This window comes from Schistocerca nitens, chromosome 2 (assembly GCF_023898315.1).
Source record: "Schistocerca nitens isolate TAMUIC-IGC-003100 chromosome 2, iqSchNite1.1, whole genome shotgun sequence".
NCBI lineage: Eukaryota > Metazoa > Arthropoda > Insecta > Orthoptera > Acrididae > Schistocerca > Schistocerca nitens.
Genome location: NC_064615.1, coordinates 523,630,531 through 523,702,619, shown reverse-complemented (window position 1 = coordinate 523,702,619; position 72,089 = coordinate 523,630,531). Strand labels below are relative to the sequence as shown.

The 72,089-nt window shown below is 39.0% G+C and overlaps 1 protein-coding gene and 1 long non-coding RNA gene across 2 annotated transcripts; one reads left to right on the top strand and one right to left on the bottom strand.

The window, feature by feature from the left end:
- Positions 1–42,063: 42,063 nt before the first annotated feature.
- LOC126236508 (uncharacterized) lies at positions 42,064–53,392 on the bottom strand. The gene is made up of 4 exons (XR_007544931.1): positions 51,342–53,392; positions 51,000–51,181; positions 48,137–50,096; positions 42,064–42,209 (listed from the first exon to the last, which is right to left on the bottom strand). It is a non-coding gene; the product is annotated as an uncharacterized LOC126236508 (long non-coding RNA).
- Positions 53,393–54,991: 1,599 nt separating this feature from the next.
- LOC126236506 (zinc finger matrin-type protein 5) lies at positions 54,992–63,971 on the top strand. The gene is made up of 3 exons (XM_049945869.1): positions 54,992–55,245; positions 58,397–58,534; positions 63,627–63,971. Exons 1-3 carry the CDS (start codon positions 55,119–55,121, stop codon positions 63,884–63,886), a joined length of 525 nt encoding a protein of 174 aa, XP_049801826.1. The 5' UTR covers positions 54,992–55,118; the 3' UTR covers positions 63,887–63,971.
- The last annotated feature ends 8,118 nt before the right edge of the window (positions 63,972–72,089 follow it).

Sequence of the window (72,089 nt, the reverse complement as noted above, 5' to 3'; positions counted from 1 at the left end):
TGCTGTTATGGCCGATACCGTCAGATACTGCAGGGTCAATAATGAATTGGTCTATCTCGATTTCCCCAACACCGTCGCATCTCCAATAATCTTCTTCCAGTTGCTGCACTCTTCTGCAGCATGCCTGTCAGTCTTAAGCAGTTACTGCCAGAAGGGATTCACCAGCAATCTTCAACAAATTTTCGTTTGACATAACATCAGAAGAATTTCGCTCCAAAACTAATTACTTAACTTTTGCGCATGCTACTTCCGTCACACTTAAGCCGCAATTATATGGAGGCAAGAGGACAACCATGTGGCCTTTTTCTTTTGCCATTTTGTCGACCGCATACAACTTCTTCACAGGTTTGTTTTCGTGAATTAAAGAGAATAGGGTATGCTTTCTCATGTTGTTATTAGACTCAACATTTATTTTCTGCTCTCATGCCAACATCCTCATTTCTGTATTATACCACGCACGTGGTTTGTTCACTTGTCTGTTGTGGTGTGGGCCATTGTCCATCACAGTTATTGAGTTTGGCGAAGATTTGGGAGAGCCATATTCACGAACCATCTCTCAAAGTTTATGGCAAGAAAGGAACAATGAATTGACCGTTGGTGTTAATAACGATCATCCTGTATCTCTTCAGGCTTTCCCGGCGATCTAATTGCATCTTGGGTTGTCGGGTGTTCTGCCAGATATCAGCGTCGTACTTGCATGACATTTCGGTCACGTAGCTCGTAACCTTCATCAGGTGCGACCTGAGACTGCTCCTCGAGTGTTTTTTTTTTTTTTTTGCACTTTTCATTCCCTTCTCAGATGGAGAAGGGCGGGCTGTTATATAGCGTGCGGAGCTCTTTTCAGCCATGGGGTTAAAGTTATTCTGTTTTGGCACTATTTATTTTTTGCTGGGGTGCAAGGAAGGGGGGGGGATTTCTCCCAATTGGGAATTTATTTGCAGGAGTTTGTAGGGGACAGTTCCGGTATTTACCTTAGCGGCCAAGGAAAACCTGCAAAACCCGGCCAGAACTGCTTGTTATGGTTCTCCTTCTCTTCATTTACCGAGTTGCCCGCGTCGTTGGCGCTGGCGTTCACGGTGGGCAAGGGCGGCTTCACGTTGTCTTTCGCGTTCCGCCTCTCGCTCTCTTCTGTGTTTCTCTTCTCGCACATAGCTTCTTATGAGCTCCTTGCTTACCAAGTAGCTCGTTTGATGCTCACTGCGTTCTTCAATGTCCGGGATGGTGACATCCAAGATCTCTCTGTCCACAAGGTTGTGGCTGTGATTCACAAACCCTTGGTTTGGACACATGAGTCCTGACGTGCTCCCTTGCCTTCTAATGTGGCCTGTGTGGCCCGACTTATCGTCATCTTCTTCGGCCAGGCCGTTTGTGTGGCCTGGTCGTCTTTATGCAGCTCATCCATCTGCAGCGCCTGCGTCTCCTTGGTGGTGTCGCGGCGGAGGGATTCACGGAGGGTGAGGCAGGCGGCCTCCATCTCTGCGTGGAGAACCATGCGGAATCGTGTTTCCGCCTCCCGGAGGGCCGACTCGATGTCGGGACCAGCTGTCGCCGCCATCTTCCCACTCGCTGCGTCGCGCCGCAGCCCCCCTCCTACGCCCTTGCCACAGGCGGCGGGGGAAGGCGGCCGCACGTGAGCGGTGGCCGTCGTCGAATCTCCTCCGGGTTCCGCCATTGTTCCCGCGGCGTTGCCTCCTCCTCTCGCTGTTTCCTCTGTCCCTCCGTTGCTCGCCACGGCTGCAGAACGTCATCGTTTCCTTCTCCTGCAGCGTCGCCTCTTTGCCTGGGGCGCCGTCTCCTTTGCAGAGGCGGGATTTCGGTCGTTGAAGGCCTGACATCCGCGCCAGTTGGCGACGTGCTCACCGCCGCAGCGGGCGCACGTCGGCTTGACGTCTTTGGTGCTGGTACAGGTGCGGGTGTCATGGTGACGTCCGCACTTGACGCACCTGGCGGCGTTGCGGCAGTGCTTTGCCACATGCCCTTCCTCCTGGCACTTGAAGCACTGTGGCTTCATGTCCAGGTGGGGGGGGGAGAGTCTCCGGCTGCACGTGGAAGCCCAAGAGCTTCTGGATGTCCAGAATGTCCCCGCCGTTGTCCACCGCTGGTGTGGCGACAATAAACAGAGGCGGTTTCTTCCTATTGGTTTTGTTGTGCAACCTGACGGTTGCCTCAACAAAACCTTGGCGGCGCAGTCCTTCTTTCACCGCTCGCTCCGTGAGGATCCAAGGCAGTCCCCTCAGGAGCGCCTTGGTGACTTCTTTGCGACGAGTCTTTTGACCCATCGCACATCTTCTTTCCGGGGCGCCCACCGTGTGAGCGGCCACAAGGGCCTTCAGGGCCCTGTAGTCGCTCCAGTCAGCGGCCTGCAGCTTGATGGTGGCGTCGGAGTCGACGGACTCAACGACGACCTCCTTTTCGCAGCTCTGCCCCATCTCATCATAAAGTTCCACCCACTCGACCTCCCTGCACTTGATGTACAGGGCGGGAGCGGGGGAAACAGCTTCTTCTGTCGCCGAGTTGCCGCCTCTCGCGACATCACGTCCCACGCTGCTCATCTTTACCATACTGGGCGCTAGGGTTTGACAATTTGCTTTTTGCCGTTAAAACGACAGCACGACAATTTGCCACCCACGCGCAGTACGATCTCCTCGCTCACTCTCCCGCAGTAGCTGAGCGCCGCGTGCTACAGTGACCTGCGCGCTACGGCTGCCACAACTCGACGCCGCTCCTCGAGTGGACCTGGTCCAGTATTTATGCCTATGGTCTTCCCCTCCACCAACGGCTGCAGGGGCTTCCTCTGTGGTCCGCGCCGATTCCCTGCGACCTGCTGAAGCGTTGCTGCTCCGTTTTCCGTCCGCTGCGGTTCTAGGTGTTCCCTCTGCGGTCCGCGCCCACCAAACCCGCTCCTGGGGTTTCATCTACGGTCTGGGGTACTAAGCGTTCCGCCTGAGGTTCGCGCCCGCTCACCACGACCTGTTGGAGCGTTGCCGCTCCGTTTTTCGTCCGCTGCGGCTCTGGATGTTCCCTCTGCGGTCCGCGCCCACCAGTCCCACTTCTGGGTATTCAATCTTCGGTCTGGTGCGCCTGGCAGTCCGATAGGGGCTCGTTTTCCATCTCCATGTCTCTGGTTCTTCTGTTTGTGTAGTGTTGCAGCTGGCCCCGTTGCTCCTTTAACAATTCCAGAGCCGGATCCCAGGCTCTGCTTAGCTGGTACCCTGTGTCACGGTTCATAAGATCGTCAGCCATTTTTATTTCTATCGATTCTCTTATAACACTGTCTCAAAATCTGGGTGTTTGTGCTAGAATCTTGGTATCCTCATTCCAGCAGAACACCCGACAACCCAAGATGTCAACGATCATCCTCCTTTACCTCCTCTGCATTACTGCAGATCTCATGTCACTGAGCACATTTGTTCTGTGCATGCAGTACACATGAGGAGCTAGTTGTTTCCACTGCACTGTGTGGAATACGAAGTTTCTGTTATAGTTCACTAACTTGCTATCTTCAAGTTGATGTCGCCAGCGCAGAAAGCAGCACGCAGGTCGTAGGTTCTGTATCTTGAGGCTGAAACTGACTTTTAGCGAGGTTCTGTTCTGAAATAATGTATCACTTCTTTGGGATGCCACTCAGGCATTTTAATACAGCCACACAAGAAGACTACATGATCTTAATACAACACCTTCTGATACAGCAAAGTACATGATCAAACACAATGTTTACGAGATGTATCTTTACACTATTTGTGGCACGTGTCTGCGCCTCATAACTACCGGAGTGGATCTTTTAATACTGAATACTGGCAAACATATCCTGAAAACACATCCTATGACAGACAACATGTCTGTTTTTCTCAACTGCCTAATCCAGAGTGACGAACAGCCCGAAAGGCTTCGCGCACCATACCAGAAAAGGCGTGACCCAAATGCTTCCAAAATGCTTCGTCAGTCTAAGGCGCTGCAGTCATGGACTGTGTGGCTGGTCCCGACGGAGGTTCGAGTCCTCCCTCGGGCATGGGTGTGCGTGTTTGTCCTTAGGATAATTTAGGTTAAGTAGTGTGTAAGCTTAGGGACTGATGACCTTAGCAGTTAAGTCCCATAAGTTTTCACACACATTTTGAACAAGTGCTTCATCTGCAATTTCGACAGTCTTTTATTTTCGATTTAAATTGTTTTTAATAATTCTAAAATGACTGATTGATAGTCAGCTGTTGAGAGATACAGTTAAACTAATAATAATATATACTTTAACGTTTTGGCGCGCTTGCTCCAAACACAGCAGCCAATCACAGAGCAGTAGCATTATGCAGGCGGTCTTTCTCATAGGAATGGTACCTAATCTAACACTGTCACAGGTACCTCACACCACTTTTCGTCATCTATATACTTCTTGCATTTCCACTACTCTGGGAACAGCTTCTTGGAACCTAATATATGGTTGACAAAGCTAGAAATATTACACATCCCCTTTTTTCTGAGATTTCCAAAAATTCGGATGTTCTCGAAGACAACACATAATTTTGGAAATATATAAATAAATTGAACCAAATTTTGATAGAACTGTAAACTAATAGGTAATCTCTCAAGAGCCAAGCTATCACACTATCCCTACTTTGATATCAACACGTAAACATGGAGATGGCTTTTACATATTTTCCTTATCATTATTAGCAAACTCTTCCAAAATCTGAGAATAAGAAAATTATATGATGACTGCAATAAATTCAAGACAGTAACACCCTACGCCAGAAACATTATCAACATGAAGTTACATCTACCGATCACACAATACTTTGAACAAGAAGTCAACATTTTACAAACAGCATATCATTATATGATTACACAAAACATATCAGAAATAAAAGAATTTTCAAAGGAAATCACATAAAACAGAATAAAAATCAGCTCATAGCTATCTTTCAAATCACCAAAGAAAATTACGAAGTTACCTAAACACATAGCACCTCCAAAAATAATCACGTATTATCGGCTCATTGCCGTCCTTTAAGAGATACAAAGAAAATTACACTGTTAAATACATAACATAAAAATTTAAATATATATATATTACTATCACTCATTGCTGTCTTTCAAAGGACACTTTACTAATACTTCGTCAAACTGATGTCCACTTTAGAAACACAAAGAATGAAAAGAAAGAACTGCAGTTCACTATTTGACATACACTTTGAAATAGCACTTCACTCTCACCATCACAGGAACAAACACATGAGATCCACAACAGTAACTTGAGATTCCGTTGTCCATGCTGTGGTCTTACATTGCATAGTTCAGTCTCAATTGGTGCTGGGTTTGACAAGTGACTGTCCATTCTGAGTCTCCAACTCCAGCGTACAGGACCGGTACAATTCATTTAACAATACAAAATGCCTTACATTAGATTTCTAATAGAACTTAAGTAAAGCCTGAAATTAACTTTTGATTATACCATACAACGAATATGTACCTAAATAGACTCAAAAAGTAAACATTATTCTTTTTTTACATGCAGTGCCACTGTTTGTAAACAGTGACTGCTAACATATGGTTAGGGCATTGCCCGTAGCAACGTAAGGTCAGTGACCTTTCACAACATGACGTACTCGCCGATTCATTCTAACGGACGACAGCTGGTGTCGTGCACTTTAAATCTAGCAGACGGCGCTGCGCCGTGTAACTGTTTTGTTACACAGACTTATTTAACTGCTAAACCTCTCACATTCTTCAATTTTATATCTACATTTTTTTAATGCAGTCTCATTTTAGTTGTTACTTCAACAGTTTCTTAATCATTAAAAGGCACACAGTTGCGATTCACAGATATTCAGAGAACATTTCAGAATGCATCTCTTTCAAAACATTTCGGCTACCAGAAACGTTGTGTCACTCAACAGTAAGAGTTACCATACCTTTTTCTTATCATAATTCTTTTTACAACTTACACAGTCAGTGGAACTCTATTCAGATGTACACATCTGTAATCATTTCATAACATTATAGCATCGATATTCGTATGTTAAGCATTATGTGACTTCATTTCGTAGGGGCTGACTGAACTGTTCATAGCTAGCATTTAAATCTTCATACTCCATATTATAAACCAGTGAACTACTCTCCATACATAATATAATGTGGCCTTATCTTTAAATCACAAATGTATTGTCTGTGTCCCTTGAGATTTTCGTGTTAGTGTTGTGTCTTGCTCCTGTCAATAATAATATGTCTGTTCCCTTGTACTTCATCACCAGTTGGTGGAAACCACTTCGCCAATGAATACCTCCTGAATAATGAGCCGACTCACACGTCGCCTTAAACCTCAACTTCCTCACACTACATTATAATGGGCTGACTTACACGTTGCCGAATAATTCTCCTTTCCTCACTTCTCATCTACAATTGGCCGACTTACATGTCGCCTAAAAATAATACTCTTCCACGACATAAACCTCTTTGGCAGGACCATCCCTTTCCTATAATCACATACTCAATTACCTCAGTGGAAACTACAACGCTGGCAATTCATACTTAAGAATATAGTAATTACCTCCATAAAGCTTAACACAACCTTTGCACTAGTAATCTCCTGACCTCGTTTTCAGCCACCAAATCTTATTCTTTCGTAATTTTCGTCATATTCACTTATTTGGTTTGGCGTCATCCTCTTCTTCTGCAACTGCTAGCTTAACTTCAGAAAACTTATTTCATGTCTGATATAATTAAAGCCCATGTTTCACTTATCTGCTACTTCTGTCAGAAAATTTCAAACATGATGCGTAATATTATTCTTGTTGGTTCTTTAAAATTCAAAAATGAATCGTTCCACTGTGTACTTTGTGATAGATGTTTCAAATGTCATTTAAAGCTATTCTGGTGTTTCTTAATGGAACGTAATGCCATGTTCTCTTGTTTGTGCATCTGTGATCCTATGCTTTCGTGTTATAAAACTTCCTGTTATATTCCATCAATTCCTGTTTTTCGCCCATGCAATGCAGATGTTTATCCTGCTGGGTTACTATGCTGTCAATAATTGGGTTTGTTGTCACAGTTCATGTAAAACTTTTGTCATAGCCGTGGATAGAGAAGAACGTTAAAGAAGACAGAATACAGCTCAGAATGAAAGAAGAGGAAAAACGAATAGCATGAAAGGAAATGAAGTAATGCTGTTATTTAACTCAGGTACCTGGTAGTCGTCATCTACCTGGCAATGCAAAGAACGCTATTGACCCCTTAGGGTTCTTCTTGAAGGACTACGACTGTAACGAGGTGGCCTATGTTCCTCTCGATTGCGACGCTCGTTACCTCTGTCCGTACCTCTGCTCCGGCTTGACTCACGGTCATTATGGTGGTCTGCTCGCCATCTGTTCCTTCTCCAGCTCTCCTGCACTTGCTTGTTGCTGGACAATGCATCTAACTGTTCAAGAACGTGCAGTAGGTTATTGGCATCGCTTTTGATTACATTCATTAACTTCGCTTGTACAGACACTGGCAATTTAATTATGATTGTTTCTATAAGGTCTTATTCGCTTAATGGGTCAGTTAAGTGTTGGTTCTTTTCCCAATAGTGTTAAAAAACTCTTTATAGCTATTACAACCACTACTAGCAAAACTTCTTCCCTCAAAAATTTCACTCCTGATGCTGCTTTGTGTGCTGGTAGACCAATATTGATTTAAGAATGCTTGTACAAATTCCTTGTATGTAGTACATGTGTTACTGACTCCTGTTCCCCATGATATTATGTCTCCTTGAAATCTGCTTGCACAGCTTTTATTTTTTGTTGTTCTGTTAGGTTTTCAGGAAGTGTACCCTCAAACTATTAAATAAAATCAACTGGATATATGTTACCTCTACTGGAGAAAGGATGGTAAACAATAGTGGGTTTTGTTACATCACTATCATGCACACACACTTTATGCTTGCTTTTATCTGGAAGTCGATTCACTACTTCCCTAATTTCTTTCAGTTCACCATGAATCGCATCTGTGGTACCTTTACAATGAGCACATATTTGTGAAACCTGACGACTACGTACTTGCTGCTCTTCTTTGATATTTTCTAACTCACTTAACTGCTGGTCATGTTTATCACCACCTTCTTTAGCAGCCTTGAATTGCTCCTTTATTACTTGACTAACATTACTATTTATTGTTGATATCACACAATCCTGAGCCTCCATATCATCACTCAGCTTTTTAACTTTACTATCAAACTTCTGATTTATTTCAAGCTTACATAATTCTAATTTCTTATCCCATTCTTTTGTTTCCCTATCTATTTAACTGGAACAAGCTTCAGTTTTAGCTTCAAGTTTTTGATACCTTTTGTTCTAAAGCCTTGAAACTGCTATTGATTTGAGTTATTCCTGCATATGCTTTCTCTATTTTCTTTCCTCATACCTCTAATTTCTTTTTTCCCATTATCTGTTTTCCTCTCCAATACTTTTTTGGTGCCTTTTAACTCTGATTGCACACTATCTATAATTTCCTCTTCTTGTTCTTTTAAAAGTAATTTTTGCTCTACTATAAATGACTGCAACATTGACATTATAGATTGATTTTGATCTTGCTTGACTCCTTTATCCTGACTATTACTCTCAGTTGGCAAGGTGTCTGCAGAATCAGTTCTGTGACTTAATACACCTGACTCCACTGTCGGCTCATTTGTAATGTCGACATCAGATTTTGTGTCTCTGACGTAGTCATCCAAATTTACCACGTCATTGTGGTCAGGAGCGACAATATCTACGTTCTCAGTGAAATCATTTAACATGTTGTTGTTGTTGTTGTTGTTATTGTTGTGGTCTTCACTCCTGAGACTGGTTTCATGCAGCTCTCCATGCTACTCTATCCTGTGCAAGCTTCTTCATTTCCCAGTACCTACTACAACCTACATCCTTCTGAATTTGCTTTGTGTATTCATCTCTTGGTCTCCCTCTACGATTTTTACTCTCCATGCTGCTTCCAATACTGAATTGGTGATCCCTTGGTGCCTCAGAACATGTCCTACCAACTGATCCCTTCTTCTAGTGAAGTTGTGCCACAACCTACTCTTCTCCCCAATCCTATTCAATACCTCCTCATTAGTTATGTGATCTACCCATCTAATCTTCAGCATTCTTCTGTAGCGCCGCATTTCGAAAGCTTCTATTCTCTTCTTGTCTAAACTATTTATCATCCACATTTCACTTCCATACATGGCTACACTCCATACAAATACTTTCAGAAACGACTTCCTGACACTTAAATCTATACTTGATGTTAACAAATTTCTCTTCTTCAGAAATGCTTTCCTTGCCATTGCCAGTCTACATTTTATTTCCTCTCTACTTTGACCATCATCAGTAGTTTTGCTCCCAAATAGCAAAACTCCTTTACTACTTTAAGTGTCTCATTTCCTAATCTAATTCCCTCAGCATCACCAGACTTCATTTGACTACATTCCATTATCCTCATTTTGGTTTTGTTGATGTTCATCTTATATGCTCCTTTCAAGACACTGTCCATCCCGTTCAACTGCTCTTCCAAGTCCTTTGCTGTCTTTGACAGAATTACAATGTCATCAGCGAACTTCAAAGTTTTTATTTCTTCCCCGTGGATTTTAATACCTACTCCGAATTTTTCTTTTGTTTCCTTTACTGCTTGCTCAATATACAGATTGAATAACATCGGGGAGAGGCTACAACCCTGTCTCACTCCCTTCCCAACCACTACTTCCCTTTAATGCCCCTCGACTCTTATAACTGCCATCTGGTTTCTGTACAAATTGTAAATAGCCTTTCGCTCCCTGTATTTTACCCCTGCCACTTTTAGAATTTGAAGAGAGAGTGTTGTGGACTGGCAAGACAGCCAATCCACAGTGACGGGTAGCTGAAAGGCACGCGTTTGTCACGCAGACTGGCGTGAGGTCTGGAACAGGACAATGTCTTGAGAATTGCAAATAAAGTACGTAGATGATGTAATACTTCACTTTAATCCATAATTGGTGTACATCTCTCTTGACTGTACATGCTTCACAAGATAAATATCAATTGAATACGGCGCCTTGCTAGGTCGTAGCAAATGACGTAGCTGAAGGCTATGCTAACTATCGTCTCGGCAAATGAGAGCGTAATTGTCAGTGAACCTTTCCTAGCAAAGTCGGCTGTACAACTGGGGCGAGTGCAAGGACGTCTCTCTAGACCTGCCGTGTGGTGGCGCTCGGTCTGCAATCACTGACAGTGGCGTCACGCGGGTCCGACGTATACTAACGGATCGCGGCCGATTTAAAGGCTACCACCTAGCAAGTGTGGTGTCTGGCGGTGACACCACAGAGAGTATTCCAGTCAACATTGTCAAAAGCTTTCTCTACGTCTACAAATGCTAGGTACGTAGGTTTGCCTCTCCTTAATCTTTCTTCTAATGTGAGTCGTAAGGTTGCCTCACGTGTTCAAATATTTCTATTGAATCCAAACTGATCTTCCCTGAGGTCTGCTTCTACCAGTTTTTTCATTCATGTGTAAAGATTTCGTGTTAGTATTTTACAGCTGTGACTTATTAAACTGATAGTTCGGTAATTTTCACATCTGTCAATACCTGCTTTCTTTCATTTAACATAGAATCAACATTTTCAGAAACATTATTAATCTCATTATTATCTGAACTTTGCAACTGATCTGCTAAACCATCTACAATGTTATTTATTTGCAGGTCTTGTGGCTGATCTGAAGGATCATTTCCATCGATATTTACTTGATCTCTTTCCCTACTTCTAAGAAGATATCTCTTTTTCCCTTTCGTCAGACATTTTATACTTTATACAATTTATGAATTTTAGCCAAATATGTTTAAATGAATCAATTTTAGTCTACACTTTAAGATTTTACAACTACTGAACTGTTCGTTACATATATTAAATTGTTGTGCCAGAGTAAAACTTACTCTTAGATGCTATTCTGTGTGCTGCCGTCGAGAAGTTCCTTCTCTGCTCCCGCTGCTGAAGCTGGCGTGACGTACTGATTTCCGCACTGCTGAAACACCCAGTTCAGCTACGCTGCTACAGCTGTGTCTCGGCGCTGCTGCTGGCTGCCAAGGCGTGCATCTGCCGCGGTGAACTGCGCCGGATCGCACTGCTACTGCTGCCTTCCCACGCTACGTTGCGTCGCCTCGTAGTACGACGAAAACTTCTCGATGAAATAATAACGTAATCCCATGGACAGCGCACACGTATTTGGTTTTTTGACTATTGCACGTCAACACATCCAGTTCCACTCTCAACAAACATTATGTTCTCATGAATAAAAAAAATTGTCTGTGACATCAATAATCAAAGTTCAACTAAAGTTCAAAAGAGAGTTCAAATACAGTTCAAAGACATTTGACACAGTTCCTACACAATTCTGTCGTAATGTAGTAGCAAATTAATCACTTTCGATGTTACGAATTTTTACTAAATTTTTTCACAGTTCACAGTTCTCGCTAATAATCAAGCCTCAGATCTCCAAAGCACTCAAACATCGAAGATTTCCCCGCCAGGGATGCCATGTACGGCAAGAAAGGAAGAATGAATTGACTGTTTGTGTTAATAACGATCATCCTCCTTTACCTCCTCTGCATTACTGCAGATCTCATGTCACTGAGCACATTTGTTCTGTGCATGCAGTACACGTGAGGAGCCTAGTTGTTTCCACTGCACTGTGTGGAATACTTAGTTTCTGGTATAGTTCACTAAACTGCTATCTTCAAGTTGATGTCGCCAGCTCAGAAAGCAGCACGCAGGCCGTAGGTTCTGTATCTTGAGGCTGAAACTGACTTTTAGCGAGGTTCTGTTCTGAAATAATGTATCACTTCTTTGGGATGCCACTCGGGCATTTTAATACAGCCACACAAGAAGACTACATGATCTTAATACAACACCTTCTGATACAGCAAAGTACATGATCAAACACAATGTTTACGAGATGTATCTTTACACTATTTGTGGCACGTGTCTGTGCCTCATGACTACCGGAGTGAATCTTTTAATACTGAATACTGGCAAACACATCCTGAAAACACATCCTACGACAGACAACATGTCTGTTCTTCTCAACTGCCTAATCCAGAGTGACGAACAGCCCGAAAGGCTTCGCGCGCCATACCAGAAAAGGCGTGACCCGAACGCTTCTGAAGTGCTTCGTCTGCAATTTCGTGAGTCTTTTGTTTTTGATTTAAATTGTTTTTAATAATTCTAAAATGACCGATTGATAGTCAGCTGTTGAGAGATACTTATATTAAAAAGTGAAGTCATTCCAATGAGTAGTTTAACTAATAATAATAACTATACTTTAACGTTTTTGCGCGCTTGCTCCGAACACAGCAGCCAATCACAGAGCAGTAGCATTATGCAGGCGGTATTTCTCACGGGAATGGTACCGAATCTGACATCTGTCACTGGTACCTCACACCACTTTTCGTCATTTATATACTCCTTGCATCTCCACTGCTCTGGGAACAGCTTCTTGGAGCCTAATATGATGGCTGAGTAAGCTAGAAATATTACAAGTTTTCTGACTTCATCGACTGTTGAAGTCACTTATGGATAATTTCACCAAGAACATAAGTTTGGCTTCCCTGATGAATCCCTGCTTAGAACAATGAGTTTTTTTAGAGGGAGCTCTCCATTCCATATTGCTGGAAAAATCATCCTTTTGCCAACATATCCCAGCTGTCATGTTGCTGTTAATCCATGTTTCAAGCAATCCCTGCTTTTCTAATGTGTTTCATTTCTACAATGAAACGTGGCTGCCAATCTGCAATGCCTCCATGTTCCAACAATGAAGTCCTTTTATTCTGCACCTTTTTCCAAGTAAATCCCTTCGACAACAAAATGTACCTCTGAGATGTAATGCGCCAAGTCCAGCTGATCTTTTTCTCGAGTACTGGCCGAAGTCTCCGCTTACTGGGAACATTTTTTTGCACCAAGTAAATATCTTCTATTGTTTTTCTCACAACACTCCTGTCAAAATCATCCAGCTGAACTTTCCCGGTCGATTTTGGTAGAAATGACAGAGAAATGAAAAAATTACAAGAAGAGCAGCATTCAGAATTGATAGAAGTATTTAACAAGCATGTTCCCTGTGCTGGGATCAGCTTTATGACTCAACATATATGGCTGTGTGTCACGCCACACAGTATAACTAACTGAATCATAATAATGATGAAAGTCTATAAAAGAAATTGCTTGCGGCAGGATTGGTATCCACCAGGCTTAAAATATTAGCCCATTACCTTAACCTCCATTCTGTGGTAAGGTCTTCGAAGTTACATTTGTTATAGCAGCTATAGTCCACTAGTGGACCACAAGCCTTTTTATTACTCACAAACGAAGATTCATTGACGTAATGATTGTAAGGCGCGATACAATACCCAGGGACATTACCTGTACAATTGGTATATACAGAAGTTTGAAAAAGTCGATTCCTGCCCCGGTATTTGTATTTGTTATGAAACTGTATCAATACTGGTTTCCCATCAGACTTCACACAAAAAAAACTTGACTAACATTTGAAACTAATCCACTCAAAATGGAAGAAAGTTTCAGAGCACTGTTGAGATCTAATTTGAACTGAACTGATATTTACCTCTTTTTTCCCGGAGCTCCGGGTGATTTCTCAGGATTATCTTTGCAAAATTTTCTAATTCTACGAACTGTGCTGCAGCCTTCTCTGTGTATGCCACAGCTCGTTTCATCGACTGTGAGATGGAGTGCGCCAATACGTTATTTTTGTTCTCTTGCTCACAACATTCAGTGAAATAGTTAAGTAATATTTCTGCCCCCACTCCGTAATGTGGTACTACTTGTCCTCCAAGGAGTGGATGGACATGGAAGCAGACTGTCACCCATCATAAACGGCTTTTCTACGCGATGAAACTCAACATGGACAACAATCACTGAGCAATGACTACTAATTGCACGCAGTGTTCTGTATTAGATTGCTGAGGTCGGCAGCAGCCAGAAACAAAACACACGTAGCCCAAAGTCAAACAACTTCTACCGACTTCTGGCAATCCAGAACAAAAGTCCTCGTCATGTAGGAAGGCAGCCCAGTTTTTAGCTGTTCTGTGCATCCCCCTCCATTAACCACTGGCGGCAAATAACATTCATTCTCTATCCAAGCTACGAGTTACAAACAGATGCCGAGAATCTGTCTCCTGCATGCTGCACTGTTGCCGTACTTTGCGAGAACTAGATGACTCATTCAACTGTCTTACGTTGTTTTTTTTTCCTCCTCCCAATGTAACTGTGAATGCACAACTGTAAATGTTTTAGTGCGATTACAAAAAATCGGGTGATGGCTACAGTCTGGAACCGCGCGACCACTTCGGTCGCAGTTTCGAATCCTACTTCGGGCATGGATGTGTGTGATGTCCTTAGGTTAGTTAGGTTTAATTAGTTCTAAGTTCTAGGGGACTCATGACCTCAGAAGTTAAGTCGCATAGTGCTCAGAGCCATTTGAACTATTTGATGGCAGTGAACATGAAGTGCTTCACAAACTGACGAGGGGGATTGTTTACCTCATCCGTAACTTCTTCAAACGTGAATTTGAAAGTGGGGCTTGTAGTGTTGACATTTGAAGACACAAGAAAGGACTGTAGAAGAATATAGTGTCGGCAAGAGAACTGTAAATACAATTCTAAAAGAAAGTGTCAAACCTGTGGGAACCTTACGAAAAATTGGTTTCGTGTCACCTGGAAAGCATCGAAATTGCAAGAAACCTTTAACACAAATGGATGGTTTTGACAACGATGTTTTAGAGCGCTCTGTGTGAATGGTGAATATCTGACATCACAAAAAAACTTGTTCAGTTATGCATGAGAAAACTGGCTTCAAAGTAGCGCTTCGTCAATGTAAAGAATTCTAAAAGACAAATATGTAAAGTAGAGAGTTTGTAGTTTAAAGAAGTGACATATGTGCAGCATGAACTACATCCCTTATAAAGGTGCACTATATAAAAGAAGGAGGCAGTTCAACGGTGTATTACCTTGGTGAAACATGGATGAATCAGAATCATTGAAGGAAGACCTGCTGGGAAATGAGTGATGGTACTGCGGTCTGAAAGTTCCCGTAGGACTAGGTTCTTTGATAATTATTCTGCATACTGACTCTTCTCGTTTTGTTCCTGTGAGTAAACTTGTATTTAGGTGTAAGGAAAACAGCGGTGATTACCATTAGGAAATGAACGCTGTCAGTTTTGTGAAGTGCTTCACAGAACAATTCTTGTTATACCTTACTTCGAAGTCGGTCATTGTAACGTACCATGCTAATTATTATACAACTGTTACCGATAAAACACCCAGTACAAACACCAGGAAAGCGGAAATTTCTCTCCGGCTTAAAAATAAAAATATTTCGCACAGTGTAAACCAGACTCCTGCCGAACTTCTGCAGCTCGTTAATTTATGTAAGTTATGCCACAGAACGTACAGACTTGATCTTTTTGCACGTGAATGTGGTCACAGAATTTTGTGTTTATCCACATATCACTGTCAGTACAATCCCATATAATTAATTTGAGCAAAGGATAAAGGCTACGTGGGGAGAGGGAAATAAATCATTTAAGATAACAGACACAACATCCCACCTTCAGCACGGGCAGTCTGTGACGCATGTTGAAGAACTTCAGGAAGAAAACTTTGATAGCGAGGTGAAGATGGATACAAGCCCTTACCTATAATCATAATTTACAATCAGATGGTGCAGACACAAACACAGATAGCAATGACTGTGGAATTACTATGTAGACTTAGGCACAAAGTAAAGTAATAATATTTCTTAGTTTTAAAGACTCATTATTTAAAAAATGTATTTGTCAATGTATCATTTGCAATACACAAATATGGGAACCTCTAAGTCATTATTGATTAGGTTCAAACGGCTCTGAGCACTATGGGACTTAGCATCTGAGGTCATCAGTCCCCTAGAACTTAAAACTACATAAACCTAACTAACCTAAGGACATCACACATATCCATGCCCGAGGCAGGATTCGAACCTGCGACCGTAGCAGTAGCGCGGTTCCAGACTGAAGCGCCTAGAACCGCTCGGCCACATCGGCCGGCTTATTGATTAGGGATTAGTATCCTATGAAGTATGCGTACTATAATATTCAACATATTAGCTAACGAGAAGTAAAGCTTTTTCCATTGTGTTGTATGGTCTAACAACTCACGGGAATGCCCATCAAAAACTATGGTATTTCCACAGGTACGCCCCTGTCATTTTCAAGGCATGGATTGGTAAATGCCTTAAAATGACAGCGGCGGTTACTTGTCAAGATGTCGGTGGTTTTCTGCGTTGTCGATCAGCATTCCCTTGGGATATTCACAGAAAACGGTTAATTGTTTGCTTGTTCAATGCATTATAAATGCCATCTCTCACTGTAATGTCGAACACGATAGTTCACACTCATAGTGCCCGCTGTCAGCGAAAATTATGACAAAATACTGACCATTTTACAATAGTTTTTTACGTTAGTCTTTTCTACCATTAACTCTTTTTTATGCGCACTGATTACACTCAACTACGTCAAGCACACCCACACACACGCCTTATCCCCATTTTTAAAAATTCTGTGGAGTAGAAATAGCTGTCAAGCAAATATAATAATTTCTGTTTGTGCTTGAAATTTATTTTCACGTGCATTACGTTTTTACTTACAATACAGCCCAAATAGCAATAAATGACAGTTATTATGAGCCGTTACAACCACCTTGTCGACAGACAGTTGTAATTTTGAAAAAAATTGTACTTGACGTCTTCACAAAGCTATTCAGCTGTTGTCGCCTTCCAAATTCACACGGACTAAAACTGCAGCAGTGGATGCAACATCAAGACGTGAAGTAAGATTTCTCTCAAGACAATTGATCGAAATTGATTTTGAAGTTTATTATTCCCTTCACAGATTTGAATGTATAACACGGTGTACCGTAGGCAAATGAACCCGATTGTTGTACGCAGCAATACAGTTCGGCAACTTTGAATTCGTTTCCCAGCTTTGTGCTGCCACGCAAGCGAAGATCAAATCCCTTCCACGCTTCCCTACCTCTCGGCCTCTATGCACAGAAGCGCCATCCTACATGACGCGGCCTATAGAGAGGCCGCGTTCTTCTACATGCGAACAAGTAATACTACGGATGTTCACCAAGATATTTTTTGTCTTCATGAGTCATCAATTGACAGCAATCAAACCTGCAGCAAATGTTAGCAAAAATCAAACTATGCATTGGGCATGCGGACAAAATATCATATTACCAGATGGTTCGAAGATTGAATGGCCACAAAAGAACGTCGAATCTAATGACAGAAGTTGAGCTTTATGCTCTAGTGCAGGCAAACAAACTTAATTAAAAGACCCATGTAGTTAAGGAACTAGACAAGAGCAGGCGTCACCGTGTTTCGCCCGCTACTGTTCAGTTGTGGCCCACTTCTGACTTTAGTGCAGCTGAACTGGTATGGGCCATATAATGTAAATGGTACGGCAAAGGCTAAACGTTGAAGAGAGCACAGTGTCTATGGCGACATGTGTGTGCAAAACCTTCATAAACTCGCAGATGCTGCCTTTCATTCTGTTCGTGCAGGTCCAAAGGTACTTTGCATCATATTTCTGAAAACACAGAAACTGAAATATCGTATTTGTCCGCTGACATCGGACAAGTCACTTTCAAGTAAAATGTCTCCCCTGTACGGGAACACACATAATGGATGTCCGGGCACAGGATGTAAACATGACTGAAGACATAAGGAAGTTTGTGCCTGGCTATAAGTCGTGATTGGATAGCCAAATGGTAAGGCAGCCAGTCTCGCAGAAATTTTCATGGTCGTCATTCCATTATACAGCTCATGATTGTCAACATTTTCAACTGCGAATTCATTTAATGTTTATTTGACATGTCAGATAATTTACAGAAATAAAATATACATATATCAATATATACAAAGTAGGATAGTATAACATTCACTGCCAAATATCTGTCTTGTTCTGCTATCAAACATTCAGTTTGCCTAGAAATTCATATTGTTTGTGGTAACTGATATGCGCTAATCGTGATAGATATCTTTATTGAATCCACGAGAGTTTTAGTTTCCACAATACAGCACGTTTTGGCGTTGGCGATCGCGAATGCCTTTTCTCCGACCTATATACATACCATACCAAACGTATTTGCTCCATTTTGCAGTCAGCCAGTGATGACGAAGTTACAATCAGCCAATGAAAACATTCTGATACAAGTGGCGTATTGGGGTTGGTTCACGTAGTTTTAATTCTGATCAAATGAGAGTGTTCTGCAGTGTTTGCGGAAAGATTTTTGTCCACAGTCGTCACATATGGAAACACATGGGTGCTTGCCGTAGCAACACCAAGGCAAAGAAAAAAACACTTTCAGATTCGTGGCGGCTCTCAAAACACATGAAATACACAGGTGTAAAAAAGATCAATTAAAAAAAAATATTCAATATAGTATGATGTTCTGTAATGTTGTACATGTATCTACGACAGTAATGTATTAGTTTCTTTAAGAACTTTCTTACCATGTATCCCTTTCCTTTGTTAATAATGTATTAGTTGCTTTGCTTTATGAAAATGCTTACCACAGATCCTGTTCATTTTTTTAAGGGCCGTGCACAGATTGTGAAGCTTACAGATGCTTGAAATGGTAGGAATTAAGATCCAATTTGGAAAATTTACACGGAAAAGACATGGTGATAACTGTAATTTGTCTAGGCCAATGGCAGGGAATGAAACATATTTATAGCGTGTTTTGGATTCCATTCGTAAAGGTTTGTATTGTTGTGGGGGGAAACTTCGATATTGGGCTAGCCCATTAATCAGTCTTTTACTTAATCGGATTCAGACGTCAAATTGCCACACAACCTAACTTAGATTACATGGTATGCGACAGACAACTTGTCACCTCAGCCAGTATTCTGAGGAATCGTGATGGGCACTATCACACACTAGCCACACTTTGTAGAATAAATGAAAGGCAAGAACAGTATTTGTAGGTACCAGTAATTAACTGTTTGTTCCTTGCATGTAACTTATTTCATTGCTTACAGTCTTCAATGAGGTAAATTTTCTTCCACCTTTACTGAGTTAGTGTGATGTCAGTGCAGGCCTCGGCCCTCAAAAAAAAAAAAAAAAAAAAAAAAATCTATCTTAATTCAGGAATAGTTGTTAGGTTGAAAAATCAAACTTATGATCTCATTACGTTGTGAACTCTTTGCCAGTTATGAGATATGATTGTGTTGATTTTAGTTCATGATTAAATGTGTTTTCTTAAGAAAGACAATTTTACTGAATTCTTAAGGACTATTAATTTATCATAATTGATATTTATATACTCAGAGTTGCAAGCAGAACTCTAGACATTACAAAAGGCAGGACATGTCTCTTGTACTCACCGTGGATGGCAGTGCATGCTCTGCAGTGTGCTCCCATGCTGGCCGCAAGTTGGATATGTAGTTCTTGTGAGAGGATGTTCCGTTCACCAGTAAAGTTGATGATTGCAGGATGATTGTTTGTGCATGTGGATGTGTTGTGGTATGTTATAACAGTACAGCCTCCCCCCCCCCCTCCCAGAACTCATATGAAATGTCCGATACCACCTTTTTCTTTATATGCATCCGGATAGTTATTAGACAATTCAGTGGTTCCTAAGGCGTTGTATGTGTGTCTTTATATGTATTATTCTGTCCTTTTTGATAAAAAACTTTATATTCATTGCGAAGGCATGTGGAATGTTCTAGAAGGATGTGCATTGTCATAATTATCGGTGGATTGTTGTCATTGATAAAATTATGTACATATACTAAATTAAGTAACTAATCAAGAAATTGAAGCAATAAGTCCTTAGCAAAAAGTAACTAGAGACTGCAGAGATTTTAGCACGAAAAATCAATGCTTCTAATTAACAAAATGGTAATCTAAAAATCCAGTAATGGAAGACCTCAATATCTAGAGAAACTGCTTAAAAGTTACTAACAAGCGATGTATTTTCGTTTGTTATTTATTTTTATGTCTTCCTCTGCAATTAATATTCTTTGTAATTACATTTCTAATTAATTCTCCAATTTTTACATCTTACTGTTTTCCAGTTTCCATAATTTGAGGCCTTATTTAAGTATTTTATGTATATAATTGGATAAAGTATGAGCTCTGTACTACCCTTAAATGTTAGTAACCAAATCCAAACTGTAATTAATTACATAACTAAAATAATGCACGATACATTATTGTAATTAGAGTTCACAATGATTTTCTTACGGAAAACTAAAGATATTACTATAAAAGATTGTCATTCAATATTGTATTTTATGCCTTATTCGGCTGTAACTTCAGATTGTTTATGTTTTGCAAATTTTAATTTTAACATCAAAATTGTAATAATGCTTTATTTTGGAAGTTATTGTTAAAATTCTATATAAAGCGATGCTGCAACAAGTCAGTTTTGAAGTTACTTTTGGAAGTCGAAGAGAACAGTGAAGTCTGTCCGTGTTTTGTTTACATGACGAGTGTGCAGTTCGGATGTCAATTAACGTGAATAAATTTTGTGAAGTATAAAAATTTCGCATTCATTCATCAATGGACCAGACAGAAGAAACTTAAGTAACATTCAACATGAATCGTTACAATGTCTTCTCAACACACCCACCAATGCTAGACGTGAATTAAGGCAGGGGAATGGACAGAGCAATTCATTCGCCAAATATCTTCTCATTCCTAGAGTTCTTACATTTGCACTGTTTCGATGCAGCCATGCATTTTCGTCCATAAAAATGAAATGGCTCTGAGCACTATGGGACTCAACTGCTGAGGTCATTAGTCCCCTAGAACTTAGAACTGGTTAAACCTAACTAACCTAAGGATATCACAAACATCCATGCCCGAGGCAGGATTCGAACCTGCGACCGTAGCGGTCTTGCGGTTCCAGACTGCAGCGCCTTTAACCGCACGGCCACTTCGGCCGGCCATAAAAATGAAGTCAGGGACGAGTGCACTCTTGGAAAGACAAGCATCTGGAAGGAGTAGTGTCACAATGATATTGACCTGTAAGAGTATTGTTAAAAGATTTGGAGGCAGTATGCCCATGCAACATTATGGCTCTCCACACCATAATACATACACCCAAAAATGATCATGTTTAACAATGTTCCTGAGTGTATTACATGTGGCCCCATGGTGGGAGCACCAGTGCACCCCAACAACATTGCCTGACATTCTCATTCTGGTCGTCTAGCTGTTACAATACAGAGAGGCACAATGTTGCAGGGACATACTGACTTCAAATCTTAAAACACAGTACACTGACCAGTCAACATCATTGTGACACTGTACTCCTTCCTGATGTTTGTTTTTTCAGTAGCGCATTTAACTGTGACTTTATTTTTATGGATGACAATGCATGACCTCATCGAATAGCGCAGGTGTAGAAGCTCTTGGTACGCAAGTATAGTCAGCAAGTGGACTGGCATGCCCTTTCCCCTGACTTATATCCGATCAAGCATGTTGAGGAGATGCACTGCAGCATAGCCACATGCACTAACGATCACTAGCTGTTGTCAGCCACACTGGTGGTGGAATGGAACACCCTATCACAAAAACTCCTTACCAACGTTGTGACCAATGTGGGAGCACATTGGAGAGCATGCATTATCATCTACAGTGATCACACACCCTATTAAGAACCACGTCCTGCCAATTGTAATGTCCAGGGTACCATCATAAATCATGGTCACTTCAGTGCATTATTGTCTTTGAACTAAAGCATCATTTCTTTTTATGTCATAATGTATTTCTTTGTTACCTTCTGCACTATAGTCAATTAGTTATTTCTGTTTATAGTTTCAACAAGATAAGTTACTTGACAGTGGCACATCATCCAAAGTAACTTTTGTCCTTACATACTTCAAGCCAGTGCAGTATGAATGTGTGGGTCTGTGAATGCTTCTGGAGACATGTTGTTGTTCACTGTGGCATGAAACTAACATGTTATCCAATCTGTTGCATGTACAACATGCTCACCATCGTGAGATCCTGAAAAGTAAGGAGAGCTGTTTTCCTACTGTCATTTTGCTGTTAGCGACCTGTTGCTCTACTGACCCACTGCTTTTGTCAACCTGCTGTAGTTTACAACCTGGAGATGTCTTTCAGACATTGTATTGCATTATAAATCAAGTGCAAAAGAGGTGCCAAATGTTGTCCTTTTGCCGGTTTTTAAAGGCAACATTTTCCTAACAATTTGTGGGCGATTGCCAGGGAGAAGCAATGTCAAAGTTTCTCTCACACTCCAACAGAAACCAACTCAAAAGAAATTACTGGCATTCCCCAAGAAAAAACAGCTTGTAGCAAAATTTGTATTAATTCAAAGTATGTGGTACATGTATTATGTATTGTATAACCCAGTGCTGAAATGCCATTATCGAAACATAGTTACGAAATCACTCCATTATGAACATTTAATTAATGCTATGAAATATTAATGTTTTATAAAAAAAATAAAGAAAATAAAATGAGATTATTTTATGTTGCAATTGCTCCCTGCATCAAATTACGGATGATTAGGCTTGTTAGATACATCATTAATGTCCACAGTATTGTGTTTCATGTTATAATACTGCAATTGGTATAAGCAAGGCACTGTCTCATGTAGAAATAAAGTAATAATTTCAGTTATGAAAAATGTAAATGTTGAACTTTTGGACAATCTAAGTTTCATCAGTCTTCTTGTTAAATGATGTCTTGTGAAGAGTATGAAAATAAATTTTTGTTTTTTGATTAAGAAGCTTTCAAGCTGTTGGTCACCTGTTCTGTTTGGGCTAACTAAACATTATGCACATCCTTACCTCATTCAGACACAGGCGAATAATCATCGTACAGGTAAAAATGAAAAGTGATGTCTTGGCGATGCTTTACATGAGTGTTGTAGCAAACATGGGAATAATGTTCCACTGATAACATGTGTCCAGTGAAAACATTTTGCAGCAAATAATGATCAGTTTGTAATAGTGAATGGTGAGTATCAGTCTTCAAATGCTTTGAGTGTATTGAAATATAAATGTCATAAAGCCATTGAGTCCTAATAAAGCATTATTGAGGCCATATGATTGCTGCTGAAAGTATTCTGATTCAGTATAGAACACATTTATGAAAGGTGCAGAGACCCACTTGAAAAGCAACTACTGCTCCCATTGGTATTGAGTACACAATATGCTTTACATGTCCGTCCCCCCCCCCCAAAAAAAGGTACATTCAGGAAAAATACATGAGGAAGTTGGCATCCACTACTGTATACTCACTAATTTAAAAGCAATACAGTATTTTCATTGGAGAATGGCTGAACAAAAGCCTTGCATGAAGTATCTAATGAAGAATGTTTCAGAACTGCAATAAGTGTTTGGTGCACAAAGTACTCGTATATTGCATTGCTATTGTATTGAAAATATTGCATCTAAGAAGAACAGTGATTGTATTTGCCACCGTTGTATAGAGGAGAGAGGCTGTCTACTTGCATAGAAACATTTTGATGTGCAATCAAATTTGCTCATCATACTATTTCCTAATAGTAATAAACGTGGAAATTGTGTAGTATACATAAATTGCACAATTGTATGAGACTTTGTCAAGAATCAGGAGGCTTAACAGATAATGCAGGTGAAGGCCTTTTTGTACATCTTTGCATAAACTGATCTTTGAAATGTGGTGAGAACATTTATACAATTACTATGGGTAGTTCACGTACCTTGTGATTGCCAACCCAAACGATTTCGGATTTATTTTGTGAGCAATAGCATATAATGGTCTGTATTATTTTAGAACAGACTAACAAGCATTTTTTATGATAAGATAACTTTCTGAAACTGGGCATTATTCTGACATATCTGTCCATTCAGACTATTCACTGCTGGCATTTTCATGTACAGTACTTGCATTACTCATTAGCTTGTTACTTGCAACAGAAGGAATTTTACTTAGTGTATACTGCTACAGATTTTGAAAAAAAAAACATTTAACTGTTGTTGTTTTCCAGCATAAGGAAAAAACTTAAAAAGCCTTCTCAGATGTTTGTGAGGAGGAGGGTACAGTAATTTCTAGCCAAAAATTTATAACCAATGTGCTTCTTCTTAAGAAAGATAGTGCCTGAGAATCTCAACCTCGAGTTCTCTGCCAACCATGTTTAGAGCAAATCATGACACCAGGTTTAGGCGAGAGAGGATTACAATATTTCTTTTTTAATTATAGCTACATAATGAGGACAGATTTTGTCTGCATAAATTGCCACCATCTACTATTCCCATGACACACACATATTACAAAACTGTACGCTGCAATCTATAGAAACTTCCACTCAAGTAGGAGCGTCCTTCCAAATATGACTCAAGTTCATTCTTTATTGTCTAAAACAACACACACAAGGCTTTTGGCATTTGGTAGTGGTTCATTGTTGCCTCTAAAGCAATGTTTAAATGGCAGGATCCTCAGCTGCTGAAAAGCTGTGTGTCATTAATTTCTGGCTTTTGGTATAATGTGTGACATGTAAGTAGCAAGCTTTCTGTTTCAACTGACAAAACAACTGTACATTGCACGGTCTTTCCAGTGGAGCCAGGTGGGATCAACCAAACGTAACGGCAAAGGGCTGATAACCTATGATTGCACGAAATCTTGCACCTGCATACATCTTCCGACACATGGATCTTAATTGATTTTGATTCCATGGGGATTTTTCTCCTATATATGAATCTGCTATCAAGTAGTGCCTCAATTTCAACAGAAAATGCTATGACCTCAAATATTTGAAAGCAGTCATCATCTCTGTCTCTCCTCTACTGGCACTTGCCGCCAACACATCCTTATTCTCCCACCTGCATAGGATGGTTGTTACATCTTAGCCTGTTATATCAATGTGCAACCAATTACCTATTACAAGAACGAGAAAAAAAACTGAAGACAGACAATTACTCATCTGTGGGTAACAGATTTGTGGTGCACATGTAGAAGTAGAAGTAGAGGTAGAAGTTTATTGTGTCATAACATAATTTCAAGCCATTGACTTAAAAGTACAGGAGACTCACCAAAACACAAAAACTGGTTTACAATTTTCCTTATAATAATAGTAATATAAATACAGTAATTGCTTAATTAAGCACTTAATAATTTTTCTTCAAAAGTAAGAAACTTTTAAGATTAACAGTTATAAGTACTTGCTTTCTCCTGCTCAAATTTTCAGATTGTCATTTATGAATTCTTCTACTGAATAGTAACATTTCTGCACTAGTTTCGCATATAAGGATTTGTTTTTCAGTGTTTCTAAATTTATGTTGAGCAATTCTCTTCCTTTCACTTTGTTATAAATTTTCATACCCATATAATGTGGAGTTTGAGCATAAAGTTTTAAATGGCGGGTGGGCAGCATAAAATTATTTTGATTTCTGGTGTTGCAATCATGTTGAAAATGACTTGCTACAAATAAATCAGGGTTACTGTGTACAAAGAGAATCAGCTCATATATGTATAGTGAGGGAACACTTAGTATACTCAGATTTTTTTAGGAGTGGGTGACATGATTTTCTTTGCCCTACATTGTGCGCATTCTAATTGTAGTTTTCTGAAATTTTAGTATTAGACACCTATGGTTGGACGTACCCCAAAACACAATTCCATACCTTATTACTGACTCAAAGTAGCTGTGATATACTACTTTTCTTATGCCCATACTGGTAGCATTGTACAATATTCTTGTTGCATATGCTAGGATATTTAATTTACTTGCAAGGTACTGTATGTGTGACCCCCATGATAGATTTTTATCTAGTTGCATTCCTAGGAATTTCACACAGCTAGCTTCTTGCAAATTCTGGTTTCTGTGACTGGCCTGAATATCATTTAATTTTGATTGTTTTGTTTTAAATTGCATTAACAGAGTCTTTTCCGTGTTTAATTTTAACCCATTTAAATCAAACCAGGTATCTAAGTTTCCTAAAGTATTTAATACAGTTTGTGGATTTTTATTTGTAATGTTACTTTCAATGATTAAAGATGTGTCATCTGCAAATAAAACTGAGTGACACTCAATATTAAGTGGCAGATCGTTTATGTAAAACAAAAAACAGAATGGGACCCGAGACAGAACCTCGGGGTACTCCTTGTAAAATGGTTTCCCATTTTGAAGTATAAGTTCCTCTCCCTCATGCTGTAACCACTCTTTGTCTTTGGTTGGTTAGATAGGATTTAAACCATTGTAATACCATGCTCCTAATTCCATACTTTTCCAGGTTATAGAATAGCAAGAAGTGATTCACACTATCAAGGCCTTTGATAGGCCACAATAAATTCCTGTGGCATGCAGTGAGTTTTCTAGAGATGATCTAATTTTATCAACAAAATTATTTATAGCAGATATTGTGGTTTTGCCTTTTTGAAATCCATAATGATTTTTTGAGATTATTTTAAAATTTGCTATAAAATTTTGAATTTGTATGGTGACTACCTTCTCAAATATTTTTTACAGTGATGGAAGAAGAGAGACTGGATGATAGTTTCCCATGTTTTCTTTTGTGCCTTTTTTGAATAGTGGCTTAATTAGTGCGTACTTCAGTGTTTCTGGAAAATAACCTTCTTGAAGTGACTGGTTAACTATTGTAGGTAGTGGCTGTGCAATTATTTTAGACTGTTCTTAACACTTTCTTGGTATCCCATCCCATCCTGCTGACGTTTTACTTTTTGGTGACAGTATCACATTTTCTATATCTTTTACTGTAGTTTTTGAAAATGTACTGAAAACTTCAGTCAAGTTGCTCAATGTTGAAGAAATTTACCGTGTCTGGATACTCTACTACACTGACAGTAGATTTGTTTACATTTATAAAGAATTCATTAAACAATACAGAAATTTGAGCAGGATTTACAATTGTTTTATGCTCTATCTTGATTTCAGAAATATTGTGGCCTCTACCTGTGGCACCTGTTTCAGCTTTGATCACTGACCATAATGCCTTTGATTTGTTTTCACTATCCAATATAAATCTATTATTTGCCTGTTCTTTGGCTGCCTTTACAACTTTTTTTAAATTATTTTTGTAATCTATTACATAGTAACAAAAGCAGGACTTTTATTATGTTTTAGTTCCCTATGTAGCCGTCTTTTTCATGTACTCGGGATTTTTATTCCTTCAGTAATCCACTTTACTTTATTTCCTACTTTTTTATGATGTACAGTAAGGGGGAAAGTTTCATTAAAAACGAGAAGGAATTTTTCCAAGAAAGTAGCAAAATTTACAGAGCATGAAATACTATGATATATAGACCACTCCACCTTATTTAATCTATGATAGAATAAGTTTATATTTTCTTTGCTGAACTGGTGTTTGGTGTAGGTATTTTTCGAGCAAGGTTTTATTGTTTTAGGTAACTCCATAAACAGAGCACAATGTTCAGAAATTCCTAAATCTAAACAAAACTTATTTGCCCCATTGTAAGTGTAATTGGTTAAAATATTAACTATACATGTTGCCAACACTTCGTTTACTTGAGTGAAATTAGTGAAATTTGCGCTGAAAACCGATGTTTTAATCATATCAATGAATTTTGTTGAGTTACTGGCTTCACTGGCTAGATCTATGTTGAAATCGGCGGTTATTGTGACACTTTTCTTGATTCTTTTTGAAGTTTTTGCAATAGACACGGGAATTTCGACAAAAATGTTTCTATATTTCTGCGCCCGGAATTCTGTACAATGTTTTCTCCAAACTCTACGCAGCAGCTTTCAAATATTCGTTCTTCATTAAGGGAAACAAAATGGAGTCTTTCTTTATATTCCATTGATCTTTCCACTAGTATGCATGACCCTCCTCGAGTTAAATTACTTCTACAACAGCTACTGGCAACATAAAAATTATCAAGGTTATTTAAGATTTTGATACTATCCTTTGTAAGCCAGTGTTCATTCAAGCATACAATCTTGATATGTGGTATTTCTGATAAAATGATTTCCAAGTCGTTAAGTTTTGTTTCTCTGCCATTTGTGTAATTTGAACTTAACTCATTTATGTTCAAGTGCATTACGAACGTACTGTTACTTTTTTGAATATTCCTAATGGCATCTGGTTTGAAACGCTGTTTGTGTATTTTTGTTTCAACTTCATTATCAATTTTTACACCCCCACCTTTGCATACTAGTTTCCCTTATTAAGTATGATCTTACATATATCACTATACATACTGCTGAATTTTGCCGATCCTAGCCTGTTCAGATGCAGTCCATCTCGTCATAGACATTTATCACTAATAAATTTATTCGAATCCACGAAAACTGCACAAAGTCTGTTGCACTCTTCTCTGATGCGACTGTTTATCCTGTCTACGTATTGATCGCTTACTTGTGCAGGATACTACTAATAATTGACTTTGATGCTGGGTACACGTTTTTCGCCGTCCGGATTAGATTTCTTGCTTCGTTTACCATCTCTTCTTCACTGCTGTTTCGCAGGGAGCTCGTCCCCACGTGGATGAATACACCTTTGTAGCTTCCATTGTGTCGCACCGGCGGGAATGCATTTTGTTTCGTTGCCTGCATGTGTATGTACGTCACTGCAACCCACTTATATTTATTTCTAGGTTCGACATATTTTGTATTTCTTTCTACGCGGTTTTCGTCATTATCATCACTTTTTTCGGTTTGCATATAGCTTTTAACACTGAATCTCATTGTGTTTTTGGCCATTTTCCTTCACTGATTCACTCTTTCCACGGATCCATAAACGTTTTTCATTTAATAGTTCTTGCTTCAAGATTACAATTTATTTTCTGAGAGTCTCAATGTCACTAGTCAGTAATTTGATAATTTCGTCTTTTGAATTTATTGTGTTGAGGAAGCCTTCACGTTCATCGCTAACACAGTCACGACATGACCACCTATATCGTCATTAACGAACCTGAAATTCACATTCGCACATTTTTCGTGTAACCGGAAGTTACATTTCACACAGAGGATGCCTTTAATCATACTTTTTTTGCATTTTTTTACACTGAGCTGTTATGAAACTTCTTTTTGGCTGAGAAGTGTTAGAGAGAAGTGTCGCTGCACTGTTCGACCGGGATGTCTTTCAAGTTTTTGAGTTAAAGATATTTTTGTGGCATGACGGTTCTAGATGAGACATGAAGCTATCTGTTTTATGTGTCAAGAGCAGGAACAGGGTCACAGGCTATAAGATGGCAGCACAGAAACGTTGACCAACATTATCTGTGCCCCAAGTACTGTAAAATTAATTTTTTTTTTTTTTTTTTTTTTTTTTTTGTTAGATAAAACCTCAAAGAAGATGGCTGAGGGTGTGATCCATAAGATAGTTTTCCACACACTTCAAAAGATTTAGTCTGTTCTAAAGAAGATAACATTTCACAACACAGATAAAAATATTTGAAGCAGAATGGCACAGACTGAGGAACAATGATTATAGACCTACTGATCATACTTTGTGACATATAATTAACATACTTACTGCTTAGTGACGGCTGCCTTCACTTAGTTACAACTGCAGGACAGGGTTAGACCTAAAACAGCAAAACTCACATATCCAAAACTCTTACAGTCCTCTACTGTTATACCTTACAGATACTTTTTGCTTTGCACACTATAGCCAAGGTAGAGGTTCTGTTCTTGATCACATTTATAAAACAGGGAGAGGAATTCATGAGACTGAACTGCAACAACCGGGTGTTGTACCAATGATAGCTACTGATACTGGGAAGTCCCACTGCATTAGCAAGGAAACACAAAACTACACAAATAATTCCATTGTCGCACATAGCACTACATCAAATCTTTGTAAATGTGTTGCTACATCAGAAGTTAGCATTTTTTGCATTTATGTAGACATGTGCACATTTTTGACATGTAGAATCTGTATAAATTTTTATGTTTTTTGCAAATGTCCATTTTTTTAGTTTTGGGAATTAGGATCTTTTGATTTTGGTTTTCATCACATTTCGTCAACAATCTATATGCTTTTTACTTCATTTAGCGAATTACATCAGCATGGACTTATGTGGAGGAAACTTTGTTTGATAAAAATATTGAAATTGATGATGAAAAGTGTTTTGATCCATTTTCAAATTTCCAAAGGAAATCATCACCACTTATGATGGGAAATCTGGACCAAGCCAGAAGAACTGGTGCAAGTAAGTTGAGTCGTCTAGTAGTGAAGAACAGTAAATTAATTAAAATTATGCATTTTTTTCGTTGAAATGTTGAGAGGCTGTTCTCCTTAACACAACCACAGCGACAAAGGAGAGAAATAAACTGACAGTTGAATGTGTAGAATTGTATGTGTGTCAACAAAAGGAACTTTTAAACATGATTCAGTCTAGTGAAAAATCCATGAGGGATATGGGATCAAAAGTAAAGTAGGTATGCGTGATGTGTAGGCTATAGCAATTTTATTTTGTTTGTTTCATATCTAATATAGCCATATGACATCATAAAACTGAACTAATGATTTTCTATTCGGCAGCCCTAGATAGTTTAGTCTGAATCTCAATAGGAAGTTCACAGTCACTGCAATCTTTGCCTTATTCTGCCTTAATGTCCGGACTAAAAACATCCTAAAAGCATGGTGTTCAGTCCTGTTGTGGTTGTCCTCATTTTGGGGTTTCAGACTACTGTAACCCTATAATAATAATAATAATAATAATCCCGTGTGAGGTTGATAGATCCTCCATCGGGTGCCTCCCCGGGTGGCGGATAGGGGAAAGCCTCCCAGATATGGGTGGCACCGAGGAAATCAAATACTCGGGGCGGACCAAAACTATCACATCCTCGAGGATAAGTACCCGGAGTAAAAACCGGCGAAACGAAGAAAACTAACACAAAAGCCCAGACACGTCTGTGTGGTAACCACCGGTACTCTGGCCAGCGTCTGTCACCAATGGTGCGGCTGATACGAGCTCCAGGAACTGAAAATCCCTGGTTCTACCAAACTGGCGCAAGCCAGACGAATTACAAGCATAATGGCAAGTACACCTAAAAACAACATTACCCCGGGTGGACGATCCACCCGTCGCAAGACGGCAACCAGGCACTCGGATTCTGGGGGACCTGGAGATGTACTAAAGGGCGAGTCGGAGCGCTCTGGCAAACTACCCAAGAAAACACACACATACTTTGGCACCTTCAACATACAGACACTAATACAAACGGGAAAATTACACAATCTAACAACGGAACTCACCAGTCAAAAGATCTCGATCCTAGCGCTACAAGAAACAAGATACACGGATTCAGACACAATAGACTACGGAAACTACAGATTCTTCAAGAGTGAAACCAACAGGAAAATCGGCAAAGGAGGAGCACTCCTCGGCATGGCCTTCGCAGTAAACAAAAACATCCTAGACTCAGTAAAAGAAGTCAACGCGATCAACAACAGGCTCATGACCATGCGAATCAAACACGCCAACAAGAACTACACCCTCATCAACGTACATGCCCCCACGAACGCAGACAACAAGGACAAACCGGAAGAAACAGACAAATTCTGGGACAAACTCGAAACCACCCTGGCAAAAATACCCCAAGACAACGCGAAAATTCTACTAGGCGATTTCAACGCACAAATCGGCAGAGAAAAACGCTACAGAAAAACAGTAGGAAATTTCCCTGCACACAAATTCACCAACAAAAACGGCACCAGACTGATCGAACTCTGCCAGCAAAACAACCTCAAAATCATGTCAACCTCCCTGATGAAAAAGCCCAAGAAACAAAAGACGTGGCGATCACCAGTCCACTCACTAGGCAAATTCCAGATAGATCACGTGGCAATCTCCTATGAATACCAGAAAGAAATCCACGACGTCCAAGTGAGAAAAGGCGCCAACATAGATTCGGACCACTACCTGACAAGAATCAAAATCAAACTCACACCAAGAAGACAACACAAAAAGAAACTGACCTCACCGAAATTTGATACAAGAAAGATCAGAGAATCGAACATCACAGAACACTGGGAAAAACAAGAGGCGAAAGATTGGACCAGCTTTAAACAAAAAATTGTGAACACAGCCAAAGAACTGATCCCGCTGACTAGAAAACCCAGGCACCCTTGGTGGAACACTACCTGCGAAATCGCCCTACAAAATCGAAGAACAGCTTTCACAAACTACAACAGCAACAAAACACAAGAAACACAGGACAACTTCTATGAAATTCGAAGACAAACATCGAAAACAATAAGACAAGAGAAACGCAAATACATAAACGATCAGCTAAACTCCATCGAAGAAGACTTCAGAAATTTCAACACACGGGATTTCTACAGGACGTTCGCCAACCAAGTCAAAGGATACTCACCACAGAACCTCTGCTTCAGAAAAGAAGACGGAAAACTGGCACTTACCAACAAAGAAAACTGTGAAGAGCTCGCGAAGTACTTTTCAAAATTACTAAATTGCCCGGAACCTAACTCAACCTTCGAACCCCGAGAACCGGCCAACGCACCGGAAGACTCACCATCACCAACAAAAGAAGAAATCCTCCACTGCATAAAGAAACTGAAAAACAACAAGGCAGCCGGTGAAGACGGAATAACGGCAGAACTGCTGAAGAACCTAGGACCAAACTCGCCAAACGAAATCACACAAATCATACAGAACACCTGGACAACCGAAATCATACCTGACGACTGGAAGACCGCACTCATTCACCCGCTACACAAGAAAGGTGACAGGACAGACACAAACAATTATAGAGGAATTTCCCTGCTACCGGTCATCTACAAAATTCTATCAACCTGCCTTCTCACCAGAACGCAAGGACAACTGGAACCCGCCATCTCGGAATACCAAGCGGGTTTCAGACCCAACAGAGCCTGCCCCGAACAAATCTTCAACCTGAAATCAATCATAAAATCCCACATGACAAGCCCCAAAAAAATCATCTGCACTTTCGTCGACTTCAAAAAGGCTTACGACTCGATCGACAGAAAGTCCCTCATCCAAATCCTCAGAGAAAAAGGCCTAGACCAAAAGACCCGAAGACTAATCGAACAGACACTGACCAATACAAAATCCAAAGTCAAATTCATGGGCGAAATCTCGGACCCCTTTGAATCCACACTGGCCTAAGACAAGGAGATGGACTATACCCACTATTGTTCAACATCGTCCTGGACAAAGTAATGAGCGAATGGGAAGTTGAGGTCAGGAGACAAAACACCTGGAGACCAGTCACATTAGGAAGGAAAAGACTGGAAATCCCTTACCTAGCATTCGCAGACGACCTAGCGATACTGACCTATGACCCAACATCAGCAAAAACACAGATCGAAATCCTGAAAGAATGCACCGAGAAAGTCGGCCTACAAATCTCTTTTGAAAAAACGCAAGTCCTAACAAGAGAAGGCGACGACATCACAACCAAGTACGGCAAAATTAAAGGGGTCACACACTTCAGATACCTAGGCGAAATCATCGAACCGACCGGAACAGAGAAACTGGCTTACGAAGACAGACAACAGAAGACACGGAAATCACTAGGGATGGTACGAAACGTCTACAACAAACAATGCATTTCCAGAAACACCAAGATCAGACACTATAACACAGTGATCAAGCCCGCCGTACTGTATGCCAGCGAAACACTAGCACTCAACAGGAAAATCAAAATTGAAGAAATCAAAAAAGAAGAACGCAAAATCATGAGGAAAATTTTAGGAGGAAGACCCACACCAGATGGCTACAGACTACAGAAGAACTCAACAGTAGAAGCATATTCGAACTTCGAGAATGATATGAGAAAAAGGCGCCTTAAATTCTACGGACATTTAGATAGACTCCCTGAAACAAGACTCACCAAGAAAATTCTAGAACACATCAAGACACTTAAAGTCTCGACACCCTGGATGGAAGGAGTCCGAAAAGACCTACAAGTAATTGGCACCACAAACACCACAGACAGAAGCACCTTCCGAAAACACATAGACAATTGGGAAGTAAAGTCAGAAGCGCTAAAACAGCGGACGAAACAAGAATGGTCTGAGGAGAGAAAAGAGGCCCTCTCCAAGAGAATGAAGGAGTACTGGAAGGACAAGAAGGAGAAGCCTTCAAAGTCATAAGCTTAACGATTTCCTTTTAGGGAAAATCCGGCAACAACAATAATAATAATAATAAATAAATAAATAAAAGTATTCAAATGTTGCAGATGTCATGCCCCCAATGAACATTGTGGCTTTCTACTGGACAAATGTTAGCTGCTCATTCATTTGTTTTAGAGATCTCCTTTTAGTTATGAATAGGTAGCACACATGTTTGAGTAATGGTAATTTAATAATTATGCTTTCACTTATGTTATCATTTTTTATTTGTGCTTTTCTCTCTTTTTTGTGTCTGTATCTTGTTGTCATTTCCTTTAGGAAAGAACTAAAACATCATATTATGTGTTAATGAACATTGGTTAAGTGAAGGTAAGTTGGACTTCTATATACCATATGGCTTGGCTTTAGTCACAGACTTCCACAGAAAAGCACAACAGTATGTTGAAGCCCCTACATATACATTTGCAGTGACCCATATTTCTATGTAGGGACTTCAACAATGCTGATTACTATGTAGAAAATATGCTTGAAGCAGCTATAATCTGAAACTGTAGGGGCCATAGATTAGATTAGTACTTGTTATACAGATCATGAATACAACACTTCGTAATGATGTGGAACGTGTCAGGTTAATAAACAGGTTCTATACAAGATATTACATTACACTAAATATTACATGACACTTAATATTTTCAATTTTTTTTTATTTTTTGTTTGAGTGTAGGGAACTTACCCACTTACTATATCCAAAAATTCATCTAATGAGTAGATGGAGTTGCCATTCAGAAATTCTTTTCATTTCCTTTTAAATGCTATTTGGCTATCTGTCAGACTTTCTATGCTGTTAGTAAGTGACCAAAGACTTTAGTGGCAGCATATGAAATGAAATGATCATATAGCTTTGTTGGCCAAGAGGCCCCATGGGGGAAAGTTTGGTCGCCGTATTGCAAGTTCTTTTGAGTTGACGCCACTTCGGCGACTTTGCGCGTCAATGATGTTGAAATGATGATTGAGTAGTAAAGATCATCCTTTCTCCTAGTGTTGTAGCCATGTACACTGCTATTACTTTTGAATTCGTTCGGATTGTAAATAACAAATTTCATAAGTGAATATATATAATATATAAGGTTATAATAGAGGTAAACATTCCACGTAGGAAAAATATATCTAAAAACAAAGATGATGTGACTTACCAAATGAAAGTGCTGGCAGGTCGACAGACACACAAACGAACACAAACATACACACAAGATTCAAGCTTTCGCAACAAACTGTTGCCTCATCAGGAAAGAGGGAAGGAGAGGGAAAGACGAAAGGATAGGGGTTTTAAGGGAGAGGGTAAGGAGCCATTCCAATCCCGGGAGCGGAAAGACTTACCTTAGGGGGAAAAAAGGACGGGTATACACTCGCACACACACACATATCCATCCACACATATACAGACACAAGCAGACATATCAGCTTGTGTCTGTATATGTGTGGATGGATATGTGTGTGTGTGCGAGTGTATACCCGTCCTTTTTTCCCCCTAAGGTAAGTCTTTCCGCTCCCGGGATTGGAATGACTCCTTACCTTCTCCCTTAAAACCCACATCCTTTCGTCTTTCCCTCTCCTTCCCTCTTTCCTGATGAGGCAACAGTTTGTTGTGAAAGCTTGAATTTTGTGTGTATGTTTGTGTTCGTTTGTGTGTCTGTCGACCTGCCAGCACTTTCATTTGGTAAGTCACATCATCTTTGTTTTTAGATATATATATAATATATATAATAGAGGGAAACATTCCACGTGGGAAAAATATATCTAAAAACACAGATGATGTGACTTACCAAACGAAAGTGCTCGCAGGTCGATAGACACACAAACAAACACAAACATACACACAAAATTCAAGCTTTCGCAACAAACTGTTGCCTCATCAGGAAAGAGGGAAGGAGAGGGAAAGACGAAAGGATAGGGGTTTTAAGGGAGAGGGTAAGGAGTCATTCCAATCCCAGGAGCGGAAAGACTTACCTTAGGGGGAAAAAAGGACAGGTATACACTCGCGCACACACACACATATCCATCCGCACATGGTGTCTGTGTATGTGCGGATGGATATATGTGTGTGTGTGCGCGCGAGTGTATACCTGTCCTTTTTTCCTTTTTTCCCCCTAGGGTAAGTCTTTCCGCTCCTGGGATTGGAATGACTCCTTACCCTCTCCCTTAAAACCCACATCCTTTCGTCTTTCCCTCTCCTTCCCTCTTTCCTGATGAGGCAACAGTTTGTTGCGAAAGCTTGAATTTTGTGTGTATGTTTGTGTGTCTATCGACCTGCCAGCACTTTCGTTCGGTAAGTCACATCATCTGTGTTTTTAGATATATTTTTCCCACGTGGAATGTTTCCATATATATATATATATATATATATATATATATATATATATATATATATATATTTGTGAGGCTACAGTGAAGATCCCTAGCTCTTTAAATAGCTCTTTAAATAAGTGTCTGCAGGATGATCTTGGATGAGCTCCAGCAATTATTCTGATTACACGCTTTTGTGCAATGAACACTCTTTTACTCAATGATGAGTTACCCCAGAATATGATGCCATAAGAAAGCAGAGAATGAAAATACACGTGATAACCTAATTTACTGAGATGTATATCGCCAAAATTTGCAATGACCCTAATAGCATAAGTAGCTGAGCTCAAACGTTTCAGCAGACCTTCAGTGTGTGTTTTCCTGTTCAACCTCTCATCAATACATACACCTAGAAATTTTGAATATTCTACCTTAGCTACCGATTTCTGATCGAAGTCTATATTTATTAATGGTGTCATTCCATTTACTATGAGGAACTATATATACTGTGTTTTGTCAAAGTTTAATGAAAGCCCATTTGCAGAGAACCACTTAATAATTTTCTGAAAAACATCGTTTACAATTTCCCCAGTTAATTCTTGTCTGTTGGGTGTGATAGCTACACTTGTATCATTGGCAAAAAGTACCAACTTTGCATCTTCGTGAATATAGACTGGCAAGTCATTAATATATATTAAGAACAGCAGAGGACCCAAGACCGAACCTTGCGGCACCCCATTCTTGATTGTTCCCCAGTTTGAGAAATCGCCAGTTTTTTACATATTATGTGAACTGCTTATCTCAATCAGAAGAGAGACTGGGCAGTAGTTGTTGACATCAGACGTATCCCCTTTCTTATACTGTGGTTTAACAGTGACATGCAGGGTGTCTGAAAAGTCTTTCCCTGATTACATAAATTGATAACTCAGGCTAGAAGTAAGATACAGATATGAAACTGGATGATAAAAGCTTGTTCCCAAGAGTAAGTCGAATTCTTAGCCACATATGTAATAGCTCTCTGAAGCAAGGTATTTTCCCCAGACAGACTGAAGTACAGGGTGTCCGAAAAGACTTTCGCTGATTACATAAATTGATAACTCAGGCTAGAAGTAAGATACAAATATGAAACTTGTGTCGAATTGTTTACAACTATCAAAGTTTTTTTTTCTGTTTTAGGTTCGCAGTATGTAAGTAGTGGATGAGGTGCAGTGCCCAAGAAGCCATGTTAACCAACCAGGAGAAGGCACAGTGTTTCCTGTGGTACCATGAGACACGATCACCAACCACAGTGCAGACGCACTTCCAGAAAACATTTGGAAGGAATCCACCTGATGTCAAGAGCATTAAAGCCTGGTATGAGAAGTTCAAGAACACAGGATTGGTTGCTGACCTTCCGAGGTCTGGTCGACCAAAAGCCTCAAAAGACAGAGTGGAAGCTGTGAGGCAGTCTTTTCTGCGAAGTCTGAAGAAACCTGTGTGCAGGGCCTCACATGTATTACAGATGCCAAAAAGCTCTCTCCATGACATATTACACAAACGTTTATTGTTTCGTGCATACAAAGTACAAATCATTCAGGCCTTGTTGCCCAATGACAGTACACGTCAATATGACTTCGCAGTCGAAATGCTATCACATATTGAGGACGATGATGATTATCTCAGACAAATTGATTTTTCCGACTAAGCGACCTTTTGTCAGTGGAGTAGTGAATCGCCATAATGTGTGCATTTGGGGTTCACAACCCCATGGCGAGGTCAGGGAGCGCACCACAGGCAGTCCAAAGGTGAATGTTTGGTGCGCACTATTTCACGGTCAAATTATCGGGCCATTCTTCTTCGCTGAGGCTACCATCACATCTGCAGTGTATCTGGACATGTTGCAACTGTATGCTGTTCCTCAGCTGCTTCAGTATCACCCCGATGTCTTTTTCAACAAGACGGTGCACCGCCTCATTGGGGTTCGGACATCTGTGCCTATCTCGATATGACCTTTCCTGGGCGATGGATTGGTCATGATGGGCCAACGGTTTGGCCTCCACGCTCCCTGACATAACCCCATTAGACTTCTTTTTATGGGGTTATGTCAAGGACGAGGTCTACCGAACACGTGTACTAGATCTTGAAACCCTGCGGCAACGGATAACCAGTCATTGAATCGATCCCTCCAGTGATGTTGGCTAATGTGTGGACGGAAATTGAATATTGCCTACATGTGCTACGTGCTACCAAGGGTGCTCATGTGTGAAAAAAACTTTGATAGTTGTAAACAATCCGACACAAGTTTCATATTTGTATCTTACTTCTAACCTGAGTTATCAATTTATGTAATCAGGGAAAGTATTTTCAGACACACTTTACTTCAGTCTATCTGGGGGAAATACCCTGCTTCAGAGGGCTATTACGTATGTGGCTAAGAATCCCACTTATCTCTTGGGAACAAGCTTTGATCATCCTGCTGGAAATTCCATCAATTCCACCTGAGCTTTTATTCTTGAGAGAGTTTATTATCTTCCTGATTTCAGAAGGAGAGGTGGGTGGAATTTCAGTTCTATCAAATTGTGTGGGTAAGGCCTCTTCCATTAACTGCCTTGCTTCTTCTAATGAACATTTAGATCCTATTTTCTCTACAACATTTAAAAAATGATTATTCAAAATGTTTTCGACTTCTTGTTTGTCAAGTTTCGATTTGCTTTGATGATAATGCCGTCATCCTGTACTCTTGGTTGCCCTGTCTCCCTTGTAATAATATTCCAGATTGTTTTGATTTTGTTATCAGAGGTATTAATCTCAAACATGATGCACATGCTTCTGGACTTTTTAATAACCTTTATTAATGTAGCACAGTAGTCTTTATAATATTTGGCTGTTTCTGGGTCATTACTTTTTTGTTGTTGTTAGATACAGTTCCCTTTTGTGGTTACAAGATATTTTTATTCCTTTAGCAGGCCAAGGTTTTCTGCATGGTTTCTTATAATTAGATTTCACTACTTCCTTGGGGAAACAGTTTTCAAAGGAAGAGGAACAGATAGCTCAAAAAGTAGATGAGACATTGGTAACAAGTGCATGTAGTGTTGCAAACCTCTTACACATGGACTTTATTTCTGTTACTGACAGCTTCAAGTTATCAGGTTTGGTGAACAGTGAAATGGAGAATCTGAGACCATTCTTTAAAAATAACTTCAGTAAAATGGAAATGACACTCAGGTCTTCTGAAGAAGTAGCATCCACCATAAAATCTAAGTATTCTAGGGGGTATGATAACATATCAACAAAATTAATCAAAGAATGCTCATGCGAGTTGAGTTCTGTCTCCAAGCTATTTGTGTTATCATTCTCTTATCAGTGGAACATTTCCAGACTGGCTAAAATATGCTGAAGTTACGCCTCTTTATAAGAAGTGGGATAAAGAGATGCTGTCAAACAATTTCACTTTTGCCAGCTTTTTCAAAAATATTTGAAAAAGTTGTGGTCAAGCATCTCCTTAAGCATCTGGCTGTAAATAATAAATTGTCCAAGTCACAGTTTGGGTTTGTTAAGGGTTCTGATACAGACAAAGCTATTTACACTTAGAGTGAGAATGCACTTACTTCACTAGATAATAAATTAGAAGCTAGTGGCATTTTCTGTGACCTGTAGAAAGCCTTCGACTGTGTGATAAAAGCATTCTCTTAAGTAAATCAGAATATTATGGTGTCATAGGCAATGCTGTGAAATGGTTTGAGTTTTAACTAATAGAAAACAAAGGGTGTCGTTGTGAAATACCTGTGCAGTAAGCAGTGTGTCTTCATCTGGTTGGGAATCAATTACATGTGATGTTCCTCAAGGTTCCAGCTTTAGTCTTTCCTTTTTCTTGTGTACATTAATGATTTCTTGTCCATTACACTGCCAGATACATACTTTCATTCTGTTATGTCACATGGGATCAAATTCTGGGAGAAATCATCAAACCGAGCAAAAGTTTTTATCATGCAAAAATGAGTAATAAGAATCTAATGTAGAACGAGATTTTCACTTTGCAGCGGAGTGTGCACTGATATGAAACTTCCTGGGAGATTAAAACCGTGTGCCAGACCGAGACTCAAACTCGGGACCTTTGCCTTTCGAAGGCAAATGTTATACCACCTGAGCTACCCAAGCATGACTCACCGCACATCCTCAAAGCTTCAATACTGCCAGTACCTCGTCTCCTACTTTCCAAACTTCATAGCTCTTCTGCAAACCTTGCAGAACTAGCACTCCTAGAAGAAAGGATATGGCAGAGACATGGCTTAGCTACAGCCTGGGGGATGTTTCCAAAATGAGATTTTCAATCTGCGGTGGAGTGTGCGCTGATATGAAACTTCCTGGAAGATGCTAGCACTTGCCAGCAAACGGCAAAGGTCCCAGGTTCTAGTCTCGGTCCGGCACATACTGTTTCTCCTTTCGTCATTCTTCATGACGCATTTATATTTAAAGATTACTGAATATGTCCAGTATAAACCACATATTCCTTGAACATGTTAAAAATATACGACTTATTATGTAGGTATGTAAAATGACAACACCAATTGCATGAAAAATGCTTAAGGATGTTCAATAAATCAAATCAAATCATGGTTGTACTGCGGTTGGGATTGTGTTAAGTAAGAGATTGTTATTACTTATCTAAATATGTGGTAATTCCTAGCATTAACACACATTTCACTACCAATTGTAACTACCTAAGTATCATTCAAAGATTTTTTATCATTAACATGTTAGAATATTCACTACAGACACAGAGGACACAAATTCAACAGTTTCAGTGTGCATTAAGCAAGAAAAATACATGCATGCTACACTGCAGACACTCTATACCCAAGGATTTAATGACTTGCACAGTACAAAGTCACATTAGGCCTGCATACACAAAATATAAAATTTCATGGCGAATCTTGATTTTGCAGGGGTATGAGTACTCATTTCATATTGCACAGTACGTACGCTGTCATAGGCCGGTGTTATACTATCAAACGTCTTTGTCAAAGATATGATCAAATATGCATCAAATTTATTTGACAAAGATCTTTGACGTGGTGCTAAAAAAGGGGTATTACACTGTCATCATATTTTTTGTCATAGTTCAAGATGGCCGACAACAACAACTTGTTACTAATTGCAGCAGTTGCATGTACCACAATTGCACTGTGTGTGTGTGTGTGTGTGTGTGTGTGTGTGTGTGTGTGTGTGTGTAGGGGGGGAGAATTAAACATACCTGGGTGAAGCCATGGGTTTTACGACGAGACATTAAAAGCATTCAACAAAATTTGTTACGTGAGCTTGTAGTGGAGGAAGTCAAGTCGTACATAAATTACTTAAGAATAGATGAGCATACATTTCAGTATGTGCTCAGTGAAGTGTATCCTCAAATCACAAAGCACCATACTCAAGAACTTCTATATCTGCTGAATACAGGCCCATTGTAACACTCCAATTCCTTGCTACAGGAGAGAGTTACTCTAGCTTACAGTAGAGCACTTGAATAGCACAGTGCACATTAAAGAAAATAATACCTGAACTGTGTGCAGCAATTTATAAAGCACTAAAGGACCAATGTAGGAAGGTAAATAAATTTCAATACACCTTATGTGTATTAAGAACTCTTTTTATTTTATAAACAAATCAATTACATTTAGAGTCCAAAAACTACAAAATTAATCGGTTGTGCCTTCTCTTTGTGGGAGAGCTCTTAATGCTGGGGCTGTGGGTGTGCCTCACTGCATGTGACAACAGGCTCTTCTTGAGCCTGCATTTCATACTATAAAATAGAAACGAAAGCCATTAGTTACATACTTCCTTGCACATACATAAATCCACCCACAAGCAGAGAAGAGTGGGGGCAAACTGCAAAGGATTTTGAGGATAAATGGAACTGTTATAACACTATAGGAGCAATGGACGGGAAGCATATTCATATTAAATGCGTACAAGCTAGTGAATCTCACTTTTTCATAATAAATCCTTTAATAGTATAATTTTACTTGCCACGATAGATGATACGTACAAATTTTTGTATGTTGATGTACGAACTAATGGGCATGTTGGTGGTGCTGGGGTGTTTTCAAAATGCAAACTATGGGAGTGTCTCATTAACCGATCTATTCCAAACATTCCTGAAGGCAGGAAGCTTGGGAACACAAACTTTACAATTCCAATGGTTGTACTGGCAGATGATGCTTTTCCTCTCTGAGTTACAACATTATGAAGCCATAGGCCTACCCCTTAAAAAAGGAAGAATTCAATTACAGACTGTCAAGAGGAAGAAGATTAGTCTAAAGCAGCTTTGGCATTGTTGACAGTCATTTCAGGATTTTTTTTTTTACTGCCATTAATCTGCCCCCAGAAAAAATTACCACAACTACCGGTACACTGGCTGCCTGCACCCTGCACAACTTGTTAAGGGTCATTCCATGCCAAACTGAGCCCGAGGCATATTTTTTGAAACAATTCCAAATTTAACAATGTTATAGTTTTTTGAATCTACAAAAGTTGAATTTTACTGTCCTGAAAAAAATTATAAAAATTACATAATTAGCTGAGGAAATATAGTTAAACAAAGTTGGCGATTCTACAGATGAGGATGGAAAACAAAAGGTTTCCTTTTTGTGTTGGCAGCTGTTTCAATTTGTGTTGCAGCGATTGTTAATGTTTTAATTGTTAAATTTCAAGAGCAGAATCTCATCTTTCTGACAAACTTCAGTTTTTAAAGAAATGTAAGTTATTAAGTGTGCAGCTAATTCACAAAAGTTACTATGTATTTAGTGTCCCACCCGTGACAAAAAACATGAAAAAGTTTACCTTCTAACTCAGCAATAATAGTAATTCTATATATTTTAGGTTATGAGTAAGAAAAACAAATAAAAACATCCAATGAACCATAAGAGACCTTCTAAGTTGTAAATGATCACTTATTAATCTTAAAAGAAATTGTGTCCCACCCGTGACAGTTTTTTTGGATGTTACTCAAATCTAAACCATTTAACACTTCTTGTTATTGTTAAGTTAAACTGGTTGATGTAACTAGTGCTTTGATGGTTTACACTAAATAAAAACTTACTATTTATTCAGAAAATGGGGAAAACAACTTCAGCAGAGCGTATGAGAAAACTTCGAGAAAAACTGAAGAAAGATACCAGCAAGTACAACGTCCATAAAGAAAAAGAAAGAGAGCGGGATAAAAGAAGAAGGGAAAATATGAAGATGAAGGTATCCTCCAGTGAAAAATGTTTATTGGAATATCAAAAGAAGGAAGCTGAAAGAAAAAGGAAGTACAGACTTAAACTAAAATCCGTATTAATTGAAGATCAGTCTGAGACCTGTATTCCCCAGTTAGGATCATATAAATGTCCTCAGTCCTTTGGCAAAGCTGTTTCTCAGATAAAGAAGGTGCTTCCCTCAAGCCCCTCAATTTAAAAAAAAACCAGCAGTAATGAAAAAGCTTGTAAGTGAAAGCTTATCTAAAAAGGTAGTAAGGCCGATTTTCCCAGTAGTGAAGAAAACGTCTTTTAAACTTACAGCTCAAAATACAAATTTTTTTCACAGATGATGAAATCAGCAGGCAGACACCTGGTATAAAGGATGTAAACTCTATTGTAGACCATGAAACTGGGAAAAGAGCTTGCAGAAACGTCACATGAATATGACAGTTAAGGAAGCATTTTTTTTTTCTTTTTAAGCAAGACAATCCAGATATTGATATCAAGATTTCAAAATTCTACGAATTGCGGTCTAAAAATGTTGGTCTAACGTATCAAGTACCTCACAATGTATGCGTGTGCAGATATCATGCTAATTTCAACTTCATCATTGAAGCCATTCACAAAAATAGCTAGTTTCCCTGCTACTCACACTCACCTTATGAATCTTGTTTGCTGTGATGTAGAATGTGCATGACAAGTCAATGCAAGAAATGCATCATGAATTTGCACACATTAATAGATGGAAAGTTTGATTTCTGTGACATAATATCTTGAAGAAAATGGACCGAACATGAGTGTCACCCTAAACAGACTACTACCAGTGGAACACTTTGTGAAGCTCTCTCTGAACTTCAGTCTCAACTAAAAACATTCAAGGAGCACTTCTTTGTCAAAAGGATGCAATCTGGAGCTTTCAAGACTGTTAAAGCATCAGTTAGTGATGATGAAGTGCTATTGCAAATAGATTTTCTACATCTACATCCATACTCCACAAGCCACCTGACGGTGTGTGGCGGAGGGTACCTTGATTACCTCTATCGATACTCCCTTCTATTCCAGTCTCGTATTGTTCGTGGAAAGAAGGATTGTCGGTATGCCTCTGTGTGGGCTCTAATCTCTCCGATTTTATCCTCATGGTCTCTTCGCGAGATATACGTAGGAGGGAGCAATATACTGCTTGACTCCTCGGTGAAGTTATGTTCTTGAAACTTCAACAAAAGCCCGTGGCGACTGATGACCTCAGAAGTTACGTCGCATAGTGCTCAGAGCCAGAGCCAACAAAAGCCCGTACCGAGCTACTGAGCGTCTCTCCTGAAGAGTCTTCCACTGGAGTTTATCTATCAACTCCGTAACGATTTCGCGATTACTAAATGATCCTGTAACGAAGTGCGCTGCACTCTGTTGGATCTTATCTCTCTCTTCTATCAACCCTATCTGGTACGGATCCCACACTACTGAGCAGTATTCAAGCAGTGGGCGAACAAGCGTACTGTAACCAACTTCCTTTGTTTTCGGATAGCATTTCCTTAGGTTACTTCCAATGAATCTCAGTCTGGCGTCTGCTTTACCGACAATCAACTTTATATGATCATTCCATTTTAAATCACTCCTAATGCGTACTCCCAGATAATTTATGGAATTAACTGCTTCCAGTTGCTGACCTGCTATTTTGCAGCTAAATGATAAGGTATCTTTCTTTCTATGTACTCGCAGCACATTACACTTGTGTACATTGAGATTCAATTGCCATTCCCTGCACCATGCGTCAATTCGCTGCAGATCCTCCTGCATTTCAGTACAATTTTCCATTGTTAAAACCTCTCGATATACCACAGCATCATCCACAAAAAGCCTCAGTGAACTTCCGATGTCATCCACAAGATCATTTATGTATATTGTGAATATATAGTTTGCAGAAAACTAAGTAGCACTGGCACAAGATGAGATAAACAGTGCCCACTGGAGTCATACACAGATTACAGTGATCACTATTTGTGTTTGGATGAAAACAGGGCTACAGTCATTTGCAATTGTGAGCGATGAACTGTGCCATGACAAGTACTCAGATTATGCATGTTTGAAGATTATAATAAGTAAGCCGAAACAAGAGCTTCCCAATTTGACCTCGATACGAATTTTTTCTGATGGTTGTGCAGGTCAATTTAAGAACAAATTCACCATTTCTAACCTCTGCTACATGATGCAAGACTTTGGAGTGTCTGGAGAATGGTTTTTCTTTGCAACATCACATGGGAAAGGTGCAGTGGATGGCATTGGAGCTGTAACAGAAAGGACTGTTTGAAATAATAAAGTTAAGCAAAGAAAAGTAATCATCGGCAATGCACAGGAATTTTTAGACTGTGCCAAATCATCTGTTTCTGGAATAAACTTTCTTCTTCTGACAAAAGATCATATTGATGAAAACAGAGACCTTCTGGATGGGCGCTGGAGAGCTGTTAAAAAAATAAAAGATATTCGCAGCAAGCATTACTTCAACGGTTACAATACCTGTAACTAAATATGTGGTAGAACTTTCCTAAAATTAGATTAAGAGAAAGTGGAGGTTTTTCCACCTTCACCCAACATATATCCAATAATCTACACAGATTCTGAGATGAGTGATGAGGAATCATATCCTGATGTCCTGTTGACACCCAGTTCCCAAGAAGTTACAGGTTCAGAACCAGCTGTGGAACAAATCATGCCAGGAACATTTATTTTAGTTCAGTTACAAACTGCAAGAAAGAAATCCACTACACACAGATATGCTGCAATTCCACAGAGAAGTGTAGAAGAGAGTGGGGAAATACAGATTATGTGTATCCAATCTGTTGGGGACTCAGCAAAGGTATTCAAAGCTGACGAGCAGGATGTATCTTACATAGAGTTTAAACAAGTTCTTGCTATTCTCCTGAATCCAAATGTCAAACATGTTAAGGACACCTTATGAGTTTCCCGGCAATTTAGACATTTTCGAAAGTGGGTGAGAGGTCAAGTGTATATTTTTTCGGAGTGGTACATTCTTCAAGTGAAATAATTAAGTACTCAGAACTGTAAACTAATACTATACCAAAATTTATATTGTTTATAGGCAACAAAAATGTTCTACAAAGTTATTAAAACTTAAAGTGCCCTCTAAATATATGTTACCTACTGATTCATAGCTAACTGACATTAAAAAAAAATAAAAAACACCAACAACATTGTACTTCACATTAGTCCCACCCGTGACAGTCTTTGATTGCAATTATTGTAAGTAAGTATTACTTATCTAATATTTATTGATATTATGCCATGTAGAGAATTGTTTTATTAATGTGAATTCAGTATTTTCAAAAGAAAATAAGTGCATAAATCACAGAGTTCTTCTAAAATGCTGGTGGTTGTTCAAGGCTACATCTATTTGCTGTCCCATCCGTGACAAAGTTTTAAAGATGAATAACAGCTCAATTTGTAAACTTCTGACATTCAGATTTAAAGCGAAGGTAAAACAATTATTTGTATGGCAACCAGTCAATCTTTATTTCTATTTATATTTTATGTTGTATCAGCATCTGACGGTTGAAAAACGTAGTGCAACTGTCCCACCCGTGACAATGGAATCCCCCTTAACTGAGAGAATAAAACACGTTTACGCTCGTCAGGAAACAGTGTCCGCCGTAATAGGAGACTGCACTTATCTTGAGTCTAAAAGCACTGAAGACCTACCGCGAATGGAACCAATAGCTTGCCAAGCTGCTTCTGGACGTCCAGCATATGGGAGAGCAGTTAGAGAATGCTTTAAAACATTTTACAATGGCGCTGGGAAAGCGCCCTGGCAAGATAATCACATTTAGGTATGTAAAATGTACATACCTCAAACATTTCTTCGAACAGAATGAGATTTTCACTCTGCAGCGGAGTGTGCGCTGATATGCTGCAGAGTGAAAATCTCATTCTGGAAACATCCCCCAGGCTGTGGCTAAGCCATGTCTCCGCAATATCCTTTCTTTCAGGAGTGCTAGTTCTGCTAGGTTCGCAGGAGAGCTTCTGTAAAGTTTGGAAGGTAGGAGATGAGGTACTGGCAGAAGTAAAGCTGTGAGTACCGGGCGTGAGTCGTGCTTCGGTAGCTCTGTTGGTAGAGCACTTGCCCGCGAAAGGCAAAGGTCCCGAGTTCGAGTCTCGGTCGGGCACACAGTTTTAATCTGCCAGGAAGTGTCATTTCTTCGAACGTTGGTGTACCACGTTCACTGCCACTTTCCGAACTCTAGACATTGCTAACACTTTTGTCAGCCTCTGTGGCCTGGTCGAGGAACTTTAGCATGTGGAGCCAGTACACTTGCGGAATAAAAAGCTTTTAAGCATCTGCAATAATAGTAATGAAAATAATGTAAACTACTACTTGTATGCTTCAAGTAGCTGCAGCGAACAAATTTATGCAAATCATTTGTATGTCATGTAAACTTTAATTGCATAAATAAAAAGAAATAAATATGTCGGTACGTACTTTTGCTTTCTCGTGGGTGCGCGGATGAAATTAATCTTCTTCTTAATGTATGCTGCCATGCAACCACTCCGTATCTCACGGCTATTTATCTCCGCAATATTTTGATAGCTTTCTCATCTTCTTAATCTATTTTTGTATTCAGGGTGCCTCACGTTGTAAATCACCTAGTCAGCTTCATGCATCTATATTAATTTTGTAGTTGACGATACACACCATGGAGGTAAAAATAATTCTACCTCCATGGTACACATCAATTTTATTTTCCAGCCATGTTTATAGACAGACACACTACAGAAAAAACAGAATACAGATGACAGGACGCTGCAGCAATGCTAGTGCTCCACGTCGTAACATGTCACATTGCAGTGAACAGAAGACAAGAGACTTTTATAATCTACAGCGGGGCCCTAGATTTGATCAAATTCATTTGACGACAGATGAGATTTGACAAAGTGCCTATTACACCATCAAACTTCTTTGACATAAATATTTGACTTATCAACTTTGACAAAGAAATCCAGCCTTAGGTGTCATACACCGTGTCATATTCACAGATTCAAAGAATTCCACATTTCAATGAATACGAAACTTCCAGTCGAACCTTTTCATTGGCTGATGGTAACTTGGTTCTCATTGGTTGACTGGATCTCTCCACCGGCAGTTGTCATCAGTTTACTAAAGGTTCGTATGAGCAGTTGCCAGCGGGCTCGTGCTCATGCGCAGAGCTGAATTCGCATATGAGCAGTGCCTTAGGCCGGTATTACACTATCAAATTTCTTTGTCAAAGATTTGATCAAAGATGTGATCCAATATTCCGTCCAATATATTTGACCAAGATCTTTGACGTAGCGCTAGACGGGGTATTACACTGTCATCAAAGTTTTCGTCAAAGTTCAAGATGGCTGACAAAAACAAATTGTTATTAACCGCAGCAGCTGCTGCTTGTGCCACAATTGCTGTGTGTGCACATGCGATACAGAAGCGGGGGAAAAAAAGGAAACATACCTGGGTGAAGCCGTGGGTTTCACGACGAGACGAAAAAAGCATTCAGCAAAACTTGTTACGTCAGCTAATAGTGGAAGACATCAAGTCATACATCAATTTCTTGCAAATGGATGAGCATTCTTTTCAGTATGTGATTCCTCATATCTCAAAACACAATACTCACCTAAGAACTGCTATATCTGCAGAAGACAGGCTCACTGTAACACTACGATTCCTTGCTACAGGAGAAAGTTACTCTAGCTTACAGTACAGCACTCGAATTCCACAATGCACATTAAGTAAAATAATACCTGAAAAGTGTGAAGCAATTTATAAAGCACTAAAGGACCATTGTCTGAAGGTAAATAAATGTTCGATACACTTTATGTTCATGAAGATAAATTGTTATTATTTTATTTATTTAATTTTATTTACATGGCAAATTTCAATTGATGTGTGATACCACAAAATTAATAGAGATGTATGAAGCGGATGAGACACTTTACAATGTGAGGCACCCTGATTATAAAAATAGATTAAGGAGATTGGAGAGATACAAAAATTATACACACATATATATTTATAGAATGGAATCCTCATCCTCTATTCCAGCCTGCTGCAAGGCAGCCTGGATATATCCAGAGGTGGACGGTTGTGCATGGGCTGTCGCATGCAGCAAATCCCACCTGTCCATTAATGTCCGCTCAAGACTGTGCATAGTGGCAGTGATGTATTCCCTGCTGCCCACCTTTTCCATTTCACGCAGTTCTGCTACGATGTGGGCGCCAAGGGGACTGTAGCGGTCTTCATGGACAGGCATGGTTCTGGCAGCATCAGCCATAGCCTGAAGTGACCTGCTGGCCTCCACCATGACGTTTGTTGCCACGTCTGGCGTGACTTTCCTCCTTTTAGTGGAAGGCCGCTCTTGACGCTGGGGCTGTGCCTCGCTACATGCAACAGGCTCTTGCATGTCATGCTATAAAATAAAAGCCATTAGTTACATACTTCCTTGCACATACATAAATCTTATTTATTTACAGGTACCCACAAGCAGAGGAGAGTGGGAGCAAATTGCAGAGGATTTTGAGAAGAAGTGGAACTGTTATAACGCTAAAGGAGCAATGGACGGAAAGCACATTCGTATTAAATGTCCACAAGCTAGTGGATCTCACTTTTTCAATTATAAATCCTTCAACAGTATCATTTTATTTGCCATGGTAGATGCTTCCTACAAATTTTTGTATGTAGATGTACGAACTAATGGTTGTGTTGGTGATGCTGGAGTGTTTTCAAAAAGCAAACTACGCGAGTGTCTCATTGACCGATCTATGCTCAACATTCCTGAAGGCAGGAAGCTTGGGAACACAAACATTACAACTCCAATGGTAGTACTGCCAGATGACGCTTTTCTTCTGAGTTATAACATTATGAAGCCATACCCCTTAAAAGGAATCACAAAAGAAGAAAAGGTTTTCAATTACCGACTGTCACAAGGGAGAAGATTAGTGGAGAGCAGCTTTGGCATTCTTGCAAGACGTTTCAGGATTTTTCTTACTACCATTAATCTGCCTCCTGAAAAAGTTACCACAATAACACTGGCTGCCTGCACATTGCACAACTTGTTAACTGAGAGAAGAAAACACTTGTACACTCGTCAGGAAACAGTGTCTGCCGTAGTAGGAGACTGCACTTATCTTGAGACACAAAGCACTGAGGACCTACAGCAAATGGAACCAATAGCTTGCCAAGCTGCTTATGGACGTACAGTACACGGGAGAGCAGTTAGGGAATACTTTAAGACATTTTACAATGGCGTTGGGAAAGTGCCCTGACAAGATAATCACATTTAGTAACGTAAAATGTAAACAAATGTACATACCTCAAACATTTCCTCAAACGTCGGTGTGGCACGTTCACTTCCAGTTTCACTTTCCGTGCTCTCCATATTGCACACACTCTCGTCGGCCTCTGTTGACTGGTCGAGAAATTTCAGCTTTTGGAACCAGTACACTTTTGGTGTATACGCCGCCTGCGCACGGCTCCACTTTTGCTTTTATGCATCTGCAATATTAGTAATGAAAATAATTTAAACTTCTTGTAGGTTACGTAAACATTATTGTATGCTTCAAGTCGCTGCAGTGAACAAATTAATGCTAATCATTTGTATGACACGAAAACTTTACTTGCATAAATAAATATAAATGAATATGTCAATACGTACTTTTGCTTTCTCGTACGAGTAGCTAGTGCGGAGGCTATTTATCTTCCTCTAGATATTAGAGTTGTGGTGGTTCGTGAATGAGACTCTAAATAAAGAGTCGTAAGAATCGAATCGTGATACAGACGAATCGTCGTTCAAAAGAATCGTAAGAACGATTGCGTGTTTCCGAGTCGTGACGATTCCAAGTTCCAACGATTCATCGATTCTTAGTACGCTATACTTCGAAGGTAACTTCCGAATCATGCCGAATGATTACGACCGCCAGGTGGCAGTCAAGTGGAGGATGCGTGTGAACAAAGGAAGCTCGGAACGAACAAACGAAGTTCGTGGGCCGTAATATTACTCGTTAAAACCAAGTTGACACTTGGCGGTTGCTGACGGGAACGAGCGTAAAGGCATTTCCCGTTTACTATCTCTGTATAGTGCACATGGGCGGATTCATATCATCCTACGTTTTTCTGTGCTCTTTCCAATTCCACAGCACCTTATATTTCACAATAAAGCAACTGTCAGCCCTCACACACTGCAAATGTAGCTTAACTTTTTGTTTCGTCGAAATACAAAGCATAGGTATTTTGCTTTTAATTTGTCTGAGAACTTGCTTCTGCCACTACTATTTATGTGAGAAAGGGGCATACTTCTAAAGTGTAGGATACAATCGTATACAGCGACATTACTTCACTGCCAATTTGCTAATTCTGTTAGTTCCACCAGTGCCGCCACTAAATGGCTGTCGCACTAGACCAATATTACAGAGCGAATGTAAGCTCTCTAACCAATACCTTTCTTGACGGATCGCCGTGTAATACCGTCTTTAAAATTCTAGTTTTCGAATGTTACCGTGTTCAGATTCATATTAAATGTTAGTGAAGTAACGTCGTGGTATACGATTGAATCCTATTGTTTAGAAGTATGTCGTCTTCTTACGTAAATAGCAGTGACAGCGGCAAGTTCTCAGACAAATTAAATGCAAAATACCTATGCTTTGTATTTAGAAGAAATGAAAGTTAAGCTAAATTTGCTGTGTGGGAGGGCTGTCAGCTGCGTTATGAATTACAAGGGTGATGTGGACTAGGAAAGACATTTAGCACAGGAAAACTTAGGATGATATGAGGCAAACCACGTCTGCCTCACTGCTAGATTTTGTTACTATAAAACAGAGGTCTGTAGTTAAATACGTTCAAGCCACACAACCAAACTGACATACCACGTAATTTTGCACCACCTTCCGCACAAATCGACTCCTCTTTTCTGGCATACTGAAATAAAACAATAGATGCAATCAAATCAAACGTGACCTTTCAACAATTAAGGCATTACACGTATAAATCGAGAATCACACTTGCAACGTCATTTGCATGTTTACTCATAAATAAACTATTTGTGGCATATCTCATCATCACACAGTTCGATTCTAACCCAATTGACAATTTTAGACATGTCCTGTCATCTGTAAGTAAGATTTAGAACTTTTTGCATTCCGTAAGAATCGTGCCATCGAAGACTAGAATGAATCGTGAACGAATCGTAGTAATCGATTCGCAATGTGAGATTGAATCGTAGGAATCGAATCGGGAAAAAGAATCGTGTTGCCCAACTCTACTAGATATCCTCGGCCGTAAATCCAGACAGTATGTCACGGCTAATAATCTCTGCTATATTTTTATAACTCTCCAATCTTCTTAATCTATTTTTATAATCACGGTGTCTCACATTGTAAAGCGCCTCATCCGCTTCATACATTTCAATTAATTTTTTGGTAGACGCCACACACCAATTGTATTTAGCAGCCATGTTAACAAACACAAAAGATGACAGAACGCTCCAGCGATGCTGGCGCTCCACGTGGTAACACGTCGCATTGCAGTGAACAGAAGACAAGCGATTTCTTTGATCAAATATACGGCCTCGGCCTACATTTGATCAAATATTGGACGACATTTGTCAAAGATCCCTATTACACTATCAAATATCTTTGACAAAGATATTGGACAAAGAAATTTGATAGATTAATACCGGCCTTTTACTCCCGCTTCTGGCTACTTGGAGCGTGGCTGTTTGGTGTATGAGCAGTAGCAGCAAGTAACCGGAAGCTAACCAGAAAAATTTTTCTGGCGCTCCAAGCTGTCAGATTCGCGCATGCGCAGAGCAAGCTGATTTATAGTGGGGGGTCCTTCCCCACGTGACCCGTGGCCATGTCTTCGTTTACAGCTCCCAGCCTCCCACGTCAAATGAAAACAAAACAGATTTCTGTGGCCGGGAGCCATCAAGTGAATTAATATACATTCTCATAACCATAAAAGACCAAAATAAGTTAGTAGTTTCAATTTTCTGATTTTATATTATTTCCACGTTATTAGCAATCAACCATTAATGCTTTAATGAAGCTATTTCTGGCTGTTTTATAGAGAAATTTGCTTCAGTTAATTTTTTTTCCGCTGAGGCAGTTAGTTTATTTGAAACGAAGTGTTTCATTCCGCGCTATTGGCTACTTTCAGCCTCGTTCAATTTAAAGTGCAAATTTTCATTTTCTGGGACGAATGACGTTATACCATAATAAAGAACCAAACATGAGAATACAGTACTGGACCTCAAAGAAAATTGGTATCACGAGAATCACATGAAAAGCTGAATATCAGGTACTTCAGAGTCCATCTGGACATACAAATGTGCAAATAGAGCGGAATGAAGCATTTTAGTATGGTTTATGAAATTCCGATGCTGCTGGAGTAGTCTCTGATGTCGTGTTCCTTGTATGACACTGTAAGATCTCTTAATGCTATATACGTACGAACATACATAAACATAGACTTGAAGCAAAGTAAGCAAATTTGGTCAGTAGTTTTGAACTGAATATTTTGTTTCAAATACAATGACAGCTGTAGCAGAATTTTATAGATCTGCCTTCTGCGAAAGTGTTTTTCGATCACAAGGCACTTGTCTAGTACTTCCTCTGGGCCTGAAGTTATTTCTTAATTTGTGTTTACGTCTTAAATTTATAGAATGCCATTCTATGCTAAATTTTAGACTGGCAGCATACAATGTTTTATCGTTTTAACTCCCCACATAGCTTCATATTTATTCCTAGAGTAGAATATAAACTGTCAGTTGTACAGTTTCTTTGCCTCACGGACAACCATTTTAATTTTTTCATATTTTGAAATAGTCATGAAATTTATTGTACTTTATTCCGGTGTAAGCTACACAAGAAACTGTCTCTTTTTTTGTTGCAAGTAATTTGTATTCCATCCTAGTAGCTTTTTGCAGTGCTGTGTAGATGTAAACGTGTTGGAAATGCTACATAACAATATTGCAGAGTAAGAATTAAAAAACAAAAAAAAAAAAAATCTGTCAAAGTCACCCCCTAGCAAAATTTTATGGTACTTCGAGCAGTGGAGTCTAATTTTGAAACGACTCAAAAGCCAAGAACTGCTTCCTTATTTGCATCCTTTATCTGTGTGGGATATGATAAAACAATTGCTCTAAGTACAACTCAGTATGTCCTCTCAACAACATGCCGCACGAGCGGCACGGCTACACATGGTCACGTGATGCCCCACCAGAAATACGACGAAAAGCGTATGAGCAGAGCAAGCACCAAGCACGGGTTGCCTACGTCATCGTAGCTGCGCATGCGCAGTACAGCCTGTTGTCTGGCCGCTGGCGCTTTCTGGTAACTGCTCAAACGAACATTTTGTGTGTACAGTTGAGGACTTGAGGTGGTTATTCGTTTTAACTGAAAAGCAGTGTGATATCGGTTAAACTGGTTTATTTTAGATGGGTAAACGCTACTACTGCGATTATTGTGACAGATCATTTGTTGATGATTATGAAGCAAGAAAAAAACACATATCAGGATCAATGCACGTGAGATTGAGAAAAGAACATTATGATGCTTTTCGCGGTATGGTATAGTGGATTTATAACTTTATTATCTTACAATACCTGAGCCTTACTGTTCCTGCGTGTTGATGTAATCTAAAGTTACCAGGAAAACCGTTTTTCACTCATCCTGATAAAATCATATATGACTACTATTATTGCATAAACCATTTGCGTTTATATTTCGTGTAGTTATGCACCCAACCGTTTATGCTAAATTTAAGATTTTGTGACTCTTACACAATTACAGATGATGTTAGATTGTTTGAAATAATTCTTAGTGGTAGAATTCTTTCACTCTACAGCGGAATGTGCTTTAATGTCTCAGGTAGTATCAAAACGACGCACATTCCTCAGCAATGCGAAAAGTCAGCCAGGAATCAACTGTACCTGATACACACACAGAATTGTAACATTTACATCAATACTCTGCAATCCGAGTCAATTGTGATATTCGATACCGCCCACTGGCTTTGAGCCGTGACGTAAGGGTGTTTTGTTATGACTTCATGCGTGCGTGTTGTTTTCGAATGATTGTTTTGTATAGGGCCGCCACAATTGCTAGACCCAGTACGCAGATGACACAAACGAATATGACAAGCACCCCATTACAGACGTTTGAAGAGGGATTACCAGAATTATAGGGCTTACTGCTTTGTAGTACCGATTTGATTTATGTAAAACCTACTTTAACGGAGCCGGTATACAGACAGACCAACTAGTATTTGGGAGTTTCCACAAAAGCACTACATGAACTGTAGCCTAATGTTTATTAAGACTTCATCTCTGGTGTACCTCTTCCTTCCGGCACAGTTATTGAAGATGTGTAAATAGTTTTGCTATTACAGTTAAACTTTCACATATGTTCATAAGAGCATGAAGTTATCCACTCCAATATTGTAGAGAATGCTGACTAAGATTAAAAAATATGTAGCCACAAATGTGAGAATATACAATCAGTTCATTTGATAACCCTCATCCCTGTTGACAAAATGTTCATGGATGCTTATTTATAAAATTCCTTTATTATGCTTTTCCAATAGCCACTGGCTCGGCACAGCATCTTGGTGTTCTCAAAAGCAAACATGAGTTTTTTGTTTAGGTTGTACTCTGCCACTACTGATTTCTTTGTGTGTCCCAGATGTACACACCAGTTGTATTGTGTTCCTTGCAGTGTTTTGAGATAGTGCTGAATTTGCCTGCTGTTTTGCCTGCCACATTCATTAGAGATAAGATATACCTTAAGTATGTGAAGTGTCAGTGGCTACTTCACAGAACCAAGAATATCTTTATTGGTGGTCTGGAGGGAAAACGGTTTTGATGTCACATTTTTCCAAGCAGCCATGCAGTCTTGGTTGAGAGTGGCCACATGAAAGGAAGAAAACCATGTCTCTGTTCTCCTAAGCCTTCTTTCTTGTTCAGTGGATTTTTTCTTTCTTTGAGCACACTTCCAATCTGAGCATTCACTGTATCAATTTTGATGGAAAACCTTCTTCAGGTGTTGTTGTGCAGCAGGGAGATTTTCAATGTTATAGTTGACACACACCCTATGGACCAGAGTTGTTAGTACTATATATTTCAGCACTAGATGTTAGCAGCTTGTTGCGTGTGGGGACAGGTCTGTGTGGGCCTTCTTCCTATAAGCTGCATGTGTACCACCAGCTTGCTTTCTTCATATGATTGCCAAGAAAGGAAGATATTCATTCTGATCTAGTTGTGTTGTGAATGTATTATTTTGTTGAATGCTTTTTAAGTGACTCAGGAACTTGGGACAGTGGCTGCCATTCTCACATGCTGCAAATGTATCAACATAGCAAAAGCATTGCTTGCATTTTGGCGGTCAGTTTGGAGTGCCAACTTTTCAGAGAATTCTATGTAGAGTGTATCTACCTTCCTGGGATATCTTAACCGGGAAGAAGGTAGTTGGTATCCTAGGTTATACAGTTTATATAAATAACATCCAAACAGATCTATACTTGCATGCAACGAGCTGTTACCATCCATTGGAGAGGCATGCATTCCTAACCAGTTTTGCTATTGGGTACGAGTCAGCTGTAACACTAAGACAGTGTTCTGACGAAATGTGCACATTGTGTGCAATATAAGAAGAGTGTTCAAGGAAAGAATAGATGCAGTAAATCAGGAAGGACAGAAGGTATTCAGTTTTCTTCCCTATATGGAGCCATTCTCAGCCAAGATTTTCAGGCTGCTGGGAAAAGGTTAGCCTACATCAAAATAGTCTTTCAGGCATCATCAAAGATGAAGGATATCCTTGGTTCTGTGAAGGACCTACTGCAACTTCACTTGCAGGGATATGTAGCATTCCATTTGAATGGGTCTTCCCATACATCAGGCAACTACAGTGCTGTATATCAGTAACATTGTCATGTATACAGAGAGAAATCAGCACTGACAGAGCACAGCCAAAATGTAAAACATATACTCAATTTTAATGATAAGTTGCTGCACCTAGCCAGCAGCTGTTGAGAAAACAAAAAAAAAAAAAAAAAAAAAAAAAAGGAATCTATAGAAATAACAATCAAAAAAAATCTTGTCAGTAGGGATGAAAGATATCAACTAAGTTTATAGGTTGGTAACTTGCATTAGGGACTATATGTAAAGTTGTGGCCAGCACTGGACGGCACACAATGCAGATCATCAGTGTTTCAAAATATATTTGAACAGAGCCTGTCTGCCATATACCCAGCTGTCTGCAGCCAGATTGTGGAAACAGCCATCTCCTGTGTATTAATGTGGGTATATCTGCAGTGTCTCAACACTTTGAAAGACTATGAAGAGTGTGGCATTAGTCAAAACATCACAGTATCTTAGCATTGCTGCCTGGCTGAAAACTAGCTTTTCATCAATAGTTTCATTATGTTTCTTTAATGTACACATATGATTAATACTGTGTTATGGCAGATGCAGTAAATTAAGGCTACATTTTTAGGAAAAAGAAAAAGAATGTGTTGTCTGTGACAGCATTTGACTAGTTATGAATTTGTTCATTATTGCTTTGAATAGTTGAAATCAGTCACATGGTCTTAAATGCCATGTAATATAGTCTTATCTATATTACATTGCATTGATATACCTATATCTTCATCATATAGTGAAATCAAACAATTCATACTGTTTTTATAATATAGAGATAAAAGTTTTTGTAATTTTAGATGCAAAGACCATATTGGCAGAAGAATCAGCAAAAGTACCATGCAAGAGGTATCAGCAGACTCGTGAATGTGTTTTTGGCACCAACTGCAGATTTTCACACTACACTGCAGAAGATTTAATGAATTTAAGAATGAAAGGTAATTGGAAGAATTTCTTTTGCAACTTCCTGCTTTACTTGAATAGGAAAGTTTACAGATTTTGTTTGAGATGTAGATGTTGCAACCAGTCTCTGTATTAAGTAAATGTTTAAGATCTGACATCATTCCTTTCTATTGTGATCTCTCTTTAAGATATTTTTTTATGGTGATAGGGGAAAATGTTAGAAAATTTTGTTTCAAATTTCACATTGCTGCTTTTGAAGAAATTATACAGGGCGTATCATAATTAATGGTGTAAACGCATACTGTTGAAAGTACATGATACTAGAAGCAAAAGTCTTAGTAACATGATGTCAAAAATGCATACCTTGAAGAGCTACAAACAATTTTTCACCTTCGATACTGTGAAGCAGATTTCTCCTACTACAAGCTCTTTGCTTTTCATATTTTGGGAAGTGATGATATGGACCAAAACGAGATAAAATGCCAGTAAACATGTGTTCTAAAATGTATACCTTAAAAGTTATGAGCACTTGTTCCTTAGAAGAGTTGTCCAAAGTACCGCAGATGTAAAAAGTGCTCATAGCTCTTAAGATATGCATTTTAGAGCACATGTTTACTTGACATTTTTTCTTGATTTGGTTCATATTATCCCTTCCCAAAATATGGAAAGCAAAGAGCTTGTAGTAGAGATTTGATTCACAGTACCAAAGAGGAAAAATTGCTCTTAGCTCATAAGGTATGCATTTTCGATCCTATGTTTACTGTTACTTTTCTGCTTCTAGGATTGCATACTTTCAACTGTATGTGTTTGTGCCATTAATTATGACACTTCCTGTAGGCTATAAAGAATTACTGTGACAGTCTGCACCTAATAGAAATTTCTTATATTGAGACGTGATGAAAAGGAAACTGAAACAAGATAGTGTATTGGAAATGGAAGCAGCTACCAATTTGCTTTGGTTTTATGCATGAACTGCTTATTTGTCTTAACTGCCTGTAGTAGTAATCCTTGGCCATCCATGACACCACTGATTATAGATTTCTTGTCACTAATCTTACAACTGTCGCCGTACTGTCATTTGTTTGTCTGTTCTAGATCAGCCTCTGCATTCATTCATTCATTCATTCATTCATTTGTTTGTTCAGTCACTCATCCATAAGTCATAGACTAATAATATGTAAGAATCAGGGCAACATTTTTCGGTTTTTATTGTCCCCCTACATTACTTCTCCTATTTCAATAAAACAAATTTTCAGGTTTTTATTTTATTTAATTTTTTGTTCATTCAAGGATCATCTCTCAATAAAATCAGTAGCTCAGAATATAAATAAATACTGAATTCATAAGCACCCTTTATGAAGAGAGGACAGGTTGTCGTGGCCTTGATGAAGGATCCGTCCTTGCATTTGCCTGGAGTGAATTAGGAAAACCTAAATCAGGGGAGCATATAGAGCAAACTCACCCTCATGAATATGTCAGTGTCTTAACTAACAGCTGCATTGTCACATTCAGTTTTTCTATGTTGTAGAATGTTCTTTGATGTACACACAGTTTGCTACACACTTATAACATGAAACACAGTTTTGCTCTTCATCACTGCACACACTGAGGACATTGGCTGATGACTTCTGGACCATGAAGATGCTGCTATGCCAATTGCATTTACTCCAGTGTGATTGGAACACTAACCTCAGGGCTGTAAGCACTCAGTAGTGCTCCATGCTCCTGTACTTCCCTCTGGCCACCTGTAACCTTCAACCAGTATTCCCTCATGAATAGCGAGATATTGATTTCAGGAAAATGAAAAGACGTTACCGTCATGCTCTTTAGAACTTAACACATGATTTTCTTGTAAAAGCAGTATACCGTAATCATGTATTGAAATGAAAAGGGGTTTTGCAGCTGTCCTCCTTCATTATCAACCACTGCTCTTGAGGCCTCTAAGTAATATTGTAGTTTGCGTTCCTTATGACGAATGTTGTACCTGCCTTTCTGAACTGTTGTTTTTAATAATCTCTTTAATTTCCTTTGCAAATTTATTACAAAATTTTGTTCCTGATAGAAAACAATGTTTTGAGTTTAAGTCGTTGTTTCATTCTGAAGACAAGGCAGAAGTAATTCAGTGGAGACCTTCCCCCTATGTTAGCTGACAAAAAGATGAATGTGGTATATGTTTTAGAGTTTTGTGTGTTGTTTATACTCCTCCCGAAACTAATAAGTTTATTGCTGAATGGCTGGCTCGTCCATTTTTTCTTCAGCAATTACTAAGCCACATTTATCTGCTGTAATATGTTCACATTGTTTTCTTTGAGCTCTGCGTTTATGTTTAAGCCAATTTTTTTAGAACTGACATGTGAAAATATGCATGCATGCACATAAGAAATGTTATACAAATATTTAATTTTTATTTTAGTAATATTTTTAATATGTTTATTCATGTTAACCACAATTATCTCATCATACTTCACCATAGGCGCTAAGGATCTAAATGACAGGAGCACAGTCAGTTCTGTTCATTACCATCGTCAACATTTCCATTGTATTGGCCACTCCTCCACCAGGTTAATCCCACACATATCTTGGCAAGCAGTTCTTCCTTCTGTCAGGACTCTTCTATGTATTTCTCTCTTTACATGTTCAGTCTGCTACTTTATTGTATTCTTTGTCTCAACATTTAGTTTGTGACAATCTTCTATAGCACCACATTTCAGATGTCTTCAGTTTCCTTTTGTGCATTTGTGCCACTGTTCATATTTAATTTCTGTGCATGACGGGTGACATCTGTAGTTGAAGAAGTTTCTTTTTGCCTGTAAAAGTCTTCTCCTTTTGACTTCCTGCTTTTCTATCTTGTTTACATGTAATTTATAAGTAGCAAAATTGTTACTTCATGTAGCATGCCTGTAAAACACTCTGCTCCAGAATTATTCTCCAAATGTACTGCTGAAGTAGCTGCTCACAGAAATGAATGCCTCTGCTTCTAATGATATTCTACCAACATTATTTGTGTGTTGTCAATGGTGGTGCCATGATTATCATCATCATTGTAGAACTCTTTTACTGTGGTGTTTGAGATGATACTGATCATAATTTTCTTCTTGCATACATGGCACTTGATAGGTCAGAGTGGCAGAAGCTATAGACAGGAACTGCTTACCCCAGTACACAGGAACAGCTTATCCCAAATAGCCTCTCTCAAATATTTTGAGACTTTTCGTCTTCTAAAAAAATAAAATAATCTTGATAATCTTTTCAGTAAAGTTGGCACAAAAGATAGCATACAAGCAGTACTTTTTGTTAGACACTGCCTGCAAATGAAATTTGAAAGATGCGAAACTGTGCTGGTACACTGTGTATCCTTTGCAGTGTGTACATTACATTAGCCTGTGAAGTCAAAATGTAACATTAAATTTCTGGTTGTTGGATAACAAAGAGCAGGTCGATAAAATACTCCTCAGCACAGTACTTCGTTAGACAGTTGTAGTGGACATATTAATCAATGTAGAATCTATGGTACAACTTTGCATTTTTTTATACATACAAAACAGTGTCATTGGCAAAAACTGTGTTAAGTGCATGAAACTGCTGTGGTAAACTAGGGATTGATCTGAGAATTTTTGGATTTATTGTCTTACACTCATCTGGTTCAAAAAGGTTGTGTGCAAAACTGCAATATGTACCAGAGAATTACATAAGCGACTGCACACACAATCTTTTATAGCAGTTATGTCATTGAACACACAACTTTAAAAGGAGATCACGACCAGTTTCACATTCTTAAAATGGAGTATAGTGGCTCATCCCAAGACTTTTATAGTGTCCCCATTGAGCTAAATAGCATGAATGATAACATCCAGTTTACTATGGAATGTCTGAGCGTTAATGGCAGCCTGCTGTTGTTAGATGCGTTTTATGCTTATAGAGAACGCCAACAGTTACGAAACGTATAGAAAATGTAAAACTTCTGACCTGGTAATTCATCATTCTTCAAACCATCCAACACAGTACACAGTGGCAGCATTCATATCAGTGCTGCACAGGCTGCATAATGTCCAGTTGTCTGAAGTCTTTGATCATGAGTTCAGATAATTCAGTTCGTAGCCCACTCCAGTGGATATGGGGCTAATTTTGTTCCTGACTTTAATAGGAGTGTTTTAAAGATCAAGCATGGGAATTATAGTCATTCTGTGGTCTGGGGACTGCTTGGTGGTTCCGTTAGCCTTGACCCCCATGTGCAGTAAGTCTCGTAATAAGGTTTATCATTGAATACCATATTATGGTAATATCTCCAGAAGAATTGACAAAATATCCCCTCTGATCTTCAGCTACTACACCAAGAAAGCAAGGGCAGTACATGTAATAGTTTGGAAGAATTGGGAATTTATTGCTCATTGGAAAAAAAAAAAAATAATAATAATAATAATAATAATAATCCTGGCAAGCATGTTCTTTACGCATTGACAATAGATGTCAGTATATTCATCCCCTTGTTTGGAGGAGGATTAGTTTAGTAACATTGTACAGCCAGTTTCCATCCTTCTCATCAGTACACACGATTCGGCCCTCATCTAACTTTGCGCGTAAGCCATTTCCCCTGCAGTCTCATAACAGCATCTTGCCAGTTTAGCCGAGTTTGATGCTGCACTACCTCTCTGAACAGTTTAGGGCTTCTGTCTTTCTGTTTCCTACTCAAGTTGGGCTACGTTTATGTGACTTCATTTATTTGGGTTTTCTTACAGCACCTATGGTTTTTCAGATTTCTTTTGTTTTTCATAGCTACTGAGATGTGCCCTTATTCTATATGTTGGTTTTCGGGCTTTCCACCATGTTACTTACTTTTATTGCTTTGACGATTTATGGTGGAACTTGGCTATAATTGCTTTTTATGCATACTACAGTGATTCAAAATGTAACATAAGTATACTACACTTAGTGGTCTTATGTGATTATGATCATTTATTTTTAAAACTGGTTATTTCAAACAATAAATATGTTAGTCCCGTAACAAACATATCACCTAATGATACATTTTAAGAGTTCAAAACTGGTCATGACACTTCAGTAAAGGACCAGAAGACTTTTTAATTAAGTTACATCAGTTTTGTAAAATATTGTTGCTTTGTCTTTCAGTTGAAGAAGAAGAGCGATTGGAAAGAGAGAAGTACACAAGACTGGATCTTGATCATGATGATGGTCCAACTTTGACATCTTGGCTACAGAAGAGAAGTAAAATGAAAACCTCAAAGAGCGCTGTTGAGGAGCACAAACCTAAAGCAACGGTTCTCTGGGAACTTCCACCTGAACTACAAGAGGTTCCTGATCTTCCTCCATCTCTCCAGCCACTAAGAGTGGAAGATTTCACAAATGCAGAATTTGAAACTTGGGGCTGATTTGTATATATTACGGCTGGAATGTGTATTGCATGTTTATTCATAACTTGTAAAGTTTAATTCAACAATTTGTTGTTCTAAATTCCATTATGTTGGGACTGTTCTTTCAGCTCGAGTATCTTATATAGTCCCTCTACTCTTCTTTGCAGTTCGTTCTGAATAATATGGCTTTCTTAAAATTGTTTCGTATGCAAGTTTTGGTCTCACTTGGTTCAAGGCAATTAGGGTGATGGCTCACTAAGAAAACCAGAATTGTGACTGGTTGGATGCCACCAATTTTACGTAAAATGCATGCTGCCTCCTAACCCCCCACCCCCCCTCCTACACACACACACACACACACACACACACACACACACACACACAGCCTAGGGAAGTCAGCCAACGTGCCCCCCACCCCCACCCTCCCCACCCCCCAAATACTACCAATGTTCTGTGGTGCAAACAGGGTGCGATTTGTGCTTTTACCAGTGGGGGGGATGTCTTAGGGGTTAGTAGAATTATATATGTTACTAGCTTGGATCGTGGCGTTACGCATGGTTAAACAGCTATTTATAAATAGATGTTAATGCCGAAACTCACTATTCACGCGTATGCACTATCAGAAAAGCCATCCCTTGTTATATCTTTAAAAGTACATTATAGGTAAAGCTTATTTACAAAATCATCTACATACAGGTATACGAGGCGAATTCAAAAAGTAGAGGCACATTTGTGAAAAGCTGTACTTATTCTGATGATAGAAAACTGAAACATATTAATAGTAAGACTTATTAAAAACTTTCAGTGTTCGGCTCCACAAATTTAAATTATATGTAAAGTTTTACTCCAGTGTGTGGGAAATAAACATCCCAGGTTGGGATGCGCAAACTAAAACCAGAGGAGGGGATGGTCTGATGCAGAGGGGGGGAAATACCCCCCCCCCCCCCCCACAAATCGCACACTGGGTGCAAACAAACACCAGTAATTCTGCTATTGCAGCCAAAGTTTGGTATGCAGTCATTCAGGCCAATGTGCATGATAGACAGTCAATGCACATCCACATGTGAGCCTGCTGTGCCAAATTTATATGAAAGATCAAGACAGGTTGATGTCATTGATATTGATATGGAGAAATTTATGTTAATAATTACGAAGAAACTTGCTTTGAGGAACTTTGCATCTGAGGAATTTGCCAATAAAAATATGAAAAGATAAATGTGAGAAATAATTAGTGATGGGCTCTTGGAATGAAAACCAGGAATATGTTTTTAAAAATGTAGGGATGCAGTAAGACAGAAACAAAATAGTACATTGTGTAAATATCTTCACTTATGGGTTTTCTTCTGTTTTACTTCATTGTGTCCAACATGTACTAAAATTCATTTCCCATAATCCAACATTCCATTCAGGAAAAGGCACCTTCATCAACACAATAATCCACAAATAAGTTACTGTGTTGATTATGTCAATCTCTGGGGTGGGAATGAGTTGGGAGGATGTTTTAATTGGGAAAGTTTTAGAAGGGAAATGGGCAGGTTGAATTTAGATGTAGCGGAAATTAGTGAAGTGTGTTGGCGGAAAGAGCAGAACTTTTGGTGGGGGAATTTTTGGGTTGTAAATGCAAAATCAAATAGGAGTAATGCAGTAGTGTATCTACTGAAGCATATATGAATAATGTATTGAAAACATTATCATAGCGAAGGTGGATATTGTGTCCACCACAATATTAAGTTTTACTGTTCACTAGCTCTGCAGATGATGTTGAAACTGAAGCAGTGTATGATGATACAAATGAAATTATTCACATAGTTCAGGAAGACAAAACTTCAATTTTGATTGGAGACTGAAATTCAATGGAATGAAAAGGAAAGAAAGGGAAGAGAGTACGAGCACATGAACTGTGAGAAAGGAATAAAAAGGGAAGCCACCCGGTAGGTAAATTAATCACAGCTAGTAGTTGGTTTCAGAATCGTGAAAAAAGATTGCATACGCGGACCTTGAGACCCAAGTACAGTTCCGACGAGTGTGTAATGGTAAGACAGAGATTTTGAATCCATGTTTCAAAATACAAATAATTCCCAGGGACAGATGTGGAATCTGACCATAATTTATTGGCTCCAAACAACAAACTAAAACTGAAGAAATTCAAGAAAGGTAGGAAATTAAGGATATAAGAACTAAATAAATCAGTAGTTGTATGACAGATGTTGTTATGAGTTTCAAAGAGTAACTTAGACAATGATTGACCAAAATGGGGAAAATGAATACAATAGAAGAAAAATAGGTAGCTTTGAGAGAGAAACTGTGAAAGACAAGAGGTTCAAATAGGCAGAAAGACAAGACCTATTAGAAACCCTTGCATAACACATAATATATTGAAGTTACTTGAGGAAAGGAGAAATTATAAAATAATGAAGCAGAAATTGCTAGAGGGAAAATCAAAGGTTGTTGAAGCATGTATGACTGTGTGAAAGATAGATGTCATCTACAGGAAAGTTAAAGATAACTTGGGGAAAAGAAGAAAAGTATATGTATGAATATCAAGAGCTGATGTGACAAGCCAGTAGTTATAAAAAAGGGGAACTGAAAGTAATATGTAGAGGGGCTGTGCAAGGGAATTAGTGTGAAGGCAATATTGTATAAATGGAAGAGGAAGTGAATAAAGATGAGATGCAAGATATGATTCTGCAAGAAGACTTTGAAAGAGCACTGAATGATCGAAGTTGAAACGAGGCCCATGCTGTGGATGACAATCCCTTAGATTTATTGATATATCTAGGAAAGCCAGACATGACAACTATTCCAAATGGTATGCAGGATAGGTGAGAGAGACATAAATACTCTTATATGTAGAAAAATTGCTGGAAAAGGCAGGTGCTAAAAGGTGTAAATTTTACCGAACTATCATTTTAACAAGTCATGGCTGCAAAATATTGACGTAAATTGTTTAAAGAAGAATGGAAAAACATGCGGAAATCGACCTTTGTGGAGATTGGTTTGGATTATCTAGAAATTTAGAAACATGCAGGCAAGGCAATACTGGCCCCACAAATTGTCTGAAAAATAGGTTAATCTGAGGCAAACCTACATTTATAGCATTTTTAGATTTAAAGAAAGCCTTTGATAATGTTGACTGGAATACGTGAAGGTAGGAGGGATAAAATGCAGGGAGCAAAATACTATCTACTATGATCCGTTCATCCTAAGAAAAAAACCTGATGTAAACAAACACAAACATGACAATTGGTTAGAAGCCAAAGCACACTTGCACTGGTGGTGTTACGCTCTTGGGAGTGGGTCCTACTTATGTGTTAGATATCTTACTACTAAGTTTCATTTAATGTAACTTCAAGATATTCAAATGTATTAACAGCCTCTGCAGCGTTGTGCTCCGATTGTGGCGCTGTTAATGTGCAGTGTGAAAATAGCCGAGGCTGCTTTCTGTTCCGTAGTAACGTTAGGAAGTCTGCACTGAAGATATTTGTCTTGAGTGCAGCCCTGTGCAGAAGAGAAACATGGGTGATAAGCAGTTTAGGCAAGAAGAGAATTTAAGCTTTTTAAATGTGGTGCTACAGAATAATGCTGAAGATCAGATGGATAGACAAAGTAACTAATCATAACTGAATCAAATTGGCAAGAAAGAAACTTATGGCATAATGGGACAAAAGGAAGGATCAGTTGAGAAATTGTGTCAAGCTGGTAATGGATGGAAGTTTAGGGTGCTAAAAACTGTAGAGGGAAATAAGATTAATATACAGTAGGCTTGTTCAAATTGATGTTGGTTGCGTTAGTTACGTTGATGTGCAGAGTGATGCACAGGTTAGATGAGTGTGGGGAGTTGCATCAAAGCAGTCTTTGGACTGAAGACATCATCATCATTTGGATTTAGGCCTTTATATTAGTTGTGGTTGTTACAGAATGGAGAATAGCCATAGTAGTACTTGAAATCCTACACCATCTCCACTTTATGTATTAAGTGTAAAATGTCATGCCATAAAAAATGTACAGCAAAGTTAATGTTTACTTTCAGAGACCCTGTTCTTATTTGCCTCCATTCCAATATGAAATCAATATATTGTCTAGTTCAGGAATGGTGACATTCAAAAACTTTTTTTGTAGAAAGTTGTAAATCGATAATAAAAACTGTTCTGTGTGACTGCTGAAATGAAATTTTAGTAATAAATATACAAGGCATTGCCATGTTATATATGTTTGCAATTTGTCTGTCTTTAGAAATGTCCAGATTAATTATTCAACAGTCTTACAAGCTCTCAAATTATCATCCTTGCCAGCTGAAAAGCAAGATGAAGATCAACATGCAAATTTCACATCACCATGTATGTGAAAGGGAATAATTGCTAAATTGTGCATAAATTTGTCAAATTACATCTAAATTGACCTTACATTGGAAAAAATTCAACATTTGTGCAAGTTAATTTAAGAAGTGTAGAATTTAATCTGCAGTGTTCGAAACATTGTTTGTCTTCCTCTACGTTTTACCAAATCACTAAATGTTTGTACTAATTTCAAAAATAATTACTTGCGGTTCAGCTAGTATGTCATTATTGCAGATGCAACACTACAAAAGAAATGGCATAACATAAGGGCTCATACAGCAGATAAAAATTAAAACTGTTAAGTGTTGTGAGATAACATCCTTTTTGAATAACAGACTGCTGTCATTTCTAAAAATGACTATTCCATCCCATAATGCTCATAGAAGGGTGTCACCTATAGAGGGTTATATGCTCGTAGTTCACAAGAAATTGGAATTTCACATGACTATAATGCTGTAGGATATAAAGTAAAAAAACAAACTCAAAGGGCGAATTAATTAGGCAACTAATGGGAATACTGCAAATGTTTGTGGAACCTAGACAGCAACTTAATATACAAATATTGACACATGAAGGTAACCTCATCGTTATCTTCAGTCAGTTGTTTCTAGAAAATGCTCCTGAACTCCCAACACACCATCAATCAGGTACTGCACACAGAATATTCATCAACCACCACAATAATAATATGCTGCACGCCATTTTCAATCTGTTCTTTTATTCATTAACAAAATAATCATCCAGTACCTTTGAGGAAATCGTTCTCAAATTTAGCAAATTTTGACAGTGCTACTGTTATTTTGATAGATAGTTACTGTCTTGAACTTTAACTTGCTTATCACATAATTGATTTTTCTCTACCTCTTTGGGACAGCCTTTCCGAATGGCCTTAAGCCATCTACAGTTTTAAATATACTTGCCCGAGATCATTGTCAAGAATTTAAACACTGTTTTTGGCCCCAAAACGTCATTGAAGGAATCACTGTCTTCAAATGTAGCATCATTGTTTGTCAGCGGGTGCTGAGTGCAGCATCATCTTCTAAAGTATATTACGTATAATATTCCAAATTAATAATATAAGTGTGGCTTAAATTCAAAGAAATAGTATCGACAGCAATTGAGACGTTTATACGAAATAAACTAACAAACTACAGAGCTGATCCTCCTTGATACATAAAACGGGTTAGAACACTGTTGCAGAAACAATGAAACAAACATGCCAAATTTAAACAGATGCAAAATCCCCAAGATGGGCGATCTTTTACAGAAGCTTGAAACTTAGCATGGACTTCAATGCGAGACACCTATAACAGTTTCCAAAACGAAACTTTCTCGAAACCTGGCAGAAAATCCAAAGAGATTCTGGTTGTATGTGAAGTATGTTAGGAGCAAGAAACAATCAATGCCTTCTCTGCACGATAACAATGGAGATACTATCGAAGACAGTGCTGCCAAAGCAGATTTACTAAACATAACCTTCCGAAATGCCATCACAAAAGAAGACGAAGTAAATATTCCAGAATTCGAATTGAGAACAGCTGCCAACATGAGTAACGTAGAAGTAAATATCCTCGGAGTAGTGAAGCAACTTAAATCACTTAATAAAAGCAAGTCTCCTGGGCCAGACTGTATACCAATTAGGTTCCTTTCGGAGTATGCTGATGCATTAACTCCATACTTAACAATCGTACACAACCGTTCACTCAACGAGAGATTGATACCCAAAGACTGGAAAGTTGCACAGGTCATACCAATATTCAGGAAAGGTAGTAGGAGTAATCTACTAAATTACAGGCCCGTATCGTTAACGTTGATGTGCAGCAGGACTTTGTGTTCGAACATTATGAATTACCTTGAAGGAAACAGTATATTGACACACAGTCAACATAGGTTTAGAAAAAATCATTCCTGTGAAACACAACTAGCTCTTTATTCACATGAAGTGCTGAGTGCTATTGACAAGGGATTTCAGATCGATTCCGTATTCCTGGATTTCCGGAAGGCTTCTGACACTGTACCACAAGCGGCTCATAGTAAAATTGCTTGCTTATGGAATATCGTCTCAGTTATGTGCGGTTTCCTGTCAGAGAGGTCACAGTTCATAGTAATTGACGGAAAGTCATTGAGTAAAACAGTAGTGATTTCAGGCATTCCCCAAGGTAGTGTTAAAGGCCTTTTGCTGTTCCTTATCTATATAAACGGTTTGGGAGACAATCTGAGCATCCGTCTTCGGTTGTTTGTAGATGACGCTGTCATTTATCGACTAATAAAGTCATCAGAAGATCAAAACAAACTGCAAAACGATTTAGAAAAAATATCTGAATGGTGCGAAAAGTAACAGTTGACCCTAAATAATGAGAAGTGTGAGGTTGTCCACACAAGTGCTAAAAGAAACTTGTTAAACTTCGGTTACACGATAAATCAGTCTAATCTAAAAGCTGTAAATTCAACTAAATACCTAGGTATTACAATTACGAACAACTTAAATTGGAAAGAACACACAGAAAATTGTTTGGGGAAGGCTAACCAAAGGCTGCGTTTTATTCGCAGGACACTTAGAAAATGTAACAGACCTACTTAGGAGACTGCCTACACTACGCTTGTCCGTCCTCTTTTTAGAATATTGCTGTACAGTGTGGGATCCTTACCAGGTAGGACTGACAGAGTACATTGAAAAAGTTCAAAGAAAGGCAGCATGTTTTGTATTATCGCGAAATATGGGAGAGTATCACAGAAATGATACAGGATTTGGGCCGGAAATCATTAAAAGAAAGGCGTTTTTCGTTGTGACGGAATCTTCCCTTGAAATTCCAATCACCAACTTTCTCTTCCGAATGCGAAAATATTTTGTTGACGCCGACCTACATATTGCGGAACGATCACCACGATAAAATGAGGGAAATCAGAGCTCGTATGGAAAGATATAGGTGTTCATTCTTTCCGCACGCTATACGAGATTGGAATAATAGAGAATTGTGAAGGTGTTTCGATGAACCCTCTGCCAGGCACTTAAATGTGATTTGCAGAGTATCGATGTAGATTTAACACTTCAGAGATCAGTGATGCAGCTTGTTTGTTGCAATGATTTACTCTGAAAAGATGAGCAATATAGGACTGCGTCTGCTGTTCCTTGGCTTTGTAAATGTATTCAAATGTTGGTTTTATGTCTCTTTTATATTTGGCAGAGAAGGAATGTTACTTGCTTTGTGGCTTTTAGATTTAGCCATGTGCAGCACTTCACAGGATCACACATGGAGAAAAGGGCCTAAATTGTTGTCGGCTACACCCTTTGTTTTTGTATTCAAGATGTCGTTAGATGATGATGAGGTAGGTGTTTTGTTGAACAGCAGGGGTTCATAGTGTGCTGAACAAATTTCTAGTTTTGAAAGCGGTGATGGTAAAGCTTTTTGTCACATTTTCTCTGTAACTGTACACATTATCTGTTGTACAGCAGAAAGCATATTCTTATGATTTATGGTATAGATGAATGGATTTCTGGTGAAGTGTCAGCAAGCCCCCAAAATGAACCTACTGATAATGGTGCTGTATCACCCTATCAATCTTCCTGTTTCGGCTTGGCTTGGACATATGACTACACTACTGCTCCACAGCTTGGCAGTGGACAGATGACTACACTAATGCTCCACAGTTTGTAATTTTTGAAGAATCATGTGACATTCAAATTTAAAATGATCAGAAGTCTTCTGTTTTTGATTGTTTTTCCTACTTTTTTGACAAGGATCTTCTGAAGATGGTAAAAGAGACAAACTACTATGCTGGAAAAATTATTCACAAGCTAATTGCAACAGGGATATTGAAACCATACTCAGTTTACAAGTGGAGTACTGTGAAACGCGGTGAACTATAAAAGTTTTTTTTTTTTT

What these genes read in the sequence shown, in the direction of transcription:
- LOC126236506 (XM_049945869.1), top strand. Translation starts at nt 55,119, where the DNA reads ATGGGTAAACGCTACTACTGCGATTATTGTGACAGATCATTTGTTGAT. An exon ending in ACATTATGATGCTTTTCGCG is followed by an intron (nt 55,246 to 58,396) that starts GTATGGTATAGT and finishes TTGTAATTTTAG; the next exon opens with ATGCAAAGACCATATTGGCA. An exon ending in AATGAATTTAAGAATGAAAG is followed by an intron (nt 58,535 to 63,626) that starts GTAATTGGAAGA and finishes TTTGTCTTTCAG; the next exon opens with TTGAAGAAGAAGAGCGATTG.